Below are 72,089 nucleotides of genomic sequence, written 5' to 3'. Positions count from 1 at the left end.
ATCATGATGCATATTCGCAGGCCCGTGTCCAGGATTTCATAAAGGAAGGGGTTTTGGTTTCAATAATTTTTCATTCATTTCTGCATTTTCAGGAAAACACAACGGTGTGCCAAAAAATTATTCATTTCTGTTTGATGGTCACAATGAGATAAAATAATGCCTACTCTGAACAAATTCAAGGATTTTTGGCATTTTGTATTAACAGAGTTTAACTGTTGGTCTAAAAATGATAACTTTAAACACGTTTCAGTTTTTCAGATTTTTTATTCATGTAAAATTTCAGTTGTTTTGATTTTGCAATGTTTGATTACCAGATAAACACTTAGTTTTGACTAAGCTTTGAAAACATGGCAAGTGTTCCACGTTATGATAATTCACCCAAATATAGTATGTATTAAAACAAAACTATTAATTAAATTCAGCCGACAAAAATGATTTTTTAAAAATATATTAGACGTAAAAAATTACCACATTATGCCTGAACTGAAAATGTCTGTAAAACTGAGAATTAAGATTGACAGACCCATTTCTCATCCAGAATTTTTCTTTAAAGTAAGGGCAAGATTTTTGCTAACACGTAGCTTCTCAATAATGATTTTGGAAACTGAATAGCTGGTCAGTTTTTAAAGTATTGCCAACGTTTTAAATGCCATAAAGTAAGAATTTACGATTTTTAGTCCCATTGCCTACAACTTGGTAATTTCAACAAAATCTCAGCTATCAAAATATATTTTTATGCATTTTTAGTAAAATTATAACACAATTAAGTAACTTTTCTAAACGTGTTAAGTGTTACTCCACTCTCTAATCCAGCATTTTTCATTGAGTCAGGCTTTTATATTGTTGCTGTTGAATAAGGTCAGATTTTGATTGTTTAAATTTTGGCGGTTTTAATTAAAATATGTTTTGTAACAATGGATGTATGTACGAAAATTTTGGAAAAGCAAGTGCATGAAATGTTAATTACTTTCCATACTTTTTCAGATGAAAGGAAATCTTATGTGTCAAACTGATGAGCTAATAAACCTTATAAAAGAGAGGCAACATGAATTGTGCTTTAATATAGATGAGTTATGTCATAAGGACATTTGGTTATGTGATGATATGTTGTATGAATGTTGGCTTTCATCGCCTGGCTTTGAAGATGATTTGAAATCCTTAAAAGATATTATAGCTGAAGAGTAAGTTTTTTTTTCTTTTATGAAATTGATTACATCGATCCTTTCTCAGATAATCTTTTTCTTTAGTAGTTTTCAACAATATAAGGGGCTTATGGTTTAATCAGTACCCTATATACTCGAGAAATCAGTGCAAAAAATAAGATTAAAAGTTACGCGGTCGACTTATATGCGGGGCAAATTTCCATAAAAGTTTCCCGAACAATTATTGGGAAAAGAGCACTCGAAAACGTGAACAGTTTCCCGATTTTAGTCCAACCCTTTTAAGTAAATGCTAGAGAAGTAAATACTTACACATTCTGCTATAATTTTGTTCGGTCTGACTGTGAAATGAAGGCTAAATAATTACAGTAAACGGCCAACTACGCGAAAAGTGCAGAAACCGCCATATTCGCAATTTTTCCCGATAGTCGTGAATTAATGCTCATTTTTTAAAAAGTAATATGACTATAGCACAGAATTTTATTGATATTTATCTATACATATAATAAAATAAGATGTTTGTGTGTGTGTGGCGCGCACCTCGGGAAAACGGTAAGGCCTAGAAAGATGAAATTTGGTATACAGGTGTAGTTTTTGCTGAAGTTGTGCACCTCGGACTTCGATTTTTGAAATTTTTATTAGAAAAAAAGTTATTTAATGTTTTATGTGTTTTTTTGCACTTTTTAGTATGTTTTACCTCACAGACCCCGAACCAATCGCGCTACATATTTTTTTTACTATTGTGTAGGAAATTTAATTTTAAATATGATGAATGAAAAAATTTTGAAGATAGAGCAGTTTTTGTATTTTTTATGAATTTTTGAAAAAACCTTTAATTTGCATTTTTTCCTGGGTTTTATTTTTTTCTAATATCATCCTGCGAGAAGTATCCAAGCCTCATTTCTAAAATTTACGTTGGTAATAGTAAAAGCATTTCACCCTCTTCAGAAGAAAAAAGTATATTTATGATGGAATAAATGGAGATGAATAAGAAAATTTAGAGATAGATCGTAAAGGTAGATAGCCGCCGAAGGCGGCAATCTTTGCGTAAAAATGTGAATAGCACAAAAAAAGATAGAGATGGATTGATTAATACTGCTGCCAAATTTATTTAAACAGCTTCCGAAGGCGGCAAATTTGAAGTAAAAAGGTAAATGACAAGTTAGCCAAACAGCCGCCGTAGGTGGCTGCCTGCATAGAATGGCGTAAGAAGGCGAACCAGCTGGTCGGCTATGTTGAAATAAGATGTTTTTGTGTGTGTGTGTGGCGCGCTTACCGGGAAAACGGTAAGGTCTAGAAATTATTCTATTCAAGTTAATAATAGTATAGATATAGATTGATTGATACCGCCACGAAATTTATTTCAGCAGCCGCCGAAGGCGCAACCTTGGCGTAAAAAGACGGACCAGCTGGTCGCCGCAGGCGGCTAGTTCAAAATAAAAGCAGCAAGTCACAAAAATCGCCATGGCTAAATCAAACCCTTTACGAAAATTGTGATGACAGAAGTGAACTTTTTTTGTGCAAAAGAATAATAATTGGACATTTTTAACATTAAAATGTTCATTACCTTTCATTTCCCTCCTTTTTATCATGATTGTATTCAAAATTTGCGGCAAGAAGTTCCAGATTGTTTCAAAAAGTAGAGGGCTCAACTTAAATGCGAGTTTTTGATTTTTTCCCCTCATTTTCCTCCTAAAACTAGGGGGTCGATTAATATGTGAGATCCACTTATTATGTGAGAAAATAAAATAATCATTTTCACTGTCATTTATTTGACCTGGCCTGATTGATTGCGACTCAGGGTTGCTTACTATAAATTGTATAAGTCTATGTTTTCCAGCCTGGTCAGTACTTTCAGAATTTAGTGATCAAACTCTACTTTTTGCAAAGCTATTAAAGGATTCCTTAAAAATAAAAGTGCTTATCTGTTCCCCCATAAATTTAAAAAGAATGCATGAAAGAGATTAATTGCCAACAGCACAGTTTAATTTTCTCCAACCTGATACTTTCTGCCTACTTCGTACAACCACTTCTCCCAAGTTGTACGGATTTTTGACCCGCCACTGTACTTTTAAACGATAACTCCTCAAATGATACATAAATATTGTTGTAGATAAATCATCTAGATTTCTAATGTCAAGTATTTAATTTTTTTTCACAATGAACTTATATGTTCATGGATTTTTTAATTTTTTATTGTGTGTAATGTAAATTTATTTTCTTGCTTTCTTTTCTTTTATTCCTTTATCTTATGTTATTTCAGGATAGATAATTTATCAAGAGATATGCTACGATACGACGAAAGATTTGAGCAGTTAAACTTAGACATCAAATGTGTTGCAAAAATTTTAAAAAGCTTTGTGATTAAAGAAAGAATGGCCCATGAAAATTCAAAATTCGATTCTGAAGAATCAAGAACAAAGCAGATTTTTAACCCTTCAGGAGAGTGTACTTTGGCTTCCAATTGTTCTGGTGGAAGTAAAACATTATCAGATGATTCTTTCGAAGTGATGGAAACAACTGAATTGTGTGAGGAAAGCACGATTGCATGTGAAAAGGTAATTAAGAATTTATACATTGTTGTTTAATAGTTGGTAATTTATTTTTCTTTCCTGGATAATATTAATTATAGGAATCTAATGTTAGATTAATAGATATTGAACTGAAGGCACATTTGTTGCATTTCTAATTTGCTAAACCAAATATTTAAGTAAGATAAGAAAAGTAGTATGAATCAAAATGATAACTTTTAGGTTACGTTTTCAAACATTAACCATTCTTTCTCTGTTAAATAATTTGAAATGAAAGTGACTAGAATGAGATTGAAAGCATGTGGTCTAAATTTAACTATTAACTTTTTTTCAGCATGAAAACTTGAAATCAATGAGAAGCCCACATATTCCTGATGTTTCGAAACCTTCTTTAAAGGTATCAGATTGGTTGCACCGAAATGATAACATTGGTGCAAAATGTATAGTAGTTACTTTTTCATGTAATGGTGAAAAATACATCGAAAAAGTAACGAAGAATAGCTCACATGTTCCGAATAGTAGGAAATCTTCTTTGGAGGTGTCCGATTGGTTGTATAAAAATGAAAGTATGGACACAAAATACAATACAAATTCTTGTTCATCCAATTTTACAGAACCTGATGATAAAGAAACCAAAATTGTAACTCCACTTATTCCTGATGTTTCAAAACCTTCTTTAAAGGTGTCCGATTGGTTGCATAAAAATAAAAGTATGGACACAAAATACAATACAAATTCTAGTTCATCCAATTTTACAGAACCCGACGACAAAGAAACCAAAATTGTAACTCCACTGCAGATGACTGTAGAAAGTGAACCAGTATTCCATACAGTTCCAAAGAATAAATATTTAGCTAATTTCCTCACTTGTCATGGACAAAAAGTACCGAAAAGTGTTCAATTTGTCGAAGATATTTCCACATTCCTAATAACTAAAAATGATTCATCTGAATCTTCTGCCATTAGAGATGATTTGAAAATATGGTTAAGCGACAACTCTAAAAGTGGAGGAGTTAAATCAATTAGTACCCAACCATTGAATGTCGGTAAAGAGCAGTCAAATACAGTACAGTCGCACCCAGTTAGTAGTGATTTGAAAACTTGGGTAAATAATATTGATTCCAAAGAGTTGGATACATCAGCTAATATTGTACTACGCAATACCAATTCAAGTCCTGCAAAGGTAGTAGAACAGTCATTTTCTTCATATTTTGTTAAAGACGACCATAAAGAGTGGCTATGTTCTGGAAAGTGCGTTTGAGATGGATATTTTTATTTTTATAGAAAATTAAATTATTTAATATAATACAAATTATGTCATTATACTTGTTTAATATTTATGCTTTAGATAAGCTTGTGTTAAAATGATAAGAACACAATAAATAAAATTCAAATGTATATGTATTCAGTGTATAAATCATTACAGCTGTTTTTAATACCTCTAAGAGCCTTTTCTTCTGTATAGTGAATTTAATCAGATGAGACAAATGTGTCACTCACTTACAATTCTCAATTACTAAATTAAATTAGTAAGCATGATTGAAAAGATCTTCAGTTGTCTTGAAACAACTGTATTCCCTTACGTTAATTTGAGTATTATTTTGCCTCCTAGGTCACACAAAAATTAAGTTTTTGATTTTATGTTTATGAACCTACAATGTTTGGTTGAATCAAAATAAAAGGGGTGTATTTAAGAACATTATGAACATTTTGCAGAACAATTTCTTTAGAATTGTGTAAAACCAAAAATTAACTATTCAAAAAATCAAATGGATGTTTGACATTGGGAAATAACAGTAAAAATTAATAGTTCTTAAAAAGAATAAAAATCGTTAAACGTTATGATGATGCAAAATTTAATAGCTTTTCGTTACATCATGATGTTTGCTCACAACGGTGCAGATAGGATTCTTTTGTCTCAGATACTGAAGTGGTCATAAATGTCAACCTATCCATCTGACTGTTGCTTGTGCTGGTGAACATATAAAATGTAGGAAGAATTAAAATTTTTCCACTTTAGAGGTCTTTTGCATTGATAGACTTTCAAAAATGTACACTCATCTCAATTTTACTTTATTACAAACTTTACACCAGCATAAAATTATTTCTTTAAGGCTCACTTAGTTCAAAATGAACATCATTCTGTAATTATCTAGTACACTTTTCAGTTTTATTTCTAACCGGGCTTCTTCCTATTGACTGACCATGGTACTCTCCTACATAAAATGTTGTTTTAAAACTATTTCTTTTTTATCCAGCATTCGAATTAAAATAGCTTTTTACAAAGCATGAAAGAGAGTTAACTTAAAAATTAGCAACATTGCATCAAAAATAGAGAAAAAGATAGCTACCATAAGACTTGACTAACTACAAAAAGTACATCTGAAAATGCAAAATTTCTCTTGTTGTGCATCAAACGTGTACTTTGCTGAACATGTGGATTACTTAAAATGTATTTTTAAAAAATACTTTCCTTCAATTTTCATACACTGAATCAATGTAAAACTTACAAATTACCAAATATTGTAATATACCAAAGAAATTGGAGCTAAAAGCATTACTTTCAAATTATGCGCATGAATAATAAAATAGTATGCATTTTTTAGCTTTATAGTGACCGAGAAATTAAAATAGAAATTTTTCGACTTGTCTTGATTGGGAAATTATGATCAATTGTCTTCAGCTCTTAAAACTCTCCAAAAATAAGTGTAAAACCTTGAATTATTTTCAACATAAATAAATGTTGACAAATACATGAGGCAATGATAAGCAAAGGGATGTAAGTGGACATTTTTAAGTTAAGCACGTTTTAAGTTCGTCCCAGGTAGGCTTTCGTTGAAAAGTTTTTAAAAATCAAACTGTATAGCAGCACCTACCACGGCGTCTAGTACTATCTCTTTCCCCAAAACAGAGGATTGGTTCACCTATTTGTGTACTGGTTACTCCAAATTTTTAATCTTAGCACTTACATCCCTTTGCTTTTCATTGCCTCATATATAAGTATATATTAGATATTAGAGACGTACCAAGTAGCACTTTGGCCGAGTACCGAGTACTCGGCCTTTTATTACTCTGCCGAGTACCGTGTTACTGAGTACTCGGCAGAGTTCCAAGTACCAATTATGTTTTAAGAAGAACCACAGACACACATGTGATGAATTTTGAACTTATTGGAATAGTAGTATAAACCTCCTTGTCCATATAATAGTTTTTAAATCTAAATTACTGCTGAAATTTAATTACGCATTATATATATACAATTTTGTTTGTGTCAAATTTTACAAAAAAATAATTTTTTAAATTAAAAATAAATAAATAAAAGGTATGATTAATCAAGTTGGAATTAAAACAAATTACAGTAAAATCCCTCTAATGCGGACACTAACAGGACAAATTTTTTTCTGCAATATAGAGGTGTCCGCAGGACAGGGGTTTAATAATGTTATTTGCATTGGAACTGGGGAATTAAAAATTGTCCGCATAAGAGGGGTGTCCGTTAGGAGGGGTTTCACTGTATACCAATCAATTATAGTTCTAATCTGCCAAACAAATATTTTTTAAAAGCAGATAAAACAAATGTGCAGGAACATTCCAGACACGTGTTTCTGCCCCCCCCCCCCCCCCCCGTTACAAGGAACGTCTTTTTCAGTGCATAACATGTAAGCTAAAGAATGTAAAGACATTCAACAAAAAAATACGACTTTTGTTGGATGCCTTTAAATCTACGAGCCCCCATTTTGTGCAATGAAAAAGGAATTCCTTGTAATGCCAAAACACGTGTATGCAGAGTTCCTGCACTGTACTCTTAAGGTTGTTTTATTTTTTAAGCAAAGGTATTTTTACATTTTTTATAACTAATTTTTGTTTGTAGCAAAAATCCATTTTTAATATAAAAATTCCATATTTTCTATACTTACATTTTTTGCGTAATTTTTAATAAATAAGTTTTATCAACTTTGGGGACATAAAAATAAAGATTTATTCCATTGAAGCATTACAAACTTAATTATTCTCAAAATTTAAATTTGACTTATAAATTTTAATTGTAAATGATTGCAGAATATAATGCTTGCTCTTTTTTTATAAATTTTAGTATCTGTCTTGGACAATATTCAATTTTTTGCAACTACTCGGTATTGGCCGAGTACCGAGTAGTTACCGAGTACTCGGTACGTCTCTAGTATATATTGAGAAAAAATCTTTAATATCACTTTATTATGCCCTCATATGTCACTGGTGAATTGAATAATGAAAGTTATAAATTATTTTTTATGCTAAAAAATTCTAACTAAATTCCAAATAACTGTTACCGTGCAATAATATACATGTATGAATTCGACTGATCAAAAATGAAGTACAATTATTTTTATGAATGTATGTAAGATAATCAAGTTAAAATTATGACCTTTGATGTATTTGTAGAATTTTTATTTGAATTAGATGACATATTTAGTTTTTGTATCCTGAATAAAAGAAATTTACTAATATATGTTTCATTTAATGAATAAATAGAATATATGTAACAATAAATGAAACTTGTCAGCCATTCACTTTGTTCCTAGCTACCAACTCTGAAAACAAAAATATCGAGAAAGATGAGGAATATTAAACAAAAGATACCAGTTGGATCTCAGTTATCGAAATTTCAGTTTAGTACCACAACTTCCTTAATACATCATTAAACCTCATAAGCAAGGTATAATTTTTTAGGCCTTCTCTTCACAAGCTTTTCCGGATCTCTGAGGTTCCACTGAATTGCAATTTCAAAACATAAAAGTAAATATAATCAAATCTCATTACAGCAAAATGCACAGAACCATAATTATTTTATGTTGATTGGACTAATCTTATCTGAGCAATTACTATGTGATTGTTAACTTATGGGACCAAACAAGCATTTCACTTAAAGCAATATTTCGTTTTAAGTGATTTCTCGTTAACAAAGTTCGACTGTAGTTGAAATCCTTACGCTATGCAAATATGTTTTAAAATAAATAATTTCCTGAAGGATGCTCAGAAAGTCAAACAAAATCTTTATACATCTAGTTTATTTCAAATTCACATAATTACAAAATTACATACAAATTCATAAATACAAGAGCAATATTATGCTACCTAGTTCATCTTTGGCATTTCATAAAAAGCTCTGGTTATCTTGGATATCTGATAAGCATAAACATAAACCCTACAAGGGGTTCAGGAATGATTACAGCTGAGCTAGATACAATTAATATGTTACTACTAAATAAAACAGCATTTAAGGAGCGAATATTGTCGATTCTTATGAAAATATTCAAGTAAAAACTCAATTATGCTGCATGTGAAAAATATTTTCTTGAAATATACTTTATCATTTTTCAATAGAGAAAATACTATGAAAACCTGTAATTATGATAGGTATTAAATAGAAAACATGAAGTATTTATATTATGAGAGTAGGTACATATATAGTTTTCAAAATACATATTTTAATATGATTGTTAATTAAATTTTATTAAAGTAATCTTCTAAAAAAATTATTCCTTTGTGAACCATCTGTTTGGTTCTATATTCCACCCATTTAAAACACATCTTTGCCTACGCAATTTCTTAATTGTGAAACCTTAAAAAATAGTTTATAGTGTGAAGATATTTTAATTCACATCATTGAAAGGTTGTTTTATTCCAGCTTTGCATTATTTTTTAGACTTACTTCAATAGATTTTGATCTTCTGTGTTTAACATTCATAAAATTGAAAAAAAAAATCATTTTTGAAGAGTTTAAGACATGTGTTAAAAAATAAAATTCTGTTGTTAACTTATAATTCTTTTACTAATTAAATGTCAAATGTATTATAATATGCCTATGTTTATACTTACACATTGTTTCAGAAAAAAAAAATGGTGGGGTTTTAAAAGGCTACAAATTTGAGAACAGCTCTCTGATGGAGCTTGAATGAAAACACAAGTTCTGAAGTTTAAATTTGCTGTGTTATCGTTTGTGTCGCCCTTGTGTTTTATTATTCTGTTAGTCAAAACGATCATCAAGACAGAGGTGATTCAGCACTTTGTGATTGGCCCTCCTCAGTCACCAAACCTAACACCACGTGATTTTTCTTGTGGGAATATATAGAGATTCCCATTTAACCTGCTAACAAGGGCGCCCATATACGGGGCAAGGGGGGAGGGGGCTCGAGCCCCCCCCCCCCCTAGAAATTAGAATCTCCTTGCTTTTAGTACTTTTTTCTTTGCAAAAATGTAAATACATTTGTTCTCCAGCCATTAATGAATAAGTAATTAAAAATGTCAAATTTTAATGAATCTAATCTGTCCTGAAATCTGTTTCCATGGGGAAAATATCCTGCTAAAACATGGTTAAAATATCTGAGCCCCCCCCCCCCCTTACAGTTTTGCATATGGGCGCCCATGCCTGCTAAACTTGATTTTTTAAAAAAAATTGGATCACTGCAGCAATTGCTTCTGTAACCTGGGCTAGCTACAACTTGAATAGCAGAAGTTTGAGGTGCAGGCATGATATTGTTCAGGACTAAGGAGGAGAGGCATGTAGAACATCTGTAGGATGATTTAAATATGCAAAAAAAGAAAAAAAATAATCTGGTTTTGTACCGATTTTAGAAGTTTTAAACAACCACCATTCCTTTTGAATCACCCTGCATAACAGTTCTTAAAAATAATATGCTACATTTCTGGGTCAGGTATTTCTATTCCCTTTTGATTTTCATTGCATGATTTTCTTAATTTGTATGTTAATTAGGATAGTAAGGTTCTTATGGAAAAATTTGAGACATTCTTGAAATTTAGTACTTTTTATGCTTAAGTGCAGCACTTTTGTGTGTTATGCCATGTGACTGTTTCTCCTCAAATATAAATACTTCATGCTTTCTAGAAATGAAAAGATTACAGATAGTATGTGGAAAAAAATCTTAGCACCATAAAACTTTGAATAAAAAATATTTACAAACACTGATATGTTTTGAAACATAACATAAACAATAAGAAAATGGGTTTTATTCCCCCATTTAAATCTCCTTAAGTTATAGAAGATCTAAATTTACCAAAATAAAAGATACATTTGTTAAATATTTTATTTGCATTTATAATTTGCATGTATTTTTTCTCGTTTCAGTTAAACTTGAAGTTGAAGTATTTTAATGTAAATTCATCACGTGATCTAATGACGTGGTATGCGTCCTTTAAAATAGGCTGAATGCCGGTTTAGTTTTCTTCTTGACTCTTGAATTAATCGATGCTGTATCTTGATGGCAGTCACCCTTAACGTGACTGAATTACCTCTATTAAAGATGTTAAATACTATATACGTGTACATATGTAAATAAACGTTTTTATGTTTAAAATAATGAGTCATGAATATATTGCTAGCATTTAACTTAACTTGAATACAGAGGAAAATATCTTGACTAATGAGACCAAACTTGGCGTACTTGGAAATTTCAACTTGATACATTATATTTATTATTCTGGTGCCGAAACCCACGGTTTGGACTTGAAATAAAGGTAAGCTGTACCTTTTTCTTTATTGCTAACTCTTGAACTATGCAAAATTAAGAATTAAGTTTTGAAGCAACTTTGGCTATAAATATGACGTGTTAAAGAAAAGTTAAATATGGATGCTATAGAAAAACTAAAAAATAAAAGAGCAAACTGTGCGAACTGCAGTAACTAAATTAATTGCAAAATCTGAGAAGTTACTGAAAGACATCGCTGAAGTTGCGGATTTTGATTCGATAAGCGAATCACTGGATATCTTAATTGAAAAAGAAAAGCTATTAAAAGAATTAGATTCCGCAATAGATGATCTAATTACTGATAAAGCAGAGTATGAAAAAGAAATAACCAATGTTGAAGATTATTCTGACAAAATCTTAAGTCCTAAAATTTAAGCTTAAGAATACACTGAGAAAACGTAACGTAAATGAAGACCTTAAAGTAGAAAATGTCATTAATGAATCAGTGTTAGAAAATAAAAGATTTTCAGCAGTAAAACTGCCTAAGTTACAAATAGAAAAATTTAGTGGAGATTCGAGCCAGTTTCTTGAGTTTTTTAATACATTTTCCAATGCCATTGATTCAAACGAATCTTTAACTGAAATCGAGAAGTTTCAGTATTTAAAATCATTGCTATCAGGACCTGCATATAATGTTGTTGCGGGATTTCAACTAAATGATAAAAATTATAAAGTGTGTTTAAAATTGCTTCAAGAACGGTACGGAAGACGCGAAAACATTATCAGTTGCCATATGAACAAAATTCTTAATCTTGAAGGGGTGAAATCTGCTAATAATGTTAAAGGTTTAAGAAAACTTTATGATAGTGTAGAAGTGAGTGTCAGAAATCTTGAAGCAATGGGTGTTACGTCGGGCTCATACGGACATTTGTTATTGCCTATTTTGCTAAAACTGTTGCCGGAAAATTTAATTCTAGATTTTCATAGAAAACGGGACCCAGATAAAGATACAGAAGTTACAGAGTTAATCACGTTTATTAAAGATGAACTACGATGTCGCGAAGCTACTAGTATAATAAACAACTCGTCAAACGAAAATTCTCAAAACAAGCATACTAATTTCTCTCAAAGTAAGCGTATGCCTTCGGCTGCTGCATTAAATACAACGGTAAAGCAATTCTGCATATTTTGCAAAGCTTCCGAACACACAGGAATAAATTGCACAAAATTCTCTGATGAACAAAAAAGATATAAATTAAAAAAAGAAGGACGTTGCTATAAGTGTTTTTTAAAATCTCATTTGTCATCAAATTGCAAATCAAAGCTTATTCCTTGTTCAAAATGTGAAAGTCGTGATCATAATTATTTATTTTGCTTTAAAGAAATTAAAGAACAAAATCTTGAGAAAGATAAAATTGGTGCAATTGTGTCTATGATGTCGGAGCAAAGAGTTAAACAGAATAAATCTACGCTTTTACAAACTCTTTGTGTTTCTGTCTCTACTGGAAATAGATGCATTCTAGCGAGGGTTCTTTGCGATAGCGGGTCTGAAAGGTGTTTCGTGAAAAGTTCCTTAGTGAAAGAACTTAAATTGAAATCTATTAGGAAAGAAAACTTGTTGATTTACCCTTTTGGGCAAAGACAACCTTATGAATCTTGTTATGATGTGGTTGTTCTTGAACTTAATAGTATTGTACAACCATGCAATTCTATTAAAATAGAAGCTCTTGTAGTACCTGAAATTACCGGGGCAAAAGTAAAACCTGTAGCATTTGAAATTATAGAAACCATGAGAAAAAGCGGATATACGCCATCAGATGTAGGTCTTGAATCTGAAATAAATGTATTATTAGGCTCTGATTTCTTATGGAAAATTCAAAAGGGAATTGTCGAAAATTTCACAAAAGAATTGTATGTAGTGGAAACTATATTTGGTCATACAGTGCAGGGAAGAACTGATTCAAATAAGAGGGACGTGAATTGTTTAAGGGTTTCAGTTGGAAATATAAACACCCAGCTAAAATCATTTTGGGATTTGGAATCTCTTGGTATTATTGAAAAAAATGAAGGTAACACTGCTAATCTTGATGCAGTAAAAGAATTTCAAGCAAATTTGAAATTTGTAAACGGTCGTTATGAAGCACGTTTATTATGGAAGGATTATCGTGAGTTACTTGGAAATAATTTGGAAGTTGCCAAAGTAAGGTTTTCTAATTTAGAAAACAAACTCTTGAAAAACAATTCATTGTTTGAGGATTATAACTCTTATTTTACGGGATCAATTTGATCAAGGTATAATACAACTTTGTCCTGAGGAATTTGTTAATAATGACTGTTATTACATGCCGCATAGACCTGTAATTCGTGAAGATAAAACTACTACAAAAACGCGTATTGTTTTTGATGCGTCATCCAAACAAGCTGGATATTTATCTCTAAATGAATGTCTAAGTCCCGGTTCAAATTTAAACCCAACTGTATTAGACATAATTTTAAAGTTTCGTGAGCATAAAATTGCCTTTTCTGCCGATATTGAAAAGGCTTTTCTTCAAATTTCTATCTCTGAAGAAGATCGCAACTATTTAAGATTTCTATACTATAATAATTTTGATATTCATGAAAATATAGTTCCTTACAATATGGCGAGATGTCCTTTCGGCGTAACTTGCAGTCCTTTTATTCTCTCTTGTACGGTGAAATATCATATAAATAAATACAAAATATCTCATGAGAAAACAGTTGACATGTTAAACTCGTCACTATTTGTAGATGATTTATTTTTTGGGGCAAATACTACTGAAGAAGCTTTTAAGTTGTCGGTAGAAGCTGTTGAAATCATGAACAAAGGGGGAATGAACTTAAGAAAATTTGAAACTAATTCAGAAGAACTTAGAGCTAAGTGGAATGAGCAAGACTGTATTGATAACTTTAATTCTGATAATACTTCACTGAAAGTACTAGGGTTGATCTGGAATAGCGATAATGACACTTTTAGATTAGATTTTCGTAATTTGTTATCAAAAGTAAATGATAACTGTACTAAACGAAATGTCCTTAGAATTGTAGCTATGATTTTTGATCCAGTTGGATTCATAGCACCTTTTGTCATTCGTATAAAATGTTTCTTACAACAATTATGGATAGCGGGACTGGATTGGGATGAAAACTTTTCTGGCGAGCTTCAAACTAACTGGAAAATTTGGCTTTCAGAAATTGAAGACCTAACTCAATTGACAATTTCGAGGCATTACTTTAATTCTTTAGTAATCACGGGAGAAACTGTTATTCAATTGCATGTGTTTAGTGATGCAAATCCAAAGGCGTATGGTGCAGTAGCATATTTGCGGTATCAAACATCGCATGATAGTTTCAAAACCAATTTTGTCCTGGCTAAATCGAGGGTTGCACCTCTAAAGAAAATTTCGCTACCACGACTTGAACTAATGGGGGCACTCATTGGTGCAAGAATTGCAGATTATATTAAAAAATTTTTATTAGTGTCGAATATTTTTTATTGGACTGATTCAGAAATTGTTCTTCATTGGATAAAGGGCTCAAAAGAAAAATGGAAACAATTTGTATCTAACCGTATTGCGGAAATACATGGTCTATCAGATCCTAATTCCAGGGCTCCCAACACATTTTAGCTTCATAAAAGGGTAAAAGAGGACCATTTTCAATCAAAAAGGGGACTAAAGAGGACCAGTTAGGATCAAAAAGAGGACCTTGGGAGGACCACTCATAGTTAAAACCATGAAGCACCAAAAGGCAAATTAGTTGCCAGCTGCTAAATTTGTGAAGATAATTCGTTAATTAACTATAATCACGAGAGATACAATTCTTTTATCACCAGTGAAACTAATTTTTTTTATCCATTGATAAAAGTGCATAACATTGGGGGGGGGGGGGCACTTAGTTTAGTACTTAAGGCAGCCTCTTTAGAACTAAATAGGCATAATGATACATTTTGACGTCTCACTGAAGGATAGGTGAAGTTGCACTTCATCTTTATTTAGTTTAAAATTATTTTTATGTTTTTCTGTCTTTTAAGGCTTTTTAATATAGCGTTATCATACACCAAACAAAAAAAAAAAAAACTTTATTCTCTTGTTGTTTTTCCCCCAGTCTCTAATTTTGTTCCCATCTTCATCAGTTTCACCTAACTATTTGCTGAGAAATTTGCACTTCCTCATGACTCACACTGAAACCTAAAAAATATTGTTTTGATTTTCAACAAAGCTACAACTGAGTTTATACTAAAATTATTTAATATTTGAATTTTAAATTTAATCTCTTTATCACACGGTTCATACCCTTTAGGGAGAAAAAAAATTTAAGCACTTTTCAAGTGTAAAAAAATGTTTTTCAAGGTACTACCCTAAATTCGCACTATAAATATTACATGCAGATTTCATTTAATGCTAACATATAAATAAAAGAGACACTTTAATAAAAGATTTACTGTATTGAAAGTTTTCCTAAAAATGTCTGAAATGCTTAATCACAAAGAGAAGCAGATCAACTTAGATTTAAAAAAAAACTCAGGTTGCAAAACTAGAAATTTGAATTAAAAAAAAAAATATTAATTTTTTAGTTATTTAAATAAAAATTAAAACGAGTTAATCTAATGCAGCATGTCAAAACAACTTCAAATTGCCAAAAATATAAAAATATTTATTAGATGCAAAACGATTGATAAGCAAATTTTTACGAACCAAGTTCAATTTTTGCATACTTTCCATAAAATATTTTTATTTATTTTCTACTAAATTCAACACAAAACATGCTAATCTTAGATAGCATTTGGGAAAATAACATTCGATTGGGCAAAATATTTTAATATTTTTATGATGCAAAAAGATTGAAATTTCAAACACTAAAACCCATTTTCCGCGAAGTCCAAGTAAGTTCAATGTTGACACGATTTCCAAAATAATTACTTCGTTAATTATTGAAATTAAGTGAAAAATAAGTTAATCTAAAGTAGTATATGTCAAAATAACTTCCCATTGTCATAAACATCAAAATATTTACAAGATGCATGCAAAAGGATTGAAATTTCAAACGCGAGAAGCAGTTTTCCACGAAGTCCGAGTAAGTTCAATGTTGTCATGGTTTCCAAACTAATTCCTTCGTTAATTATTGAAATTAAACGAAAAATAAGCTAATCTAAAGTAGTATATGTCAAAATAACTGCCTGCTGTCAAAAACATCAAAATATTTACAAGATGCAAAAGGATTGAAATTTCAAACGCGAGGAGCAGTTTTCTGCGAAGTCAAATTAAGTTTAATGTTGTCATGGTTTCCAAACTAATTTCTTCGTTAATTGTTGAAATAAAACGAAAAATAAACTAATCTAAAGTAGTATATGTCAAAATAACTTCCTACTGTTAAAAAAATCAAAATATTTATAAGATGCAAAAGGATTGAAATTTCAAACGCGAGAAGCAGTTTTCCGCAAAGTTTGAGTAAGTTCAATGTTGTCATGGTTTCCAAACTAATTCCTTCGTTAATTATTGAAATTAAACGAAAAATAAGCTAATCTAAGGTAGCACATGTCAAAATAACTTCCGATTGTAAAAAACATCAAAATATTTACAAGATGCAAAAGGATTGAAACCTCAAACACGAAAGCAATTTTTCGCGATACTGCATATCGAACCTATATTCAGAAAATTGCACTGATGAAATATTTTTAAAAGAATTACAAGCAATCTAAAGTATGCTATAGATTGCTTGTAATGATTTTCGAAAGAATCAAGCAATAAAGAAACTTTTCATACTTTTTCAAGGCTTTCAAGCACTTGGGAAAAAAACTTTATATTTTTCAGGAACTTTACAAGGTTTTCAAGGGCGTAAAATTTACGAACATATGCGCCTGTAAAAAAAATGGCGCATGCGCCACGAGATTACTTCCGAATTTATTTGCAAAAGAGGTGGTTCATAGCAGCGTTACTATTACAGTCAACGCACGACGCAACAGTCTCAAGAGCTTGGGATCCAATGAAAACTTTGAGATGAATATTCGAGTTATCGAGATCCGAGATCGGAAAGTTCATTCGTTATTGCAAACGTGAGGATGCAATTCCGAGAAATATCGGTAGCACCCTGCTCCGCGATTCGACGTCATAACTCTTCCCCCAAACCTCTTTTTTATGGATTTCCATGCTGCAGCGGTTGAAGGAGTAATGACGTCAATCTGAAGCGAAATAATACGGGAAAGTCAGGATAAGGCGCCGCGGCCGCGTGTTTGGGTGTACAGTTATCTTTGAACACAATGGAAACTTTTAAAATCCGATTTTTAAGTAAAAACAATTTAAAAGCGGACTAATCGGACCAAAATGTTAAAAAGCGGTCTAAAGCGGACTTAACCTTAAAAAACGGACTTTGGCGGGAAAAGCGGACCATTTGGGAGCCCTGTAATTCATGGGGACATTGCGAATCCAAAATTAACCCCTCCGATCTAATTACAAGAGGTTGCTCAGCAAAAACCTTAATAAGTTCTAAACTATGGTGGAACGGACCAGAACTCCTATCCCTACCTGAAGAGCAGTGGAAAAGTGCTAAAAAACGCGCAAAACAAATTGACGTTTCTGACGAACTTTCTCGAAAATCAACATACATTTTGTCTTGCGTACTAAAGGAAAATGATGTTCCAATTATCAACATAGCTAAATACAGTTCTTTAACAAAACTTTATCGTGTAACTGCATGGATCTTCAGATTCATTTATAACAGTAGAGTAAAATTTGAGGAAAGAAATCGCGAAGAACTTTCAGCTGATGAAATAAAACGCGCAGAAATTTTCTGGGTGAAAACAGTTCAAAGTGAAAGTTTTCATGATGTTATAAAGTGCTTGAAAGCGAAAAAGAAGATTCCCAAGGAATCTAACATTTTTCAGCTAAATCCTGTATTGTCAGAAGAAGGTGTACTTTTAGTACGGGGAAGATTGCAAAAATCTAATTTAACTTTTCATGGGAGACATCCTATTATAATTCCTGATAAGCATTATTTCACAAACTTGGTCATAAAAGACTCTCACGAACGTGTTTTGCATGCAGGAGTGGCCGACACTTTAGTACAAACTCGGGAAAAGTTTTGGATTCTAAGGGGAAGACAATGTGTAAAATCAGTTCTTAATAATTGTTATATTTGCAAGAAATTTAATGTTCGTCCTGCGCAACAAGTAATTGCACCTCTTCCCGGCGACCGAATCAACGAATCGCCTCCCTTTTCGGTCACAGGACTTGATTTCGCTGGACCCCTTTACGTTAAAGGCAGTGAAAATAGGCATTATATTTTATTATTTACCTGCTCAATTACTAGAGCAATTCATTTGGAGCTTGTCAAGGATATGACAACTGCTGAATTTTTATTGGCTTTTCGCAGGTTTATTTCTCGAAGAGGTTTGTGTGCTATAATATATTCCGATAATGCAAAAAGTTTCAAAAGAGCTGAAATTGAGTTGAAGGAAATGTGGAAGGCAATCCATCATCCAGAAGTTAAAAAATTTTACTCCACTCTTGGAATTACTTGGAAATATATCGCTGAACGTGCAGCATGGTGGGGTGGGTTTTACGAAAGAATGGTTCGCTCGGTTAAAACCAGCCTACGTAAAAGCATTGGAAGATCATCTTTAACTCTGAGTGAGTTAGAAACTCTTCTTGTAGAAGTTGAGGCCATGATCAATTCTCGACCTTTAACCTATGTTTATTCAGAGTTTGAAGAACCATCGCCCCTTACGCCTGCCCACTTTTTGATTGGAAAACGAGCCATGTGTTTACCTGTAATTAAAATTAATGATTTAAATTTGCCTGGAACTAAGGAAATTTTACTCAAACGTTTACGCTTGCGCGAAACAATATTGAACCACTTCTGGAAACGTTGGATAAACGAATACCTTCTGAATTTAAGGTCAGCACATCACACAAACCAAATCAGAAGTCATGATATCAAGGTAAACGATGTGGTGCTAATTCATGATGAGTATCTGCCAAGAACTTTTTGGAAAATGGGAAAAGTTCTTGAAACATTTCTAGGAAGAGATGAGAAAATTCGATCCTGCAAAATACAAACTGGAAATGCCACATTAAGAAGACCTGTTCAACTTCTCTATAATCTTGAGATAAGAGACTTGAAGAATTAGTGAACTTTTTGTGGACTAAAAAAAAAACTCTTGGTTTAATGTTTAAAGTTATACATGACTAATATGTGATATTTTTCTATTTTCAGAGGAAGTTCCTGTTTACTTAGGACAATTTGGAAGTCTTGATTTAAATTATCTTGTTGAAGATATTACAAGAAATTTAATTTAATGTTCTACTTGATTTTGTTAAATATATTTTTTGATGAACAACTGTTCATCTGGGGGGAGTTAAATATTTTATTTGCATTTATAATTTGCATGTATTTTTTCTCGTTTCAGTTAAACTTGAAGTTGAAGTATTTTAATGTAAATTCATCACGTGATCTAATGACGTGGTATGCGTCCTTTAAAATAGGCTGAATGCCGGTTTAGTTTTCTTCTTGACTCTTGAATTAATCGATGCTGTATCTTGATGGCAGTCACCCTTAACGTGACTGAATTACCTCTATAAAGATGTTAAATACTATATACGTGTACATATGTAAATAAACGTTTTTATGTTTAAAATAATGAGTCATGAATATATTGCTAGCATTTAACTTAACTTGAATACAGAGGAAAATATCTTGACTAATGAGACCAAACTTGGCGTACTTGGAAATTTCAACTTGATACATTATATTTATTAACATTAAAATACTGACAAAAAGGAATTCTGTGTCATATATGCAATAATTTAATTAAAAAGTTACCTAAAATAACCAGGGTAGCTTCAACTTTAAGCTTGGTACTACTTCAATATATTATAAAATTAAATAAAGGAATATCAATATAATTTTATTTCTATTAAAATTAAAACAAATGCATTTGGTACCAAAATTTTGGAAAAATAGCTGCACCTGTAGGTTATTGTAAATATTGAACTTTATGTTGAATGAATTATGAAGAACTATTCACAAATTGAAAGAGATAAAAAAATAAACAGCAAGATTCTTCAGTAAAATACTTAAAGGCTAAGAAAATTTTCCTTAAAATAATTTTTAAAAAAAAGGTGTTTTGAGTTTCTTTCACCCAAGAGCAACTAATCCAACACCAATGTTTTCAGAATTTATTAACCATTTGAATCTGAAGTGGTACAGCATTTGTACCAGAAGCGCTTTTAGTGCAAATGCTGTACCACCTCTGTCTCAAACGCTTAAGTGTGTGTGAACAGCCAATATCCACAAAGATCAGTAGAGCTAGGTAAAAGCCAAAAGCACCACTCTTATTAAATGTAAGTGAAATTTGGAAGAGGTCCTTGGCAGCTTTATCGTATAAGAATACTAAAAAGAAAAAGACAGTTTGAGTTATATCTGGTGCAAATACAATTCTTCCTGAAATTTTTTATTTGAAAAGATCAGTCAATCTGTAATTCGGACTAAAGCTAGCTCACAATCGCTCTAGTAGATAAAGGTTTATTTCTTAATGAAATGTGTTACGTTACTTATAAGCAAAAATTCAAAAAACAAAACAAAAAAAAAATTTAATTTTAGTCTCAAATTAAAAGCCAAACTTTTCGAGTTACAGATTGTAGATCAGAGAGAGCATTGCAGTGAATCTAATGTGGGAGAAGGAAATAAAAATCCCATTGATTTTTCTATCCCATAATTTAGTACCAATAAAGAAAAATTATCTTGTACAATAATTTCATTTTGTAATTAAGGGAAAACAGAAACTTTTCACTTAGGGTTTATTTAGTAGAAATATTATAGAAACACTTTATAAATAAGTTTAAAGCAGTTTTGGATCTGAAGGATTACAGCTTAGAACAAGTGTTCATTCAAAAAGCTCAAACCTATTAAATTTCAATAGTAAATAGAAATATGATTTCATAACATCTTTTATGCAGATAAAACTGAACACATACAGAGTTCCTTCATGCATTCAACCAAAGAAAAAAAAACGAGTACTGGCTTTTAATCCTTTTTTAAAAGCAGATCCTAATCCAAACTTAGATTGTGCTCAATAATATTCAACATAAATATACAATAAAGCAATGAAATTGAAATTCAAAGAATTAAACTTAAAAAAAAATTTAATAGATAAGAAATCAGTTTTAATTTCGTAAATCTGAAGTTAATTATTATTTTGAATGAATTAACCTGATACAAAACGGATGGATTGTTTTCATAAAAAGATCTGCAAGGAAATTTTTGAGAAGCAATAAATTTGTTAGATATGTCATCTTAAAATCAGGTTAAACCGAACAAAATGATGACTTCATTTTGAAGAATTTAAAATAAGAATAACAAACTACTAGCATTCTTTAACAATCTAAAATCACCATCCATTTATAAAACTATATGACTAGAATCAAAATTAAGTCTTTTAAAAACTTTTTTTTTAATGACATGATGAAGTTGGTATAAATAGAACCACCAAAAGCAATTATTCAATAATAAATTATTACAGATGAACTTTGATTACCCAACTGACAAAGCATCACAAGCAAATTGAAATTTTGGAAAAATTAAATGTACATCAATTTTTTAGCTAAGCGGCAGTTTCACCAAACATAATTACTACAGTAGCTTTTACTCTGATTTATGGTCTTATTACACTGTGCAACCATCTGCAACTTTTTCCTACAGCTCAATGTATTTCTATGGGGAAAAATTGCTCAGTGTTGCCAACAATTGCATGAAATGGTTGCACCTAGTTGCAAGTTTTATCCAATGAGACTTCACCAGATTGCATGACGCCAATGACCTCAACTATACCTATGTATACTCAGTGACATCAACCAATACTTGTGGTAGATATGTGAGAGGGCGGAGAAAGTTGCACTGTGTAATAAGACTATTATACTGCTCACGAGAATGTTTCTACACAAATGGAAAAAAAATTTAAACTGTAATCAAATCAATTATAAAAATGTTTAGTTTGTGAGACAAGTGGAACTTTGGGAATACAAAAGCAGTGATGGAATTATACCTGGTTTCACAAAGCAGGGTTGCACCTCAATTCTGGGGGGAAGAATCCCTGTGTTTTCCCTGTATGAATATGCAGTACTACAAACAAGCGAACATTGATATTTGGAACAGAACATTAATATCCTGATACTTTCCTGCACTTCCGAATTCCCCGTTTTTTTTTGTTTTCCATTTTTGAATTCCCTGTATTTTTTCTGTCTCTTCAAGTTTCCCTGTGGTGTGGCAACCCTGCTTAGGAAGATTAATAGTTCAATAATAGTTAAAACACAGTAAATTTATTTATTTTTAAGTCGGTAATACAAACCAGTTTTTTTTTTTTTTTTTTTAATTTTTCCCACATGTAGCAGAGAGGGTAAAAAACTACTACGAAAAACAATAACAAATAACATGACGGATAGAGTTTTACAATGTCAGTTAATCAAGGTTCAACTGTATTTTTGAGTGATAAACGGTTGAAGGAACAATTCAGAAAACATATAGAATAAAAGTCTGTACTGTTAGTCGGTGCTGCAATTCGGGAGAAAAAAAAATTGGGGGAACTTACCAAAAGAAGGTTGATTTAAAACTCGTTTGCATTATTTTTTCAATTAAAAATCAGATATTTTGGTGACTGGCATTACCCCCTCCCTCCCCGCACAACTACAGCACTGCTATTACTGCCTTAGCTATATCTTTGGAACGCTACAGTCCTTGGTTTCGGCTTTTTTCAAAATGGTTTTATTGAAGCCCTGGATAGAATTTAGAAGAGCAGCTCTACCGCTTGAATTAGTACCATTACTTGATGCAGGAGGTGGAGGAGGAGGGGGCGGTGGTGACATAAGGGGTGCTTGTGGAAGAGGAGGTGGTGGTGGTGGAACAGGAGCCTGCAGATTCTGTTGGCTCATTTTATTTGATGCATCTGTGGAGTCAGAATTCAACACAATAGAAGGTGATGAGGGATTATCAGTCACTGTATCTGAAACAAATATAATAACTTTCATTTTACAATGAATCAATCGTATTTGTCATCTAAGTTAAAAGGAAAATTGACTTAGAAAGTTTTGCATCAAGTGATATATATCATATTTATTGTGACAGGGGAAAAGGAAAAAAAAAATTGATTTACATGCTTCAATCAATAATTATTACATAATTGCAAGGCTGCTGAGAGCCAAGGCCGGTCCTTAGTCAGATTGGTTGCCGGGCCCCTTTCTCCCCTTAAATCAGGGGCTGATAGTGGACTCGAGTAAAATTTTCTGAAGAGTGAAATTTTCAGAAACTATGAGGAAGCTCAACACCCCCCCCCCCTGTAAAAACTCTTCAAATTTACATACAAAAATCATTGAAAACTAATTTTTTTTTAAATAATTTTTTAGTTAGAATGTGTTGTCAGCCTAAACTTTCGGATCACAAACACCCCTGCCTTAAATCTTACAAAACTTATTGCTCCGATTTTGAAAATCTAAGTTGCAAAGAAAGAAAAAAGTAAAAACAGTAGCAATTACATTATGGATTCAAAAATTTATCCATAATTTTTAGTACATTAAAGCTTTGATGTGAGGCCTTGAATGCACGCAGCTTAGAAAAAAAAATAACTCAATCTATAAAAAGATGTGGAGCAATTCCAAAAAAAGACAGAATTATTTTTTAATAATTAGTGAACTTTTATTGAAGACAATGCTTGGCATCAAATCTTTTAACATAAATTTGAGAGAGAAACCAGACATGGCCCCAAAATCGATAAAATATGTTCTGTCTCTCTCCTTTTTTCTTTTTTTGTATTTATCTCTGCTCCTAGACATGTTTAAGAGAATTTGTATTTTTTGCCATAAGAGTATTCATCAATTGTCTTCAAAGTGTAAATGAATATTCTTTTCTTTTTAATCTAAAGTTTTAAATTTTTCAAGAGTTCAAAATACAAAAAGCATTTAAATTAGCGTTTTTTAAGCCACTCAACTAAAACTAAGATTCAGATCTAATTGCAATTTAAAATGCTTATCTGAATTTATAATATTTGTATGGGTTTAGCTGATTAAAAAATGCATTGTTTCATTCCGAAACCCCAACCCCCTCAAAAAAAAAAAAAAAAAAAAATCCCCCAAACTTTCGCCCAAAAAGATGTTTTTGGCAATGGAATTTTCTCTTGGCATTTCTACATGCTAAATATACCATTTGAAAGGTTATGATTATTTTTTGATGAATTCAGAATAAAATCTGGAGAAGATAATTACAGAATAAAATTTCTTATTTTTCACCAGCTACAGGAAACAATTATTTTTATCCATTGCCAAGCACAATGCAGTGAAGCACCGTTTATACGTTTCTATTTTACACGTTTTTATCAATTATACGTTTTCAATATGGTCCCTACAGAGTTTAAAACATATTAACGCATAGGGTCTGGTGGGGTAAAGTGGTCATAAAATCGTATGTTTTCAACTTAGGTGGAAAATAAATGCAACAAATTCTTTAAAAACTTCAACTTTTTTTGTTGTTATTTTACATTGCATTATTAAAGAACACGGTACATTAAATTTTAGGAAGAAAAATATTGATTTTATTAGTTTTATAGAACTTGCTTTTCCCTATGTTTTTATGACCACTTTACACCATGGGGTGGGGGAAAGTGGTCATAGCATGGGGTAAAGTGGTCATAGTTAAAAATAGATGCAAAACCATTATAAAGAACCCTAATACTTGTATATTTCAGTTGTTTTTATAGTTACAAGTATATTCACGAGTATATGCGTGTATACAAGAATATATACATGTCGTGTTATACAAGAGTAAACACGTTCCTATATGAGTAGATACATGTATAAATCAGATACATTCATGCACGTGCCTACTCCAGTATATACGTGTATATACGGGTATATAAGCATGTATACGTGATTACCTACAGGAGTTTATACGTGTCTAAATGAGTACGTAGGTGTCACATGTATATACGTGCCACATATATGTGAGTGTCACTTGTATATACGAGTATATACGTGTATAACGAACATCATATGCGCGTATGCACTTGTATCTCGAGAAAATACGTGCATACTTGAGTATATATGTGTATAGTAGACGTATATACGCATATGTAAGTGTACATACATACATATGCGGGTATACACGAGTTAATTCGTGGATCCATCCAGTGCGTCTTTGGTATGTGTCTACTCACGTATATACAATATGGAAGCACGAGTATATACGCTTATATACATGTCGGCTTACAGAGTGAATCTAAGCTCTTGGACAAAAATCAAAGGGGTGTGAGAGGGGAGGATAAGAAGCAAAGAATCATAAGGAAATTATAATCACTGACGCGCTACATGCACACAAAGCCAGAAAGTGTTGGATGCAAAGCAGGGCACAAATTTGTTGCTCAAAGGTGATTTTACGTAACATTTTAGTTTTTAAGAAATATTTAGAGCAGTTTTTGAAAGTTTCGATCTGTAGTAGCTCTAATACACGCTACGCAACAAAGGCGCAGCGGCTGATGAAAGTTTTTCAAAAGTCTCGTTATTGCAACAGAGAGGGATCTGTGAATGCGACGCATGTATTACAGCTGAAGGCCGCAAATTTCATCAATCGCTTTAAAACTTTCTTAAGTCCTAAAATGTTGTGTAAAATTGTATTTGTGTAACATATATATATATATAAATTTGTGACTTCTTTTGCGTCCATCAATTTCTCATTTTGCGTGCATGTAGCGCGTCAGCATTGTGTTTGTGACCATATGTTCCTTATTGATTCTTACTTCTTATCCTCTCCTCTAACACCTTTTAATACAGAGTTTAAAACATATTAACGCATACCTATTATACGTTTTTTTTTTTTTCATTTTTACGCTTTTTTCATACAGTTCCTTCAGAAACTTATAAACGGTGCTTCACTGTATCTTGAAAATGAATAAATGCGTTTGTGCAACACAAAGTAACCATAAAACAATAATGTGATCAAAGCACAAATGTTGCATAAAGTTGCAAATATGTGTTTTCAAGTTTCATGGAATCCCCATTTCTACGGTGGACGATTTTGCATCCAAAAGCAAAACTTTTAGCATTGAAAAGCATTGAAAGGGGGTTCCATGAAAACTCGAAACACATGTATGCAACTTCTTGTAATATGTGTTTTGATTACGTTGTTGTTTTATGGTTATGATACCTTTGGTTCTAAAACAGTCAGAATTCTGTTGATAAATGTCAAGCAGATTTAAAACTTTAGTTTCAGACATTTTGTACACATATTCTTTAAATATTCCCAGTTTTCTGTTTTGCATGAATTTCCCTTTTTCCCCCCTTCAAGGCAACCTCATGCCTTTTTTTTTTCCTTTTTAATTTTATTATTTCTAGTTTTGAAACCTGGCAAAAACTGATTTTGAACAACTTTAGTCTGGCTGTAGTTCAGCACTATTATTTAACTGTAAAACATACACATAGTGATAAATTTCTCATTTACTGTCATGCAACCACAGCATGCAATTTCAATGGTAATAGTCTAAGTTCTAAGTGTAATTTTAAAATTGTCACAATAAAAACAGAGAGGAGAAAAAAAACAATTCAAATCAGTCATATTTTTATACAAAATGCCTTTTTATTAAAAAAATATGATATAAAATGGAATGTAAAAAGAATGGAGTCAACATTTGAGCAAAAAGTGAAAACTCAACCTACAGAGTGAACTGGAATGCCATGAAGTATGATTAAATGATGGGAGGACAGATGCAGGTTTGATCTCATATGACAGGACCTGAGCCATTGGGAAAAGCATGACAAAGACAGGACAATGATCATGAAATAGTTTCACATACAATCTAAACATAATCAAGCACTTTGAACACTGATCAATTTTTACTTCCAACAAATAAGTACTACCAAAGAAAATAAATATACATATAAATGGGCCATTCCATGGAAAAGCAGCCATTTTGTCCTGCACATGATAGCTATTATATTTCATTTAAAAACAATAATTTCAAAAGGTAATTAACAAGGTTTTTTTTACAAAAGAAGCATAAATACGTTTGTGATATTAAATGCAACAAATTTTAAACATTACTTTTTAAAGTAATTAGTTTAAATGAAATAAATTAGCTGTAAAGTGTGAGACAAAATGTCAGTTTTCGCATAGAATGGTTTGAAAGATATTACTAATGACAACTTTTTCTTCCTTAACTTATTCTTAGTTACAAACCCATTTAATTGATATTTATGAGACACAAAATTGAGTATGATGAAAATTCATTGATTTGTAATAACTTCTTGAAATAGAACTAAATATCATAACATAATCTTAAAAATGAGTAACTAAATGTCTTTTCAAAAAAAAAAAAAAATCTCAAAAATCAAACTAGACACTAACTAGAAGACTATTAGATTTAAAAATTAAAAAAAAAATGAAGAGAATACAGTATTAGCATGACATTTTTCAATGAATTTAAATATTCAATCATATGTAAAGAGTTCTTAAGATATCTAAATGCAGTTTGATTTTAAAATTAAAAATATTGCTTCAGTAGTATAAACATTTTACACAAATTTTAAATAACAGTAATAATAAACATGGAGTAACAGAATTTAAAAACTTATCCACTAAATTTAAAAACTAGAGGGGGGAGGCTAATGCACCTGTGAACAGCTATTGAAATTGTAAAGGAATATCTGAATAAAAAGTACCATTTCTCAATTGGACACAAAAAATAATGCCATGAATAATTGCCTCTCTGACAAACATGTAATGAGATAGATATTTTGCGGGGGGGGGGGGGGGGGGGGTCCTTCATATTTTAGCAGTAACCTAGTCACTTTGAGAGTGGATCATATACATACACTATGTAGCAAAAAAAAAATATAACCACTCAGGTAAAACCTGCCTATCTAGAATTGTTATGACAATTCCATACTTAACTAGAAAGTTACCCTTCAAGGTATGACAGGTGAAAATTGCTTCTACATTTAACAAAGCCATTGCCTGTTTGGTGATATTTTGATAGTTGAAATTGTAACCCTAACTCTAGTGGATTAACCCTAAACTCCAGTAGGTAGTGTTCATTGTTGACCATTTTTCCGTTTCTTCATTCCCCTGAAATGGTAGTCTTACCAGTAAAACAGTTAAGTTGCCAGATCGAGTTCAGCCTTGTCACAATAAAGCCTTTCCTTGCATGCTAAACATTACCAAAACATATATCAAATTATCATGCCATGAGTTTCGCTGTTGAAGAACGCGGGTTACTCGATCATCGGCTGTTATTTAAAGGAGGATAACAAAAAAGACACTTTGCCCACATATCCCATAAATTTTTCTTTTTCATACACAAAACAAAATGAAATGTGCATGAAATATGAATATGAACTTGGTTCTTAAGGTGATAAAATACAAGTTCCTACATACTACAAAAATCAAATTTATGGCCTTTTTTGAAAATATATATCATTTATAGAAAAATATTTCGCATTTCATAAAAGAAATAAATACATTCACCATTTAAATAAATAAATTTAAAAAAATAATTAAAGGTTATTTTTTAATCAGTTTGCATGATTATTCATGTCACATAATGAAAAAGTAATAATGCATGATATCAGCAAAAAATAAATAGTTTTGACAGACTTTCTAAGTTTCACACACAAATTAACTGAATTATAAATATCACAAATAAAGACTTACATTTAAGTTTTTTTTTTTTTAACTATCATTTTTGGCTTTACAAACCTGACTTGGTCATGCATAATTTTTAAAAAATGGGAGTAAAAACATTCTGTGACATTTTCAGGTGGAGTGAAATTCATTTTTGAGAAGTAAAATACAAACAAAAACAGAGATGACAATAACTGTGATTGGTTCTATAAAAAACTAAATTACTGCAGATGAAATGAAAGAGGTGAGAAGCAAAAAGCTGTGCATCATTTTGATTTTTAACATTTTGATCACGTACACATACACAATGTGTTAAAAAATTAATATTCAAAACTGTAAGGGATGATAGAACTTGCTGAAACAAATAAGTTATAACATATTTCAATATATATTTACTATTAACATGCATAATTGTATATGATACATATATTGTTAGATATCCAATAACAAACAAGGAAAGGGCATTCTTCTTAGGTCCAATGTATTAATCCACTTCCATACCAGCTTCATATTCTCCATTGGCAAACTTGCCAACCCGCAAATTAATTTTCAAAATTAATTTGAATTCTGAAATTTTGAATTCAAATTATGTTTTTGGCAATCACAAGTTGTGACAGGACCCTACTCATTGGTTATTACCCCACTCGCTTGTTTCTAAAAACGGTTCCTGTCCCTCCTCCTGTGCATAGTTGTGTATGTGTAGTCTTGTGTGTGCGTAGACCTGTGTGTATGCACGTTGGCGTGTGTGTATGAGCGTTCGTGTGTGTGTGTGTAGGACATGGACACCACTGACCAGGAGCAGCGGTTGCTGGGAGGAGTTGCGCCCACAGAGGACGGTGGGGTTGAAAAAGGAACCAAACATCAAGGACGGTCAAATGAAATTAATTAGCAATCGTGATTGCTCAAAAACAGGAGATTTTACTAGAGGTATATAGATGATTCACTAGTGACAAATTTCACATTAAAATCACTAATTAAATGCCCTGAAAGAACGGGAGCCATCTATTGAAAAGAAAGTGAAACTTATTGATGAGCGATGAAAAAACTGCAAAAATGGGAGAAAATGGCAAAAACGGGAAATCGGGAGATAGATGTAAAAGACAGGAATCTCCCGTTAAAAACAGTAGAGTTGGCAAGTATGCATTAGGTTTCTCCAAGAATGCAATGCTTGTTTTCCGACTTCATATTGTACGGTGAAATTTGATTCATTTGGAAAGTTTTATCATCCCTAACAATAGTGACCATTATTTTTTGAAGGCCTTTACACACATACATATAGGTTACATGCACACACATATAGGTCACTGTGAAAGTCTGAAATATGGTAAATGTGGACATTAACCAGTGAGTATCGACATTCACAAAGCAAAGACTGTGGTGGACGACCAAATATTTTTGGTCAATTGCCAGCAAGAGTTCGACATTCACCCGATTTCAGTGTTTCAAGGTAACCCCCCCCCCCCCCCTCGCACAAGAAAATGCTTATTTCTTTATCTTTTAAAGTTTCATAAATTAAAATATAACAAACCTGTAGGAGTTGATGTCTGTGATCTTTCGCTGGATGTGGAGGTAGCAATATCTGAATTATTTTTCTGTAAAAAAATATATATATATATATATATATATATATATATATGCTCTAAGCATGTAATAAATACATTTGCATAAGGAAATACTTTTCAAATCAATTTTAGTATTTCATCATGTGTATATATATATAAGCATGTTCAACTTCTGAATGCAGGACAAAATTGCTTTAGTTTTGAAAATACCTCTTACTGATAAAAATCATGCAGTCGGTCATGCATCAAAAACTTTGAACATCTAACCAACACACGCCAAACGAATAGAGAAATATGAGCTCTCAAAATTACTCCAGAGTATAGGGAAAAGAACTCTAAACATAATGTTCTTGAAAAAAATAAAAAATAAATTAAGGTATCGTGATCATTTAATAGAATTTATTGCTGATTTTTTTTTTTTTTTTTCATAATATTATAATACTATAATTTAGTTTCAGAATACATTTGGGGCTACTCTCACAAAAATCTGCCAGCACTATTTTTTCAGTAACATAAATCCATATCTATCCTCTAATAATGCATCACGGAAATTCTCAAATGTCCTTAAAAATGATTAGTACTGATAGCACGTAACTACTACTCTTAGAATGTAGTTTCATGTATTAACAAAATGTGTAAATGTAAGTGATCTACATCAGAAGTCTACAGCTTATCAGAGGCCCGCAGACTGCACCTAGCCAGTGAAAACTTTACAAACTGAAAAAAAAAGGTATATATTTTTATAATATTTTAAAGCATTTTTTAAAGAAAAGTTAATTCCAGCGAATCTCAAAAACCAGGTTTGGTGAATTTTTGCCAGGAGCAGGAAAAAATGCGTATTTTTCCACCTGGCAAAAATAGAATTTGCACTAATAACTAATGAGCAAAGATTATACAATATTTTCACTCAGGAAATAAGTGAAGAACATTGAAAATGCTTTGATAACATTTAAATTTTTGTTTTATTTGTTTGCTATTAAAATTGTTGCTAAAATATGCAATTTGCTTAAACTCTTGCACCTATCAAGGCACACCATGTACACCTGCCGTTACCATTCTTATCCCATTAAGTGTAATCAACTTTTTAACTGATTACATTCATCGAGACATTGTCAAGCATTTGCTCCACATGCGAGTAAACTAGTTGAGAGTCAACTCCGTTCAGTTTTAACAGCGTTGTGGAGCAGCTGTTCGAATAAATTTAGCTTATTAGAAGAGAATCTGATCCAACTAAGTTGCCTTGTGTAAAAACAACAAAAAACAGCAGTCAACTAATTAACAGGCAACTTTTTTGAAAAGTTGATTCCACTAACCACCCCTTGTGCAGAAGGCATAAGAATCATTGTGCCAAAAATATCTTACTTTTCTCCTTTCATGAGATCTTTTCTTCCTTTCATCTTCGGACGACAATTGTGCTTGAACTTTTGACAACCTTTTACTATGTCTAATCTGGAATATATACATAATTTTTTTAAAAAAGATAAGCGAATTTCGCACGTAAGTTTCCTCAAGCAATACAATACATTGAGAATTACATCTAAAAGAAAACCACTTATTCTTTTGTAAAACTTTTATAAATATGCATACAAAGCTTTATTACATGTACAATATGTGTATCACGCATAAAACATGAAAGTAAACATAAAAAGTATTTTAAAAAGATTCTTACAGATTTCTGTTCAGATTTTAATCGTTGCTCTGCTAAATGTCTTGCTTGCTTCAAATTTTCTTTCAACTGTGAAGAAACTTTAAAATGGATTTTTTCAATATCATTTGATGAATTTGCAAAGAATCTAGATTAAAAGAAGAAGAAAAAAAAATAACTAAATTGCACTATTCAATCAAGCAACTAATTTATCGATTTGTTTTTTGAAAGGCATTATAAATTTCTAAAAATAGCCATAGCTTAACTCTACTCCTTTTCTTCTTAAACTAACCAACAGCCAATCTCAAAAAATGATCTTTTTAAATTATAATAATAATAACAACAAAAAATAATAAACTGAAGAGCAGCATCAATTCTTCAATATTTTGTTCTATTGGACATTTTCCAATGCTATTATTATGTAACTCTGCTCAAACTCTCCTTAAGCATACCAGCAATTAATTGCAATTTAAAAAATATTTCTCATTTTTTGTTACATTATATTACTTTTCAAATGAAATTGTGCAACAAAATCATTTCCTTTTTCACAAAAGACACTGCAAGGGATTCATTAATATTAACATTGTTGGACAGACATGGTCTTGCCACTGGGAGAGTTTAAACGATTGAGTGATACAAAATGTGATGTACATTTTCACGTAATAAATCTTTTATAAAACTAAATAGTTTTCAAAAGTTCCAAGTTCTTCCAATTCAAAAAAGAGTTTGAATCATATCTTTATTATCGAGGAGACAACCAATGAAAAACTATGTTCTGACTTTAAAACCAATATAATATTGCTTTTTTTCTCCCCTTGACTATATTGATTATATGAAAAACTGCTGAAGATCAGTTACTTTTGTACAAAAGTCAAATTGTGCATATTGTACAAAAATGAAATCATAACTAAATTTTAAAAGATTAGAATTCTAAAAAACAAGAGACATTTTTCAAATAAAAAATACAGAAGAAAAACAAAAAGCTTACGGATGCTGAAGAACATCTGATATTGAAGGAACACCAATTTTTAGAGCTGCTTTTGATAAAATTAGTTCTAATATAGACCCTATATAAAATAAGGAAAACATGACATTACTATTTACTCAATGTTTAGGATGTGTTAAAAACTTGAAAACTGTTATAGAAAAACACAACCAAAACTTTTAAGGTATTAACTACAAACATATATTTAAAATTTTATGGGAAAGAGGAAAACATCAAGATAAGGAGGGCTTGAAAAACTCATAAAAAAGTAATTAAAACAAAAGTCAAGTAAAAGAATTAATATGCTCCAAATTAAAATTGTTGACGATTTTCCTACCTTTATTAAATTTCACACAACCTTTATTAAATTTCATAATCACATAGTTAACGAAAAATTGATTGACAGCTGAATAAGTCTTTCAATGATTTTTAGTGTTTGATTTACATGAGTTTGATCATTTAAGGTCATGTATTGCTAGAAATCAATTTGGCCAACATTCTCAACATTTCTCCCTCAGTCTTTTGTTATGGATTGCATTTGAGTACTATTCTACCACATCTTCTAACTCAATTCACACATTGCCCACAAATTTCTCAAAAGATAGTTTTATAGATAAACATCTATTTCTAAAAGCTCTTGGAATTGAATGGTTGTGTTAAGATGATTTTTTTGTGACATTTCAACCCTGCAATTTTATTGTTGAGCTACCAGGGTAGTCGAGTTATCCGTGTGTTGAATTACCAAAGTTTCACTGTAGTTAAACAAGTGTTTTACATAAATTATCAAAAATAATGTCACATAAAATCTTTCGCATTTTTACCTATTTTTTCTGTAACTTTTTTTTTGTAAATCTTCTTTATTTTTGGCAGGTATGTATCTACAACTTTTGCTTTTGACCAAGGTTGCTAGGCATCAAATGCAAAAATGACGCAGTCCAAATTCAAGACATAGAGGTTTAGTGTTTGAATGTGTTTTCCAGATAAACATGGAAAATATACATAATTAAGGATACAAAGACAGGTCAATTTTAAAAGATCAAAATGGGGAGGTTTTGAGACTAACAAGTTCAACAGTACAGAAAATTTACTTTGTGAAGAAAATAATATGCATCAAAATAAACTAATAGTAACATTAAGACAGATGACGGGATAAAGCCAAAAACATGAACTGTTAGCATCATAATAATACATACGTAACTCTGGAGGACAACTATTTGGAAGATGATCACAGTAGCTGGAATACAATGGCACCCCAAAAGCCATTTCATATAATAAATGTCCAAAGCAATATATATCGACATTTTCCATAGACTGAAAAATTAATATTTGTCAATCATGAAATAATTGAAATTATTTGAAGAATAACAACATGGAAAGACCTAATACATTAAAATGTTAGAATGAACAAATGGGTGCCACTCTTAAAAAATTGTAAGACTGAACTCCCCCCTCCCCTATCGACATTTTATAGAGTTGTTTATATTTATCAAAAAACAAAAAAAAAACTAATACTACGAAATATATTAGACATCATTAATACTTAAGTAATTTTAAAATTTCCACTTACACATAAAAAAGAAGAAATTGGCAGAAATAAATAATCCAAAAATGAAATGTAATTAAGATGTTCCAAACATGACCAGAAATAAATTATCTTCATACTCCTATGCGAGAAAACAATTTTGTTTTTGTGAACGATTTTCGAAAAGGGTTCATTTTTACAATTACAATTTTTGTTAACGGTTGCTATTGTACCAAAAAAGATTTGTTTTTTAATTTTTTTCAAAATTAACCCTAATTTCTTTTCAATTAAACAAACAGAAGATTTGCAAACACAGAATTCGGTGTTTTTCCACTTCTTATTTAGTTGGGTTTTTTAGTGGAATAAACATTTTTGATTAACCGTGCAAACACAGAATTCGGTGTTTTTCCACTTCTTATTTAGTTGGGTTCTTTAGTGGAATAAACATTTTTGATTAACTGTCAAACAATATAAAATTTCACCTAAGTGTATCAGTAATTGAGTCTTCAGTGTTTAGGTAAAAATAATTGAAGAAAAATTGAGAAAATGTTTCATTCCATTTTCAGGAAAATTTTTGGAAATTTTGAATGAATAAGTCAATTCTTCAATTTTGAACCTTGCTTATTGTGCACTAAACTGCTTATTTTTTCCTATAAAAGTCTAGATTTTTTCTAAAAGGGCCATTAAAGCAATTGTTTGGAAAGTTTTTACTTTCACCATACCATGTTTGATAGCAATCTAAAAATCGGCAATTCCAATAATTGCAAAAAATACGCAGAAGTAAGAAAAAAAATGCTAACCAAACAAACACTCTAATGGGCCTTTTAGAAAGAACATATTGACTTTCATTGGAAAAAGCAGCCAAGGGACACAACATTTTTGAATTAAGTTTGGGTGCAACAACCTTAACCAAGATCGATTTTTCTCATTAAGGGGCATCTAGCTCTCTGCAGTCCTGAAATTTACAACTATCTTATTAGTTGTTTAAAAAAGCTTTAATAGTATCAATTTAAAAAAAAATTATACCTGAACTTTTTTTATTTGTAAATAATATGGTCTTAAAAAACAGTTGACTCCTAGAGTGCCATTAAACACATCCAAAAGTTTGCATTTTCCATCAACAATGGCAACATTTCCTGCATGTATACTACCTAAAGGGAAAAAAGATAAACCATAAATTAAAAAATATGAACGTTTAAACCCTCCAGAACTCTTTGCCAAAATAAGCAACATGAGAACTTTCATGTGACAATTTTTCTTGCACCATCTATTTTCCTTAAGAAATGTTTTAAATGCTTTTTAGTTGAAAACATTTCAATTACTATTTATTTATTTTAAGCACCAAATATTACATAAAAAAATATTTAATGAAATAAAATTTTTTAAAATGTTTTCCTTTCTTGGCTTTTCTTCACAGCTAGAGTTCTAGAGGGATACATAATTAAATATTCTTAAAATTGAAAATCCTTGAGAGGGCGAAACAGCCATGGAAAGGCAGCCATTTTGTCCTGGATGTAACAGCTCTATATTTCATTTCAAAACGTGTGATTAGCAAAAAAAAAAAAAAAAATTGCCTAAAAATAACATATGTATTTGTAATTTTTTAGGAAAGAAATTTTTGTTTATTAAATAATTTATATATTACTTTTTAAATAAAAAGTAGAGCTGCCACAGGCACGAAAAATGTCCAATTTTCTGTGGAATGGCCAACTATTTGTATCTTTTTGAAACTAACACTAAAAAAGAATTAGTAGGAAAGCAAAGTATATATTTTTAAAAATGGGCAACAATAAAGATTTGGAAAAAACTTCACTAGAATTGAGAAAATTAAAACTGAATATAGTACTAAAAGTAATATCTAAATAAATAACCGTCCAAAAAGTTGTCCTGCACATGGCAAGTAAATTTAATTTTAAAAAACAACAATAAAAAAAGATTAGGATTTTTTTTTTTTTTTTTTTTTTTGCTTAACAAATTACAGAAGTGAAGTATTTTCACTGTACACAACTTCCAAGTTTACAATAAACAATTAAGTGCATAATAAATTATTTATGTTATATAGATGTTGAACATTATTTTTCAAAAATGTAATTATTACCATGGTAAAACCCTCGATCATGAAGAAATTTCAGGGCCAATAAAATGTGACTACCAAACGTTTTTATTTTCGAAAGTTCAAGCACACTGTAGTTTTTTGGATTGCAGTATTTCTTCAGAAAATGGGCACCAGGTTTTGTCTAAAAAAAGGAACATCTTTAATTAGTAATATAATAAATCAAGATGAAAATAATTCAGCATATTTTTGATCAAAAGCACAGTAAATTGAAAATCATCCTTTCAATTTAATGATATTCTGCACTTTTTAAAACTTTTCAATTCACAAGAACAGTCTTTCCCGAATAATAATGCAGCTCAAAGTAAGGAGGGAGAACATTTTATTTGTTTTTCCTCCTTTTGCCATTATTATTATTTATTTACTTATTTTGATGAAAAGTGAATGTCTATAATCCCATGCTTTTTTCTGAAATGAAAAAAAAAAAAAAGAGTTACATGCTACTGTGAAAGTTTCCACGCTTCAAGTATTCGAGCATCCCTTTTCCATCATGAGGCTTAAGCTACAACTTTTGCTCACAAATGTGATCATTTTCGTGCTCTAATTTTCATATGTTGCATGTTAGTTTATTTAACAGTAGAAAAATGTGTAGCAAGCAAAAAAAATCTTTCAGTACAAGTTTTTCACGCTTGCTAATTCAACAGCACATCTGTTCTAGTAGGTTTCAATTCCTGAACATATTAACAAAAGTAGTGTAATCCTTTTTTAAAATATTACTATTGTGTCTAAAACATATCAAGACAGTCAAAAAGTGTCTTTTAAATTCAAAGATATCATTTACAATATTTTATCTCTTTTGTAGATAAATAAATGAATTATTAACAAGATATTCATAATATTCCTCTGTAGCAATTATGAATTGGGTTCCCTACGTATTGTTGTTCCAGGGGTTTTCTGTACTTCTAAAACTAACCAACTAATGGTTACTGAGATAAATGATACCTGGGTTGGATCTAATTTACACCTATCTGACATAAAATACTGTCATGACCAGGAAAAGTGCAGTAACTGCAAATTTTTAATTTTTACAGAACAATCTCTTTTATCCAGGCTAACTGGGACTATCAACAATGTGTACAATCCAAGTAGTATGGACAACAAGCAAAACAAATCCTTAAACAAGCAGACTTATACTTCACTACAATAAAAAATCATATTTTGTAACAAAATTACACAGAACTGTCTACAACACATTAAAAATAAATTTTTACATTGCTTAAAAAGAGATTGGTGCATTGTTTTCTGCATAAAGCTGCATTTGACTGAAGCATGGACACCCAAATACTTTATCATAATTAGATCAAAACAAAAAGGACATGTACTTTAGTTACCCTCTTGCTAATTCAAAAAGGGAAGTTCTAAGTGAATAAAATTTTTTGTTTAAAAGGCTACAAGTTTGATCCGGATTATCCGGATCAATAAGGGATAACTGTACAGATAAACAAGGGACTACTGTACATAAATAGTTTGCACTATATTGTGTTACTTGTTTCATTAATTTGAGCTTCAAGCAATGCAACAAATTTTAAAAGGACAAGAAAAATTTAGCAACACAAAAAATTTACCTTGCAAAGTAAATCTCTTAAGGAGCCATTTTCTAAATATTCATAAATGACTAGACAACCATTTGAACTGACAGAGCACATAGTGACTGGATGTATGTATGGATGCTGAAAAGGGATTTAAGTTTGAAACAACATTTAATTTTGATGAAGCAAAAAAGAAATTAATAAGACATGAAAAGAATATTTTTCTGCTATTTCACTAATCATTTATCCTCCCTTCCCCATACACATTAGGGAAGGAGGGAATAGGAGCATAAATAAAAGATACACATGTTTAATTTTGAAACTGAATTAGCTTTAGATTTAAAACATTTTTGCAAATAGAGCAATGAAAAACACTTTTATTTACAAAATGTATTCTATTTGTCACTTAAATTTTTTTAAAACAAAGTGCTGAAAATCAAATAACATTCAATTTTTTGTGCATTAATTTTCAACTTAGTAAAGCTGTATAGCTACATGAAGTATATCTAAGAAATGCAAACAGTTTGTATTTTTTAACCACAGCATTTTGGAGAAAAAAAAAGAAAGAAAAGCATTGGTTTGGATACGAGAAACCAGGCAAAAATACATACTTCGATTATAGTTAGAACAAGTAAAATTGAATTAATGCACAAAACTATTTGGGCTATGTTACATAAATCTAAAATGTTTTATGACTGTGCTCTCAACATGCTAATATTTAAAGGAATAAAAATATACTTCAAACACATATAATGTTACACACAATTTCCAGCAAAAGGATTTTTTCCAAACAATTCTTTGAAAATTAACTTTCATTTGTATTCTAGTCCACTTTTTGTTTTCAATGTTCTTTAATGCTGACCATTTCTGCGAATTTTACATAGTTTACCTTTACACTTTTGTTTCTTCTAGGGCTAGGAAGGAGTTAGAGGAGAAACGCGCCAAGAGAAGTGCTTGGGAGAAAGAAGGCAACCTTACACATGCTTTTTTCAACACATGTGAGTAGAGTTTTTCTCTGTAAAATAACTGACTGACCAAGACTCAAAAACTACGGATTATTCCTCGCAAGGTATTCCAATTGATGTTAGATTTTGTTATGTAAGCTTTTAAAAGAAAATCATTTACTTGAATCAGTTTTATTGAGTGTCAAAAGCCAGTAATCAACCGATACAGAAACCTATTTAATTGGAACCAAAGAACCTCAGTAAGTTGACATTGGGGTGATAAATTATAAAGATTTTACTGTCAAAGGGTCACAATAAAATCATTTACTAGTCAATAAAAAGCTTACTAACACTATTTCGACTAGAAAAAATTACAACTAGTATAAAGTATGGTATTATCTAAATATAAATATATGATACCACATCACATGCCTTCAAAGACATTACATTTTCAAGTTTTGACCCTTTAATCTCAAATTTTACCTTAAAAATTATTTCATTTTGTTTCTAAACTCGGTTAATACAACGTCAGTTTATCTTATGCACTCATGCATACTTTGTTCTCAAATAGCAAATTATGTATTTTGAGCAATGAAAATAAATCCACAAATCAAATTGCTTTATAGATACCGCAGCAAAACTTCAGAAGTCTTTAAACAATGCCCATCAAGCATCAACACACATCTGCAAGCATGTTTTCCATGCTTCATATGCTCCCTGAAAGTCTGCAAATGAGACATACTTCAGAGAATGTGAGCAAGCCACTTTGACAGCACCTAAGGCTCCATTGTTGCATTTGTAAGGGCGGCTTAGTTATGAGAAAGTGGAAAAGTCTGTATGGGCAAAGTGGAGGCTGTAGGGAGGCTCAAGAATCGGTGTGATGCCATTTTTTTGTAGGGCACTTTTAACCATGAAGCAGATGTGACAAGGTGAATCATCGTGCCCATCAGCCGAAACTGCCACCGGCCTGGCCTTTGGTCAGAGGAGTCTGACTGTGATGGGGATGTCCTGGGTTCAAATCCAGGCTCGGGCATGGATGTAGTTTTTCCCTCCTGTCCTTGTCCTTACTTTGTTTGAATGTCTTGTAGTGCTGTGAGTGGTTGCCTAACCTATAAACGGGTTCTTATGGCATGTGTGTACTGTGGAAGTCAAACTTCACACCAAATTACGGTACAGTTGGAAAAGGAAGCAGTGCACCCCAAATTGCCAGGTTAGCTGGCACAAGACAATAACTACAACTTGGTTGACCACATGTTCAATATTTTGCACAAAATGTGATTCCTTAACTCTGTTCAGTGCTTTGTTGCATTTAAGTTTGCACGATTGCTCTGAAGGATGTTCAATTTGCGTACTTTCAGCGGGCGTCTGAAGTGTGAAAAACTCGCCTGCAGAAATGTGTTAATACTCAAGGTTCATACTTTGAGCACTAGTAAACTTTTGTAGCAATATCTGTAAAACATTTTGTTTTGTGGATTTGTTCTTATTACTTAAAATACAGACCCTGTACAAGTAAATTGAACAAAAACATAAGAGCATTCTATCAGAAATTCAAAATACTTGCACATTCCCAAGAAGTTTGACAGCTGATATTAAATCTTTTTCATTCAAATGCATATCAGGTCCTATTGCCATCTAGATAAAAGGGGGAAAATAACATATTAATTAGAAAATGATAAGTGTGAACAAAAATAAATTGATGTGCATTTTTAAAGTTATAAGTGAGAGACATATTAAATCACACACACAATTAATGCATGAAAACAATTGAAATAGTATTTTTTGTGCACTAAACAAAGTTAAAATTTGACAGCTGCATACAATAATTTTCACCATGGGCATAAATTGAATAAGAGTTCGGGGAAGGCAATAGCAGACCCCGAAGTGGTTTTTTGAGGGGAAAAAGTAGGAAATAAGGAATCAAAAATTTAAAAAGTAGGAAAAGTAGGAAAAAAATCACTTAAAAAAGTAGGAAAAAATAGCAAGAGATAAGACTACACACACGTCAAGACGACCGACAAACATCAGTATGAAAAATGAACTGGTGGAAACAAAGAATTTAATTACAAAAATATGAAAATAAAATCCACACAAAGAACCACCTTTCAACAATACAGTAATACAGTAGAAGACCGTTATAACGCCGACCTGTATAACGCAATTCTCTATAAACCGCACTACTTTTCAGAAGTAAACAATAGTTTTTGAAGTTTAAAAAATCCCTCTGTTTTGCTTTGCAAAAATAAAAATTGTTAGGCAAATTAAATTTTGGAAGTTTTTCGTCTTTCCATCTTATTTCAAAGCTTTTAAATTGAAAATTAGTACTCATAGTAAACAGAAAATACCCGATGGGTCTTGAAAATGCAGCTGTTATGCAAGCCATGAAGCTAGCAGAAGTGCAGGATTTTGATTGTGAAACATATTTATTTGTGAATAACTAATTCTAATATTGGTGCTTTAATACTCATTGCAGATATAACTCATTCTGAAGTGCTAATATATAGTTATATTCTGAATATTAGTTTCAAAATTTGTGAAATGATCTATATAACGCAAAAACCTGTATAACGCAAAAGCTCTGGTCCCAAGGTGTGCGTTATAATGGTCTTCTACTGTAAAATTTTTAAGTGTGAAAGAATAAAATGCAATATAGCGATTACAAAAAAAAAAAAAAAAAGAAAGAAAAAGAAAAACAATAATAATAATAATAATAACAATAAAACTACTATTTTGGAGCAATAAAACCATTTTTTTTTTAAGATTTGTTTTGTCAAAAACGAAAACATTCCTTCGAACATCCATTTATTATTTGAAAATACTTGCACTTTCAGCTCTTGTTGTCATAAACTATGATACAGAAGCAAAGCAAATATTAAATTAGTTTTAATTAAAAATAATCAGCAGCTGACATGCATTCTTGCATGTCAGATGTTTGAATTTGAAAAAAAAAAAGGAAAAGGACTGATAATGCAGAACTAAAATAAATTTGTTCTTAAATATGGGACATAAAATTTATAATAAAATAATTAAACTAAATAAATAACGAAATAAGTAAACTAAAGGGTTTGTACTATGTTATGTATTTTTAGCATTCAAAACACATTTTTGTTTCAGGCACGTGTCATTTATGGGAGTCAGTGGGGTCAATTTCTCCCCTCCCTGGCTTTGGAAAATTAATGCTTAACTATACAAGTTTGTGCGGTTTTTGTTGTTTTCAGATACAATTTGCATTCAGTATACATCCTTCGCTAGCCACCTCCGGGGGGGGGGGATCAAAATGACGGGCTAGTTTTCATTTTAATCAAGCAATAAAAATGAATATTGTTTTAATGTCCAGTAAGTTACCGCCCTATAGCCAGGGCTAAGGCAGAAATACATGAAATACACCACCACCTCAGTCAATTCAAGCCGAGGACTGCAATTTCGTGCTTATTAGTGCTCATCAGCCCGACATGGGAGCGACTGAGATGGAGGTGGAAAACCTCTTAAGGAATTGACTCCTCGGCTGGAATTGACTGAACTGGTGGTGTATTTCATGTATTGTTGGTTTAATAATTTTTACCTCCTTCTTGTTCCAAAATTTTTGTCACGAAAAAAAAGGAAACATCCATGCATGGTAAACATAACATTTTTATCAAAGACAAAGAGTAGTTACTAATGTTTCTTTGTGCATAAAAGGGAAGGCATGTAGTTTCTCTCAATCCTCACCATACAACAAAAATATTCATTCGGAAATTGTTCACGAATTTGAGAGTGAGGGGGGAGCACCTGGCATCAAATGCCTGCATATATCTCTTTCTCCCCCTACCTTTGATCAGGCGTACTAAGTACAATAACGTACAGTAGATACGTCGCATCGGTATAATTGCGCACCCCGAAGAGAATAAGAGTCAGTCAAAAAAATTTTAAATGTTCAGAAATGACACATTGCCATAAACACAGCACATAAAAATGATGAGCAGCTCTTCGATATTGATGATTTATCTGAGTAGAAAATTCCCATTAAAAAGAAAAAAAATACATATTTGCTTGTGGTTCTATCCCCCAACTTTTAAAAATGTGAAGAAATAAAAACGGAATCTCGCATTTAATTGATTTCCGATTTTTCTCCAAAAAATTGGGAACGTTTGGCCCATCCAGGTTTTGTCGCTTTCTTTTTTTTTTTTTTTTGCAAATACACTCTTTGCAAGGAAAGAAAATTAAATTTTATAAATTTTATAATCATGTTTACGATTTAGAATGAACAATAATCATATTTATGTACGAAAAAAGTTATTTTCCGCGATTATTTTTGAAGTGGTCCGTTTTTGCGACTTTCTGTTATCTGTCGCTTTTATTTTGTACTAACATCAATAAAATATGTACAGTGTGCAAGTTTTTCATTTTTCGCTTCCTTATCTTCCTTTTAAGGTTTTACATTGCCTTTCTTTTTAAATACATCCCTTTCACTTGTAATCATACAAAAAATTGGGGAATAGGAAATTCGGCTTTTCCCGCACTTCTTGTACAGACGGCCTTTTACTTTAATTTTAAAGCTTCTTATTGACGGGCAAATAATGTATAATTGCATCCATCGGAATGTGCCAGTATCTATTTTTTTTAGTTTCGTTAAAACAGTAGGACTGAAGTCGGGACAATAAAAAGAAAAGTCGATCATGAACGCCGCAACGGCAAAAAAGTCACTTCTGAAAATTTAACTTTTAAACACTCAAACGCCGCGGCGTTCCTTCCGGAAATTAATGTAGTCAGTCAATGAAAAGCTCAGGATATGCTTGCTTCTTTTGCTTTTAAAAGTTGAAACATGCAGAAAATTATCGGTGCGGCATTGTAAAAATAAGAATCAGTGCACAATTAGAAGTGCTATACTAAAGAAAGAAAAAGTAGGAAAAAAAAGGAAAAAGTAGGAAAATAAGGAGAGAGCTCTAAAAAGTAGTAAAAATAGCAACTCTTCGGGGTCTGCAATAGTGCCATGGGAAGGTAAATGGCAGTATCAGCAAATTTTTCTTGCTTTTTTTTGTCATCCATTGTACTTTAGCTCTCTTTACGAGCTTGCTTATTTGGTTTCTGATGAAAATAAAGCACAAAAACAAAACCTCAAATTCTAACATTTCCCTTTTGTTAGTATGGAATCCAAAGTGCGTTTTTTCAAATATCTTAAAAACTTATTTTTGCAGAAACTGCCTTTTACTTTCCCACAGCAAAATATTAGTCGACCTAGGGATACAACACATATCTGGTCAACATAATGCATATGTCATATATGGCCAACATTTTGGATAACTGGAAATAGCCAGGGGTCAATCCATTTGAAATCACCCAGTCGGTGTTGCTCAACATTTTTAATTTTCCCGATTCTTTTATCATGGATTACCTATGGGTAGACATTAACAAAACTGCAATTGAAAAAAATTTACTAGCCATATTTTTTATTTGGCAGCCATTTTTAAAATGGCAATTTGGCAAATTTGACAAAAAACAGAGTTTGCGGAAAATTGTATTGCCAATTCATTTTTAAAGATATCAAAATAATTTAAAAGCCAGTGTGTATGTTAAGCATAAAATGACCTTTAAATAGACCATATTTTTATTTTCCTATCATGCAGGAAAGTCAGTTAAACTCTTTCTCTAAAAAATCGGAAAAAAGTTAACAATCACTAATTTTTGAGACCGTAAATTTTTAGGAAGGAAAATAGACTCAGCAATATTATTTTATTTCTGTGTTTGAGTACTCATAGTACTACCAACAGCATAAGTTTTAGTCTTTAGAATGAACTAGTTTTTTTTCTACGGCTTTTCAAAAATGGCCAAAAACACGTTAATGCCAATTTTTGTAGGTCAATATCTGAAAAGGGACTGAATGAAAAAAAGTGAAAATTTTATAAAATGTTCTTAATACTAATAAGAATGTCTCACAAAAAAATTATGACTAAAATTCAACTACGTTTTGAGTTATAGAGCTGTGAATTTCAATAAAAACGCTACCGTTTTAAATACACTCGTGCAATGCTAAAGTAACAACTATAGGCTTAAAATTATTTAAACTGGCAAAGTTAGTTGATGCTTAAGTCAATAAATTATTATTTAGAGTTTTAAAAATAATTTACTTAGTTTATATTTAAATGCAGCTCAAGTTATAATATATAATACTGCCAAAAACATTTGTTAAAATATAAACAACAACAACTCGCCCATAAAGCATCTTAAGCTAATATTCACCACAGCAGCTGGGAAGAAAAATTTTAATTCTGTGAAGTGTTGTGTGGTTTTCTTCTCTTTCTTTTTTTTTTTTTTTTTTTTAAATCTATCTTTAAATGCAGGTAATGATCTAAACAAGAGCCTTGTAATAGATGATCTGATTTTAGTAGAATCCACCATCAACACTGATTTCTTTCATATTATCTAACGTATCCAATTAAATATTCTTGAGCAATTCTAGCATTTTAAAAAGTTTATATTTCTTTTAAAAATCGTTCTATCATGAAAACATAATAATGACATGGGATAAAATTATTTATATACTCTAGTTTAAATTAAATTTTCTTGCTTTTACTGGTATATCAAAGAACAGATGAAAAAAAAAGAAAGAAATAATGGCTATTTTTGCCATGGAAGAATTCGAAAGATACTGTTGTCAAAAGCATGGATTTTTCACTTTCTTCTCTCCTTTTTGGTTATTTACTTGTTCAGTAAATCTGACTCAAGCATTCATTTGCCAATCTTTGTTTTTCTTGTTTATTTTTTATGGTTTTTGGGGTTTAAATCTATTGGTGTAAGAGAGGCAAAAAAAAAAAAAAGTAGTCTGCAACTGCTTGTACAGTCAAGATCTTTTCTGGTGCTCACAAGTCTAGACTCCAAGGTGACATGCTTTGGTATTGATGAGGTTCAGTTGGTGATAGTTATTTGACTGGTGAACATGTCCTGCTTTAGAGTGTAGTTTTGGAATTGTATTTTTCTGTTTGCATTATTGTGCTTTTTTAAATCCACCTAATATTAGCTTTCAAGAATTTAATTGATTGTTTAAGTATTCGGTATGAGTTGTTTTGTGGGTGAACTAATAAGTGAACAGTGTCATAAACAACACTACAACAAAGAAGTACCTAAAGAGTTGATCAAGGTATGTGACTTGCCATCTGAAGAACAATGTTTGCTAAAATTAAGAATTTCAAATGAAATTACTAATATTTGTCATTACCACAGAGATAAATATTTACACAAGTACAACCACATTTTTGGGAAAAAATGCTGTGACCCATTTGGTAGCCACAAAAGGCCAATCAAAAACGGTTTGCATAAAATACTAATTGAACACCTTTCCAAAAGTAAAAATATGAACATTGAACTAATTCCTGGACAAGCTCTATGTTCAAATTGCGCATCAAAAATTTTTGTAGAAAGACTGCCCGAAGATGAAAAAAATAATGCTGAGGATGATCCTGAATTTCTTCCTGGCCCTTTTGAATTAGTAGAGGAGAATCCGTTGTATCAATTGGAATCCATTTGTGAAACTTTGGAATTGTCTCCTTTATGTAAAATAACAAAGCTTAACACAGAACAACGACTGTCAGCTTTGCAAAGAAAAACTGATAAAATTACAAGCACAGTCAAGCGAAAATTGGATGAATCTTTCCATAATGACTTAGAAACACAGAGTTTAAATGAAACAGATACTTCAATTAGTGAGTACTACGCACTCATTACTAAACTAAAAGAAAAATTCAAAGTGTCTAGTAAAGATGATAAAATTAAGATAATTAGTCTACTGCCAAGCTCATGGTCAAAGAAAAAAATAGTTGAGGACTTTGGTGCATCTGAATACATGGTAAAGTTAACTAGGCAGCTAGTAAAGGATCAAGGTATTTTGCCACATCTTTCAAAAAGACAGGGCAACCGAATAAGTGAAGCTATTATTAACTGTGTTAAAGAGCTTTACGAAGATGACGAAAATAGTCGCTTATGCCCTGGTAAAAAGGAATATGTTTCAACTATGATTGACAGTGTCAAGGTGCAAAAACAGAAAAGGTTAATTCTTCTCTCACTCAACGAACTCTACAGCATATATAAACAGAAATATCCAAATCACAAAATTGGTCGCTCTATGTTTTGCGCTTTCCGACCAAAGTGGTGCGTTCTTCCGGGTTCATCAGGAACTCATAGTGTATGTGCTTGCAAACATCACCAAAACACAAAGCTTATGATAGAAGGAGCAAAGCTTAATTTAAATTATAAAGACCTCATAGCTTTCATGGTATGTGATATTGAAAATGAAAAATGTATGCTTGACACCTGTTCAAAATGTCCTGGACCAGATACCCTGCTTGATCTCTTACAAAATCAAATTGACAATCTGCCTGATGAAGTTGCTTTCAAACAATGGGTGCAAACCGATAGAGCTGAGCTCATAACACAAGTAATGTCCAGTGAAGAGTTTCTGCATTCTCTTATTGATAAGCTTACTCTTTTAAAATCCCATCATTTTATATCAAAAGTTCAAGCTAAACATTTCAGGGAAACTAAAGAAAACTTGGAAGATAACCACTGTTTAGTGATTGGTGATTTTGCAGAAAACTTCACATTCACAGTGCAGGACGAAATACAAAGTTTTCATTGGACTAATACACAAGCAAGTCTTCATCCGTTTGTAATATACTACAAAAAGGAAGGAACGGTGAGTTGCAAATCTATTTGTGTTATTAGCGACCACCTCGATCATAATACAACTGCTGTGTACACATTTCAACAGCACCTCATCAGGGAAATCAAGAAAATTATACCAAATATTGAAATGGTTGTGTATTTCTTTGCCTCATCACATGGGAAGAACTCTTGTGATGGGATTGGCGGAACAACAAAGCGAGAAGTAACACGAGCATCCCTCCAAAGACCTTATACAGATCAAATCCTGACTCCACAAGACATGTTTAAATACTGTCGGAACAACATTACTGGAATCAAATATGTATATGTTTCTTCAGCTGAAATTGAGCGAATGGAAACAACACTGACCGAGAGATTTGAATGTTGTTTAACAGTGAAAGGTACAAGAGGCTATCACAGATATGTTCCCTTAAGTAACAATGAAATAAGGTGCTTTGTTACTTCCACAGGCTCGAGATTTGATGATCATCAGACTTCAATATTATTTACAAATGTGTCGTCTTTCACAAATAATGACTTTGCTGCCTGTATATACGATGAGAAGTGGTGGCTTGGAAAAGTTGAAGACAAAAGTGAAGGTAACAATGATATTTTGGTGCATTTCTTTCATCCTTCTGGACCAAAAACTGCCTTTCAACTGTCAAAAAATGATACTGCTTGGGTACCCGCAAAAAAAATAGTACGTAAAGTTACTTCATTGGAGCTCACAACAATGTCTGGAAGAACACACAACATAACTGATAAACTGTGCAATGAGATATCATATTTGTTTAACTCTTTAATCAAAATTACAGCTGCCAAGTAGTTACAAGTTTTACATAAAGATATATAGAAAAACATTAGTGTGTGTTATAGTTTGTGACAGTGTAGTATATAAAACATATGAGCAAGTTCAAGCATTTTACCGGTAGTACTACTACTACAGTCCTGTATTTTTAAAAAAGAAGAAATGAACAATGTGTTGATACTTTATTGACTTAAGCATCAACTAACTTTGCCAGTTCAAATAATTTTAAGCCTATAGTTGTTACTTTAGCATTGCACGAGTGTATTTAAAAAGGTAGCGTTTTTATTGAAATTCACAACTCTATAACTCAAAACGTAGTTGAATATCAGTCATAATTTTTTTGTGAGATATTCTTATTAGTATTAAGAACATTTTATAAAATTTTCTCTTTTTTTCATTCAGTCCCTTTTCAGATATTGACCTACGAAAATTGGCATCAACGTGTTTTTGGGCATTTTTGAAAAGCCGTAGAAAAAAAACTAGTTCATTCTAAAGACTAAACTTTATGCTGTTGGTAGTACTATGAGTACTCAAACACAGAAATAAAATAATATTGCTGAGTCTCTTTTCCTTCCTAAAAATTTACGCTCTCAAAAATTAGTGATTGTTAACTTTTTTTCGAATTTTTAGAGAAAGAGTTTAACTGACTTTCCTGCATGATAGGAAAATAAAATTATGGTCTATTTAAAGGACATTTTATGCTTAACACACTGGTTTTTAAATTATTTTGATATCTTTAAAAATGAATTGGCAATACAATTTTCCGCAAACTCTGTTTTTTGTCAAATTTGCAAATTGCCATTTTAAAAATGGCTGCCAAATAAAAAAACATAGCTAGTAAATTTTTTTCAATTGCAGTTTTGTTAATGTCTACCTATAGGTAATCCATGATAAAAGAATCAGGAAAATCAAAAATGTTGAGCAACAAATTTTACTCTTTTTGGGTGATTTCAAATGGATTGACCCCCAGATATTACAATTATCTGGCAGTATATCCCCCTTGAAACTATATACTGAGAAATAAGATTAATTTACTAAACAACTTTTGTAACATGATAAATGATATGCAATCTGAAAAGTGTAATGAAATATAAAATCATGCACTTAAGAAATAATCAACACATGGTGTAAACACTAACCAAACTTAAGGGGGGGGGGGGGATAGCAAACTAAGGACAAATGATTTGCTTTAAAAAAATGTTGCCATTCCTTATCAAATTAAGACATTGGGTACTGAAAATTAAAATTAACAAAGTAAGCATTTAAATTTTCACAACTTATTAGGTAGAAAGTATTACCTCAAATTATCCTCCTATGTATAATAGCTAATGATCGAGTAACATTCCTAGCGTCATCAACACTGAAAGTCGCGCCACGGCATAATAATTTTTTAAAGTTTAAAATGCAGGGAAAGGCTTTATTGTGACAAGGTGGAACTGGATAGGGTAACTTTACTGTTTTACTGGTAAGACTGTTCCATTTTAGGGGAATGAAGAAACAAAAAAGTGGTCAACAATGAACGTTATCTGCTGGAGTTCAGGGTTAATCCACAGGAATTAAGAATAAAATTTCAACTATCAAAATATCACCAAACAGGCAAGTGCTTCGTTCAAATGCAGAAGCAATTCTTGGCGGGTGATTTTCTAGTTTTAAAAAATAAATATAGATTCCGATTGCAATATATGTATTAAAAAAAGAAATATATAAATACATATATCAGATCAGTAAATGTTGCCGAAAATATAATATTGCAGGAGTTTTTGGGAGGCTGGGGATAAATTTTTTAACTTCTTTTCAAGCATACATTTTGAATCATATTTGCACTGAATTTTTGTAGCCAATTTATGATCATCAGTTTTAACAATCCAAACAGTATGAAGGGTTATTTTAGACAACTTCTTTTTTAAAGGCTGTAAATAAAATTACTTACCCAAGAGAGGACAAATCTTTTCTTTGGCTGATTCTTTGACTTAATGCTAAAATACTGCTTCCGCAAACGCCATCCTAGAAACAAATGTATAAGAAATACAGGTTACACAATTAAACTTAACCTTCTTACCAAAGAGCAAATGAACAACTGTTTTACTAGAAAAAAAAATTATTTTGCACACCAATATAAAATAAAATGTATGCATACCAATATCAAGCAGAGGTTCAACAACCTCCCACTGTGGCTCAGAACGGAAGACCATAGAAACATGTTGCAGAGAAATTTCTGGAAAGTAATAAAAATTTAGAGATTTTAAGCAAACTTCAGAATTCCGCCCATTAAAAAGGAGCAATAAAAATTACAAGGATTTTTATTAATATATGCACAACGGCATAGATTGAGTACATTGCACTGTCCTACAACCAACAATTGAAATATCTTAGAGTTGCATCTAGAATAAGAGAAGAAATTAGTTTCTTGAAGTCCTCTAACAATTTTACCCAAGACATGTTTTTGTTCGATGCTAACTCAATCATACTTTTAATAGAGAAAGTAAAATATTTTGTTTAATAATAATACAACATCAATAAGCACAAGTTTGGAAGAAACTGCAGAAACGTGTTTTGGGGCTACAAGGGATCCTATTTTCAATGCAAAAAAAGAGACACTTTAGTTGAATGTCTTTTTATCCAAAAGCTCACTTCCCCGAAACTGCACTTTCTTGATTTAATTGTATTATTATCTTTTATTTTGCAGTACAAAGGATTTTTTTTAAATTTATTATTTTTGTTCTGTTTTGATTTTACCCTTTTTTGCCATGGTATTTTTTAAAGGAGAGTGATAGCCCAATAACAATTTTATTACATTTCGGAAATTTTATTACATTTTCAAAATTTCCCCCTTTTTAATGTTTTAATAACTATTGCAGCGACCAACAAATACTGAACTGTATACTGCCATACTTATTGTTACCATTGATGTTTCTAATATTTTCATCCATTTAGTTAAATCTTTTTGCAGCATGAATCAAACATTTTAAAAGAAGAAAGTTATGGTTATATTTTTGACAAAGACTCGCTTTTGAAGATGTTATCTACGATTGCGTTTTTTCCCTGCATGGCAGGGGTCACAAGCATGGAAATCATGCCATTCAGTCATCCACAAAATAATAATAATAATAATAATAATAATAAAATAAACGTAAATCTTTCAATTAAATGATAAGAACTGATCATTAATAAATCATTTAATGTTGGAACAATATCTTACTTTGAAAAAGGAAATTGAACAAAAATTCTCCTCTTGAAACTTCAATTAATATTTTATAAGTTTCAATGAATGCTTGAAATAAATAAATCTACACAACTAGTGTAAAAGTCAAAAGTCATTAATATAATTCAGTTTCTCAGCATTTAAAGATAAATTTACATAGTACATAGGTGAAACAGCTTCCTAAAACAAAATTCAAACCAACTCATTCAACTTTTAATTTTTTTAAAAATAAAAACTAATAAAGTGAATTATACCTACCAACAAAATTAAAAGAATAACTAGTAGGATCCAAGAATTTCTTTACATGTATGGTTGCAGCTAACATAGGATGGGATAGTAAAAAGTTTATGTAACCCTAAAATACAATAAAAGAATTAATAATATTAATCCATCAATACTACCTGTTAGGTAAATACAATTCCATCACTGTTAAATAACAAATAATTATTGCAACTGCAAGAATGCAGGAACTACATTTGATATAATATGAAAAGGGAAAAAATCTGAAAATAATTTAAAATAATAATCAACAAACTTAATTGTTTAATAATCTAGATTCTCAATATTATTAAGACAAAATCACACACACAGGGAGAGGACAGTATGAGACAGACACATAGGGGAAGCTGCTGTACCCACAGACCGTTGTACCTACGGACGTTGGTTGGGAAATTCCGGGAATTGTAGAGAGAGATCTAATTGGGGTTCAATGTGTGTGTCAACAGCCTTCTCCACTACCCCAGGAAGTTTCAACGCCATCAAACGAAGATTTAAGATTCTATCTCATTTTTTCCGTTTTAGTAGGATCTAAGTAAAAAAAACATGAAGATTTTTTTTTTCGTCCCTTGTGGATTGTATTATTTATTTTCGTTTTAGGTATCATGATTCACTGTATTTTGAAGGATTTCTTTCTGATTTTTAATGTTGTAAAATTGTGGTCCTGTCGATGTGACTGGCTTGCAAAACCAAAATGGCGTACCTTTTTACCCAAGGGCACATAACCATATCTACCCACGGACGGCAATTTTTAGTCTCCTTGGGTCACACGTGAATCTTCTTACAATGTGAAGTACCTCAAAACAGTGCCTTGTCATCTACCTCCGAAATTTGCTTTCAACAATGATGATGGATTTGAAGTAGGGCTTGAAGATATAGTGTTGAAGTAACCACCACATGTTGTAGGATCTACAGATCGTCAATCCCACCTGTTTTTATTTGAAGTCGACGTTTATAGATTTTTGTTGGTTTAATCTAAACTGAATTCTTTTGTAATGGGTTAATTTTGGTTAGAGGTTTCAATTTGCATATACAGGGTGGCGACAGGAACTGTGAAAAAAAGTTCCCTGACTTTTCCCTGATTTCCCTGATTTAAGTTCACCAAATTTCCCTGATTTTACGTTACCAATAATAATGGTTTTCTTTCTTTGCTCTACTTGAAATCCATTGTATGTTTGTATAAAATGCAGTATTTTAAATGTATTAAGTTGTGTAAAGTTGTTGTATTTTTAAAAGATGCTACTTTTTTAATAAAATGGTTAAAAAAAAACATATCAAGTCAATTTTTTGGGGGAAAAAAAGCCTACAAAGCAGCATATTAAATTTTTCTACATGGAAAGATAATAGAAAATTTAAAAAAAAAATACTTGACTTCCAGAAACCACTTTACAGGGTTTCCGCTACGGTCGCATTTTTCGCATAATGCGAAAACACTATCTGAATTGCGAAAATAAAGAAATGCATTTTCGCTTTTTTGCTCAAATAAAAAATAAATTAGTTTTTTAAATAAAGAAGAAATGTATGATCCTAGAGAGGAAGCGTATATGGCGATAATCAACTTAATCTTTTTTAAATCTTAGTTAAGATGCTTAAACTACAATTAAGTTCAATAACTATTAGTCTTATCTAGCATTATGTCCCCCCAAAAACTGCTTTATTAGGAGGAGGGAACTGCAACGTTCTAAACACCAATCGTGTTTCTTTTTTTATTTAATGTTTTAAAAAAACTGCTGTTGTACTTATTTCTTCAAGGATGTCACAAATGAAATATGAATTTTATTTTCAACTGGAGATGAAACACATTGAGGCATATATAAATATATGAGAATGTGTAACATTTTAGCATTTTGCTAACATTTTTCCATCAATTTTAGCTTTTATGCTAAAGAACTTTTGAACTCAGCTTAAACCCTGACCACTTAGCATAAGAATTTTAAGAAACTATTAAAATTACTCTTAAAAACATATGTGTATTTATGATAGAATTAAAAAGCAATTGAAATTATTTTGAACTAAGTTTTCAAACAGTATAATAATTGTTGCAAGAATAACAAGTAATAGTGAAATAATAAAAGTAATGTAGTTATTCTGATATAACTAAATGACATATTTATGCAAAACAGATGAAACCATTTGACATCCATTCATAGGGAACTTTTCTCTAATCAAGAACATAGGTTTTAATGAATGAATACAGCATTTTAACAATAAAAAAAAATAAAGATATTTACTTAAGTGCACAAGTTAACTCTATTTCAAATGATTTCAGTATGTAACGAAAAAAAAAAAACCTTAGATTCCTTTTGTAACAAACAATTTTAAAATGCAAGAAAAAAAAGCAATTAGTTAATTTTAAAATATATAAAAGAAGAATACAACTTGGTTATAAAATTTAAGAATCACTTAAGTCTGAAGAAATGAAAACCTTTATAATCTGCGGTGACAACTAATAGTATAACGGCAAAAAACAAAGTTTTTTTTATTGAAAGTTCAATTTTAGAAATTAAATTTAAAACGCGAAGAAGTAATAACTTTTAAGCTTTTATAGTATTAATTCAAAAATCAAATATTTCTTCTTGAAATTGTGATTACAGTACGCTAATTACTTCGAGACAATGGAATAAGGCAAAGGAGCTAAGGCATTAATGAAGGCTTCCTCTTTGCATGTATGGTTGTTTATTTTACGTAGCATTAAAAACGTAAACGGAAATTTCAAGCTAGATAAAATAAACAACCTAACAGACACAGAAGCAATCTTAGGAAGTTCATCCTGTGGTTAATAAGTAAGATTCAATACTTTGACGCTGAGGAAAAAAGATACACAAATATGCGGCAGCGTATAATCGCACTTCATTAATTTTATTTTTTTATATATTTTTTTTTCGAACAGATAATTGGCGGAAAATGCGTAGGGAATTAGAGTACTTAATTTTGTAAAGCAAAAAAAAATTTTTTTTTCTTCATAAAATCAATTTTCCCTGATTTTTTGTTATTTTTTCAAAAATCCCTGATATTTCCCTGACTTTTCCCTGATTAATAAAGTTCCCTGACTTTTCCCTGATCTCCCTGATTTCCCTGATCTGTCGCCACCCTGATATAAATTGATTTTATTATGTAGGTACACAGAGAGCCATAATATCATGAATCTAGTTTTTTTTTTTAAACATATTAATTATTCATAACATCATTAACTCTCTTAAGAGTAATAACTTTTTTAAAGAGTTTACTGATGTTAAAAATTAAGAAAAATTTTAAAAAAGGGAAAAAAACCTTCAATTAATTTTCAAAGTTTCATTTCTGTTGGATATTTTATTTAATGCTATTTTAAATGGATATTTGAAGTATTTCAATAAAAAATGGCTTATGAAAATGTATTGAGTATAATTGAGTTCCTCAGACCTATTGATATATTATTTTTTTTGTATGTCCATGGGTACAAAGGCCGCGGGGTGAACGGAGTGTTGTACCCATGGACAAAAAAGATGGTTTTTAAGAAAAAGTTTTTGAAGTTGAAAGCTTTGAGATTTTCACCTAACAAAAATTGCCAAATTAGATGATAATTTGTAGATTCTTCCAGAAAAATTTTCCAATCGATTATCTATACTCTGAGACCAACAAAAATTATAAAGTAAATTTTGTCTGTGGTACAGCAGCTTCCCCTACCTACTAAATGAAAATTAATCATGATATAACAACCAAGTACATATGGCATTTGTTTTACCAAATAATTGAAAACCAAATGAGCATTTGATGTGGAATATACAACTCAATTCTAATCATTTCAAAGCAGGGTTGGCAAAAACCCGGGGTTTTTTTTAATAAAACTCAAAAAACCAACTAAAACTGGGTTTTTTTAAAGAAATGTGGGTTTTTTTGTCTTTTTTTTAGGGAAAATGTGAGGTACTAGTAGCATATTGTAAGGTAAGTATATGGAAAAAGAAATTTGTCCATATACTTACGCTACAATATGCAAAAATTGTCTTCGGGTAAAAAAAGCTGGAAAACTAGTTAAAATTCAGCGCTTTCTGAAGAAAAGTATAAAAGACGACAAAACCCAAGAATGGCGAAGTTTCAGATTTTTTAGTTTTCATTATTACCAACAGTTAAGGCAAAGTTACTTCTCAAGTGATAAAATCTATCGTTCATTTTTAGTTAATTTTTTTTTTTTTTTGGATTTTATTTTATTGTATTTCATTTTGTTATGCAAAACTACTGTAGAACCTCAAGTACTTTAAATCCCTTTTTACTAAATTCCAGCTTAATCAAGACATTTCTTTGAATTTTATGTTGCCTGTTTTTCTATTTCAGTGTACAGAGTAAGAAATATTAAACTTTTTCGTAAGATAATGAAAATATTGTACATCCTGTTCTGTTTTCTGTTGACCGTTTGAAAAACCTGTTAATTTTTAAAAAATATACCTTGTGTTTATTCGAGATTTGTTGTGTGTTGGTTTGCAGAAAATAATTCACATGAAAGCCTTTTAGCTAGAGTAGTTTCCTCTGTACAATCTACAAATATTGAGAAAATCAGACACGACAGGACTTAGTCAAGATAATTTGAGTTATTTATTGACCAGTTAAAGAAAAAAGTTAAATACATTTATTTAAAATCTTTGAAGTACTTTTTTAATCCAGTTAAGAGTTAAGAAATACTATTAAAGTTCAAAATTCTTTTTTTATGTCCATTGTCTGTGGTGAAGAACAAATAAAAAAGAAGTTTAAATTGAGAAAGTTTTTAAACAAATTAATTTTTTTAAAAACTTCTCAGAAAATTTTAAAAAATCCAAAAGTGGGCTAAATAATGGGTTTTTTTTAAATGGTCCAACCATTGGGTCCAACCCAATCCGGCCAACCCTGTTTCAAAGTATAGTTTTTATTTAACTTGATACCTATATTTTGTTTTTAAACATTGAGTTTGTCAGTAGATCTCACTCAGTTTTTTTAAAAACTAATTCTACAAATAGCAACCGAGATTAAATCATTGAAATACCTCCAATAAAAACACATGTATTAATTATGGCCCATGGTGGCATTCGTCACCACACCAAATGTGATAAATTTCACTAATATTTTCAAAATCTGACTAATTTACTAATAACTTGAAATCACTAGCACAAGCCCTGTTAATGTTATCTTTTTTTATGCTGTCACAAAGTAATTTTAAGGCTATATAGACCCCCTAACTTCAGTTTCAATGGTAGTAATCTAGTTATGCAAATAATACAGTCGGCACCGCTTAATGTGATCATGGTTAATGTTATCAGAATCACTAAATCCAGGAACACTTGTATACTAACACGTGTTTAAAAAGTCGGATTTTGTAATCAGTGTCTTTGTTTATTGTGTTATCACTTTTTCATAAACTTTCAATTTTTTCTCAGTTTTTTTGCTCTTTAATCAAAAAAAATACAATGACAAACTATGACGAGACTAACTTTCTGTGTGGCATTTTGTGGGTTTTAATAGCAATGCAAACTCTTTCTAGAAAAAACCAGGAAGTTCGTTTTCAGTGATAAAACTCCTTTTAAGATGCCTTTTGTTTGCAGATGAAAAAATTTAGTCACTGGTCATGTTGCAGGCATGGATGTAGGCCCTCCATGGTTGCAGGTGGTAAGCTCCTCCCACTTTGAGAGAATTAATGTAGCTTCCGAAAAAAAAAATACTTTCTTTTAGTAAAGCAAAAGATGTTTTCTACCTGTCTACTTACCTTAAAAACTTCACTAAAAATGGTCAAACATTTTATCCATGGAAGAAAAGCGCAATGAACTATCAAGGAAAAAATTAACTTTTTAAAACGCTTGACAATTTACCCATGCTGAGTCAAAGAATAACTGCAGCACAGCTAAAAATTTCTCAGCCATTACTTTGTAAGTTCCTAAAGCAACTTACTAAGAATAACCAAAAGGAAACTTACAAAGAATAACCTAACTTCAAAGGAAAAGACCATAGAATCGAGACGAGATTGAAAACGAGGCGAAGCAAAACGAAAATTTAAACAACAAACGAAACCATGCCAGTAATTGAATTTGCTTTGAAACTGTGGCTTACCAATGTCAGGGAAAAAAGATGCGGTAGTAAAAGATCATATTTTATTTCGCCTGTTACTATGTGTTTCAAAATTGCATATTGTAATTTTCCCTTTTATGATCAAGATATTTCCATTCTGCTAATTTAGCAATTCATAATTTTAAACTGTGAGTCATTGTAATTTTAATTTGTGGCTACAAAAATAAATGCTTCTTAATTTAAAAAAAAAAAAAAAAAACATTTTTTTGTGTCTCCAAGATTCTTTTCGGTTGTTGTTATCAGTCGATTATTGTTATCAAATTTTATTCTTCCCGAAGTGACATCAAGCGGTTCCTACTGTGTATATATCTAAACCAGAAATGGGTCAACGTCAACTTAGTGTACAGGAAATGTTGACTAGTAATGTCTGAATTAATATCCACTAATTATTAAGGCGCTAAATTCATTCAAAAAATTTAAAAAACAGAAAAAGAAGAAATTTTTGTTCTTTGTGTTGTTTGTATGTATACCATGTTTTGTAACAGCTATTCTGTCATGCGCAGGTAAAGGGCAGTATCTGCAGAAACTAGTTTTTGCGATATTTGAAGAAATGTGTGTTGGCTACAACACTAACAATAGGAAAATGTTAAAATTGGACGTTTTTCTCATGCCTTTTTTGTAGTGGAAACCAAATAAGCAAGCTTGAACAATAAAGTTAACATACAACAGATGACAAAAATGCAAAAAAAAAAAAAAAAAAAAATGAAAAATTTGCAGTTACTGCTCTTTACCTGCCCATGGCAGTATTATTCACTTTCATGTTTAAAAATAACAAACTTTGATTAGGTTATATTTTCTTCAAAATGATAACACAATCCATTTTGCTTGAACATTACAGATACATGAGGAGTAACCAATAAAGAACATAATTTAATTTAAAAACAACAATTTGGATTCAGCTTCCTTTGAGGAAAGAGAAGAAAAAGCGAATCTGACATTCAAAAAGGTCAGGATTTCCTCAATGTTTGAAAGTTAGAATAAGCATGAATAGTTTTCCTTCTCCTTTCTTTTAACAGATTTCTGAAACAGAATCAAGTTATTCCTCAAATTACTTTCAATTCAAAAATTGGGATAATGCACACTAATAAACTCAATGATTTGAACATTGGTGAAATTTAAACACTTCAGAGTTTCAAATTCTGCTTGGAAAACCCCTCCTTCAAGTTTTTTAAACGAAATAAAATTAACCAATTGAATTTTCAACATTTTTACTGGTATAGGAAGGTAAAGTGCAGTATCTGTAGAAGTGAGGTTCAGATATTTTTGAAAGAAAAAGTTTTAGATTCTATACTAACAATAAGAAATAAGAAAACATTTGAATTAGTTTCTTTCTTCCTTTTTTTTTTTTTTTTTTTTTTGGTGCCTAACTTTTAGCCAAAACCAAATAAGCAGGCTTGCACAATAAAGCTAAAGGAAAATAGATGACAAAATGCAAAAAAATGAAAGATGAAAAATTTGCAGATACTGTGCTTTGCCTTACCACAGCAATATATAATGATGCATTATAACCATAAATCATCATATTTTGAGCTAACAGAGAAAAAGTTAATTCTTCCAATAGTAAAACAAATTTTTCAAAATTTCCCTTCATTTAGTTACAAAAGTTTGAATTTAAAAAGGGAGAGCTATTAGAGGGTTGTTAACTTATAATGCCTATACAAAATTTTCTTGTACAGTCATAAAATACAAATAATAATATTAATAATACTCAAAAAAAAAATTGTACGAAGTTCAGTAAAATTCAATCTTTTTCATCTTAATAATGGTTGAAATTTTCCCACTAAAAAGAAAATTGTCATGAATATTATTTCTATAAAGAGGCATCTAATTTGCCCCCTTTTTTTTGGTAAAGGCCATTCCTATCCCTAGAATCGGAAGCCTGATGCAACAATTTTGCCCATCATATGTTTTTCATTTATTATGTTTCAACTTTTATGCTACCAGCAGCACAATTTCTTGGGGAATAAATTTTCAGATTTTAATTCTTTTTAGATATTCTTTCCCTTGCTATTGCTTTGAGCTTCAAGCTTGACCACACCTAAATTTTTCCTAAACCTGGTCACCACTGAGAATAATTACAGAAGAAGCTCATTAATACAAACTAATAGAGGATTCAAGCCGTCCAAATTAATAAAAGTACAGATTTAATAAAATAACCTATAAATTTGGTCAAGATAGATAAATAAAAATTGTATTTTAAGAGAATGAAATATCAAACTGCTCAAAAGAAAATTACGAAAATGCAAAATATGGTCTACAAAAATATATTAGAATTGCAATAACTCCTCTTTTATTTACATGTACCTACTTTTAAACGACAGTCCGGATTAATTGAGGTCTGATTTAATAGGGTTCGGATTAAAGAGAATTTACAGTAATCAGGAATGGTAAATCTTTCCTGCACAGTGGTCTACTAATAAATATCTCCAGAGCTTAGACCTGTTGTTAAATCTTTCGTTTGGGTCATCTACAAAGGACATTAATGTTGCTTTTGCTTTAAAGCAAAAGATGAGGAAGGGGGCACAACTGACTGTGAATATAATAGAAAGGATATTTTAGAGTGAGAATAAAGGGTAAATAACTGTTTTAAACATTTCAGGGGGGGGGGCAGTTCTGAGAATTTAGAATCCTCTCCTTTGGCTACAGCCCTGGTTCTTTATACAATAGTACATCTGTAAAACTAAGAGAATAATTAAATAAATAAATAAATAAAAAGTGGTAGTCTCACCTGAAGTCCTTGTTGCCTTTCAGCAACAAACTCTCTTTCTAATTTTCCAAAAACTTTTTTTGGAGGTAGCGGCAAGTCTATTCCGGAACATAATAGCAAGTTATTTAAAGTATCGAAATCACTATATCTTCGAGTAATTTGCCATGAATTTTCTGAGCTATGGCCTCGATGAACTTTCATAACATAAACCTAAAAAGAAAAAAAAAAACAATTAAAAAATAAAATTTATTGATTCATTTAAACATAATCAATAGACATAACATAACCAATGCAGAACCTAAATTAACTGGCTCTGCAGAACAAATTAAAAAAAAAGAAAAGAAAAAAAAAAGTCACATAAACACAGTGAAACTCGTGTGTAAGTTTACTACTTGCGGTCCACTACTTTAGTGGTCAACTTATAGAGGTTGATTTACATGATATAGGTCTAATTATGTACCTAAAGCGGCAAACAACTTAGACAGGTGGTCAACTTTACAGGTTTTACTGTACTATCCGTTTTTCACCAGAAGGCACTTCGCCATGCCTTCTCGAACGCAGAGTTCCATTTTATGCAGTGGTGATCGGTAAACATATCCACGTGCTTCTAAATGAGAGAACCAGACAACCTTAACTTGGGCGTGCATTTAACTTGGGCATAATTTAGTGTCCTTCACATCACTTGCTTCACCGTTCTGTTGCCATTTTAGTTATTCTTACATTTTAAAAACTCCTGCTTTTACAACGAATTGCTGTGATTCGCATATACCTTATGCCGAAAACAGCGAAATATAATCATCAGATACCAGTCAAGTGCCTTCTCATGGAAAAAGGATAATAATGATTTTAAATTTTGGTAGCAAGATTGTAACAATAAGTACACCGATTTTGTTTTTTAATTTGATTAAATGTACAGCTCCTACATAGATTGTATCATTAAAGTAATCTAACATACAGCATGACATACTTCGAACATCAGTCTAAAACCACTCGACCTAAACTATTGATACCATTCCTCCCCCCTATTCATTCAAATGCCACACAGATGTCCAACTGTGAATGCGGAGGCACCGAGTTCGAATCTCGGCTCAGGCATGGACGTAGGACCAGCCTAGCTGGGCCCAGAGCCTGTTGCTGGTCGTCACATTTGTATTTGTATTTGTACTTTCTTTTTCCTGTCCTCATCCTTCCTTTGTGTGAATGTGTTGTTGTGCTGTGAATGGTTGCCTACCCTATAAACGGGTCTTTATGACATGTGTGTATTGCAGAAGTCGAACTTCATGCCAAATTACAGTACAGTCGGAAAAGTGAAGCAGCGCACCCCAAATTGCCAGCCTGGCTTTCACAAGACAACAACAAGAACCACGTGTCTAAAACGGAAGACAGTGACCAGTTCTTCGTAAGGAAACAAAGGGAAAGTTTATTTTTACATATTTTAATGTCTTGTTAGTTACAGTTCGCTCTCTATTTAACGACTTTTAATGGACCACAAAAAAATCGTCCGTAAGTGGAATGCGTCCTTATATAGAATACTTTTAAAATTACAGTAGAGCATCCGAGACCATGAAAAATTGTCTTCAAACAAAGAAAGTCGTTAAATAGAGCGTCCTTAAACAGAGAGCCAACTGTACTTTGCTAATAGGTATTTGTTAAAAAAGCAGAGTTAAAACTTCAATGATATCTTAAATTATTTTAGATATTCCACTTTTGCCCAAAACCTTAAGGAAGGTATAGCGGATATGATCACTTTAGGTGATCGAGATTCTACGGTAAAAATTACATTTGTTTCACAGAATAAGTATTCAAAACTCAGGTTAACTCAGTAAACAATCTTTCTTTTTTAAAGCAGATTCATTTCTGACGTATTCTTAATAAATAAAATTAAACCAATTTTTTGGTTCAGAATTTTTCTTATAACAAATAGTATTACTTTTACAAGCCTTCATTGAAGACTTTTAAATGCAGTGCAACATTAAATTACTTTTCAAGTTAAGATTGGTTTAAAAAAAGAAATTCATTTAATTTTGTTTTAAAAATGGTATATTGTTAGTGTTTGCTTACTTTTGCATTTTGGATATTATGAACACAAATTTGAGAAACATAACAAGAGGTTGTTATAAACTGTGTGTAGAGGTCTGTCAGAACTACAAATAGACAGGTTACAGGAGTGGGCACATAGGGGAGGGTCATGGCACAGACTGCAGCATTGAAATTTTTAGGGGGGGGGGGGTGTTTTGCGGGCTGTTTTTCACTTTTATCGGGAAGGAGGTGCACTTTTGCACTTAGGAGGGCAGGACAGAGGCGTAACTTGGCCACATGAAGTGGGGAGGAGGGGGGAGGGCAATTTTTTTTTTCAAGGGATATTTATTTGATTCATATTCTGCCATCCAACTAAAATAATGCAAAACAGTTGTGCTTATGTTTTGTAGTCCTTAAGTACAGATTTCTTTTTCCAAGTTGCGTTGGTTTTTATTCGCGTATAACTTCATGGACTAATTAAAAAGTTCAGGGAGTTCTAAGTACTTTGGAAATTAAGTTTTTTTTCTTCTGAAGTTGTTTTCAAGGATCCCTGGAATGAGGAATCTGAACAGTATACATACCCTGTTATTTGTGACCTATGCCATGAACCAAAGTGATGTTCTTTTTCAGTGGCACAAAGTTTTTAGGGAGGGAGAGTACATCGAAAACGAGAAGAAAAATGTAGATCTGATTGAAAAGGGGGGGTCCGGAAATTTTTTTAAAATTGAGCTCTAAAAACGCAATTTTAGACTTCCTTCGCTGAGGCTAGTGGGACAAAAGGTACAGGGTTCTCAACGGAATTCCTAGAAATTGAAGCTTTAAAAACGCGATTATAGGCCATATTTATCGACGTTAGGGTAACGGATGAAGCTCAAGGACTGTCTCCGATCAAATTTTTTTTATAGGTCGAAATAAATTCCCCCCCCCCCCCCCCTGCGTTCAACATTGAAGTTTCAAAAACACAATTTTAGACAAATGTTGAAGATCTTACTGGAAGGATGTTCTAAAGCTCTTACCTGATAAAATTTTCAAAATGATGGTGCTAAAAGCTAACGCGATTGTAAGGCCCTATTAAGTAATATTAGGGTCAGGAAATGTTCGAAATTAAAGCTCTAAAACGCAGTTTTGAGCGATTTTTGATGTTATTCGGTAATTTTGGGCTTTCCCCTGGAAAATTCTCAAAATTGAAGACCTGAAAATGAAATTTCAGATGCTCCATAACGCTTCCGGTGTGCGCAGGAGTGTGTGTGGGCGTGGCGGGAGGGGGGGGGGCGGGGGTTTCGGAGGAGCAGCATTTTGAACACGTTCTTATTTTCAGATGAGCTAGGAAAAAAAAGAGAAGAAATGCTGTGGTGCCGCTTAAAAACAGATAAACTATAGGTTGAAATTATTGATTGGTGGTGGTTGAAGACAAGGATACAACTTTTGCATATAATTTATAACAATTGCATTGGTAATATACAAATTGCATTTTGTTATTGTTTGAAAATAAGGTCAATTTGACAAGCAAATGAAAAACAAACCTTTGCTTAAAAACTAGGGGGTCAAACTAATAACTCTGCCCATGGCTGAAAAAAGTATGGGGGCACTTGCCCCCCTAGTTTAAGCCAATAGGGTAGGCCATCCCTGCTGGATATGACATCCACAAACAGCAACATCACCCTCATTGAGGATCAGCAGTCTGGAATATCCATAACCAAGCTGGAGGAAGATGTCTTCTCATTGAAATTGAGAAACTTTTACCTTCACTGGTGCGCTGAATTAATTTCAGCCACTAGTATTAACGTAATGTCAACCTCAAAACAATGGTGTTTATATTACTTTTTCAACTTAAGCTCTGGAGAAAGTTAACTTCTAGATTGTGAATGAAATGAAATTTAAAGCACAAACTAACATTACTTACTCCCTTTAGTCACAACATTATTTTTTCTTTTGACATCAATTTACAACTGTCAACTTATTATAAGACTATCCTCATCCTTTTCAAATATATATTGAACAATGACTCCAAGCATTTAGAAGGAATTAAACATTTGGAGCAGTTACTAAATGAGGAACACAGTTTTAACTATTTTCTTTTTGTTAACGTTAAATGCAAGATCAATGTCATCACTACCATGGGCGGTTTTTATGGGGGGGGCAGAGGGGGGCAATGCCCCCCCCCCAGTTTTGGGAGGACTTCATGTAGTAACAACACATCTTCCAAAAATTAAAAAAAATATATATATATTATTTTTTTCTTTTTTGAATAGTTCAGAAGGACACGGGTGGATTGGGGCATAGGGGGCAATGCCCCCCAGTTTTGGGAGGACTTTATATAGTAACAACGCATCTTCCAAAATCTTTAAAAAAAAAAATGACTTTCTTTTTTGAGTAGTTCAATGAAAATGAAGAGAAAAGCGAATGTCCTTTTCTGATGGGAGAAAAGAAAAAAAAACGAACATTAAATATAAATAGTACAGCTGTCACTGGGGTGCTGAAAATGTGTCTTAATTCACTATTTTGGACTGAAAACCATTTGGGCAAGTATATGAATAAAAATATAGGCTAAACGAGCTATACATTAAGCTGCAATACTTATAATAATTGACTATTATTTTAACAAATTAGAACCTAAAGCAAAGGGTGAACCCCCCCCCCCCCCATTCGCTCTAACAGAACGATTTACTCGTTATGATTTGTGTCCACATTTAAAGTATATTTGTGCATAATATTTATGTTCTTGGTAGATTGATTGGCCTTTTGAGAAATTCTAAAAAACATAGTTTTTTTTCCCCTTCTCTCTTTTTTTTTTTAAAGAAAGATAGAGAGAGAGAGAAAATAAATACTATCGCAAACTGAATAAAATTTCAGTTATCTGAGTGTTTTGATTAAATGAATCTTTTTACTTAGAGGGAGAGTACAATTTTACTTACTTTATAAATACTATTTAAAAAGTAAGGTAAGTCATAATCATCTAAGGTCTAAGTGAGTCCAGTCCTTGTCATTATTGAAATCTAAATAATTGAGTCATCAAAAGTTTTGGGAAAATTTGCTGAAAATTTTATAAAAAATCTATAAAAAACCTGACAAAAATTGGTGAAATCGTAAAAATCCTTTACCTGTAAAAACTGACAAATTTTCGTAAAAATTACAAAAAAAAAAAAAAATCCAGCAAAAAATTTGCAGGTAAGAGTGAATTACAAACGGGGCAGAATTTGCCTATAAGATAAACAAGCTATTGCTTAGGGCCCTAACTCCCAAAAAAAATTCATGATTCGTTCCTTAAAAAATGGAAATTGCTTGAAAAAAACTAATTTCATTTTTAAGTGCTTGAAAACCTTGAATATTTGGAAATGTGTGGCTACAAACCTTAAATTTTAAAATTTCTAACAAATGGTAGAGGGGGAGGAATGCCAAAATATGTCAAATTCAGCTCCTTGCCACATCCTGTATTAAAAATGTAAAAATCATGGTTCCCCACGTTGGTAACATATTATTTGAAAAAAATTTTTGTGACTCACATATTTCATATCTTGCTATTTATTTAAACCCGAATGCAGTATTTTGGATAGTCTTTTTGTATTGATTGCTTTTATCTTACTTCTTCTGCATATCGTCTATCTGTTTTAGCAGGATAAAAAATACCCACTACTTCTATTTCTATTTGTTTTCGGCCCCACTTGCAACTGAAGAAAAGTTGCTGTCATGAGTTTTCTATGGTTTCGTTTTTCTTTTAAATTTAAAATAGCTATTTCCCACAAAGTTAGAACAGGATTGTAAAAATTTAAAATCAAGTACTAAAATATTAGAGACTGGAAAGCACAAAATGAAGTGCTTTAAATAATTTTATTTATTCTAGAGTCCTTGTAAATAATTAGATAAGTCTTTTGAAAATCCTAAGCAAAGTGGGCTCCAATTACTTCTACTGCATATTGTTAATCTGTTTAGCCAGGAAAAAAAATGATACACTACCTCTGTTCCTTTTTGTTTTCTGCACTACTTATAATTAAAAAAAAGGTTGTTGTAATGAGAAATCTATAGTTTATTTTTGCTTTCAAACTTAAAAATGGCTGTTTCTTACAAAGTTTGAACAATACTGTACTACTGTATAATCTAGTTATCAATTTCTATGTCTATCCAAGTCTAATCCTATCCTGTATCTATCCCTATGTCTATCCCAGTTAACCTTTATAAGGCTTCAAAATGCAGAATTTTATATCCATTTTACTAAATTTTCTCCGGAGGAGAAACCCCCGGCCCCCTAAAAATGGGAGATATTCTATTTCCACTTAAAAGGGAGCTCTGCATCACTCTCTTCACACCAGCTCCCTCTCTTAAGGTCAATTCAAAAAGACAGCATGAAAACCACACATTAATGAAAGCGACACACAAAATAAGTAAAGCATGGACTTTTGCATCACAGGAAACAGACAAAAACATGAGAGTGGGGGGCAATAAAAATGTTGCTAAAAAAAAAATCCTGCCCCCCCCCCCCCCCCCCCCCCCCAGGAACTCAGTCCTAAATCTGCCTATGATCACTACCCGCACTTTTAATGGAAATTGTGTAAAAAAGGCAAAGATTTTTGCTGGAATCTTTGTCTTCTTCAACACAAAAACTAAATAAATGTTTTGATTTTAGCTAATAGTACATCAAAGCATGTCAAACACTCCCTTTAGTCACTCTACAAAAACTCTCCCTTTACTTACTCCCTTTAGTCACAACATTTTTTTTTCTTTTGACATCAATTTACAACTGTCAACTTATTATAAGACTAATCCTCATCCTTTTCAAATATATATTGAACAATGACTCCAAGCATTTAGAAGGAATTAAACATTTGGAGCAGTTACTAAATGAGGAACACAGTTTTAAACTATTTTCTTTCTGTTAACTTTCCGCAAAATGCAATATCAATGTCATCACTACCCGCACTTTTAATGGAAATTGTGTAAAAAAAAGGCAAAGATTTTTGCTGGAATCTTTGTCTTCTTTGACACAAAACTAAAATAAATGTTTTGACTTTAGCTAATAGTGCATCAAAGCATGTCAAACAAGAATAAATTTCTCAATCTACAAAATTCATAAGTAAAATAAACAAGTTTTAGTACTTTCTATTCACGTTTTAAAAAATTAAACTAAAATCACTTTTTAGTATCATGTTCTCAGAACAATAAATAATAAAACGCATCTCATACGTTCTAAGAAAAGCAAAATAGATACTAAAGGTAAATGTTTTATGTTTTTTGTCTTCGCTATCAAGTTAAAATACTTTATTAAATAACTAATTAAAAATTCAAATGTTTCTCCCTAATTATACAATACATCACTGTTCCTCGCAATGCATTAACATAAACGCAGGTTTGTTTTCAACATTGAATGTTATCAGGCGCATCTTACTCGCCTACACGAAGTGGAAGGCACTTAACATTATGTGTACATAAACATATACATTGGTTTTATGTCAAAAAATATTCCTATGTCATCGAAACAAAAAATGAATATAGTTCTTACAGTATGTCCTTGCACATTTTCAGCGGCTTCTATGATACAATTTAAGCTCTGAGTATCGTCTATTATAATTTTAGATCTGTCCCCTCCGTCGAAAACTGCCATAACGACTGTCAGTTTTCGTTTTGTCACATGCTGACGTAATTGCTGCCACTTTTTATACACGTCGGTCAATGCAGGAACGATCCTGGAACCATGGTTACCATATTGGCGACTTCATCTATTTCAAGGCGAGTTCTTATCAACATGACGAACATGATGCCAAAAACAGTGCGATACCATAAGCCATACAGTTGCAGTTTATTTTTCCCTTTTGGAAACACTTCCTGAAGGAGTATGTTCTTTCCAATTTTAAGTGTACTTTTTTTCATGTATTTGGTATTTTCAAGAATGGTAAACATCATTAAATACAAATTAGTTTAAGAAAATAAACTGGTTCGTTCTGTAAGCTAAATTATATATTTTGAATTATAATAAAACAAAATGAATGACGTTACAGTTTTTCCGCATTTTTTATGAAATTCCATTTGCACCAAAAAAATCTTTCCTAAATCAGAGATGCTCCTCTTCCCCCTCAAGAACAATGACGTCCCCTCTCCTCAAATGCATCCCCAAAATGAGATCCCCTAAAAACGACAAAGACAACTTTTAGCAAATCCTCCTCTCCCTAAAAATTTCAAAATCATGCTGTCTGCTCTGAAGTCCCACTCGTTGCACTTTTTTTATCTATTTATTTAGAAGCTAGACAGCTTCACATAGATAGAGGACTGCGTGCCAAGCGCCTTGCCTCCGGACACACACACAAGAAAGATTTACAACACTAGAGAAGGAAATAACACTCAAGGCACAGGCGGGAATCGAACCCACGATCTTCGGCTTGGAAGACGAAGCTTCTACACAGAGCTACGGAGGCCCCCGCGTTGTACTAACTACCTTAATTTTGATAACATATTAATTGACCCCCTTGAGTGCCCACTCAAAGAGGATCGTGGCACGAACCGTACCATAGAAATTTTAAGGGGTATCCTGGGTGCTGCTCCCGATTGGGGGGAGGGGACAACTACGAAACACATAGATGCAGAGGGGTACCCACCTTGGGGAGGTCATGGCGCACTGCACCATCGAAATTGTTATGGGGGAGGGGTATTTCGAGTGGTATTTTTCCCTGTTAGGGGGTCTTATTTTGGAGGGGGTGCACCCTTGCTCTTAAGGGGAGGGGGGAACCCCTAGATGCAGTAATTTTGCAAACTTTTTCTGCTAAATGATAGTTGTAACATTTTTCATTAGAAATGGTTCATTAAAAATTTTAATATTTTCTCTCTTTTCTTTTTTTGTAACATAGATACAGCGTACGCAACTTTTAAGAGAAACAATATTAACTTTTGTGTCAAAATGAACTGTATATCGCTTTTCCAACCCCATGCCGTTATGCATAAGCTTTGGAAAAGCAGCAATAAATAGTTGGTTACTGTGGCAATAAATATTGAGAGTTCAGAGATTAGTAATAAAATGATATGTATGACTTATTAAGAACGTGAGTAAATATCAAAAGTAGTACTTCCTTGCAAATGAAGAAATTCACAGGACATCAGTGGACGCCCAAAAACAGAAGCACAACCTTAGATATTGGGCTTTGGGAGTGGGGGAGCACCTTCATTGAGTCTCAAGCTAATCCTTGAGTGCTTATGAAAACACGAAGATTGCTGATGAGCCACAAGTAAGTCCGTCGTCATTTAGGGGGTTCGGGGCATGGGCGCGCATAAGCAAAATTTTAAAGGGGGAGGGGGTCAGATATTTTTTTCATGGTTTAGTAAGATAATTTCCGCATAGAAACCGATTTCAGTACAGATTAGAGTTATTAAAATTTGACATTTTTAATAATTTATTCATTAATAGCTGGAGAAATGTTTTTACTTTCTTGCTAGAAAAAAAGTACTAAAAGCAAGGAAGTTCTAATTTCCAAGGTGGATCTTGAGCCCCCACTTGCCCCCCCCCCCTCCATGTGGACGAAAGGGAGGAAGGTCGAAAGTCCCCCTTGCATTGGAAAAATAATGCTTTTTATTAGTTCTAAGTGAATAGCGGGCGTGTTTTTCGTTGTTTTCCCCAAGTCAATTCCCATTGAGTGCACCACCCCCCTCCCTCCATGTCAAATTTCGAAATGAAGGACCGCAGAAAAATATTTCTGATTGTGCTGCCCCCTAATAGAGAATATGTTAGAATTTTCCCCCCCTTCCACTTCAAAGAAAACGCAAACCTGCCTGGACTTAAGGCTACCCACCGATTTGTTACGTTAAACTATATTTATTAATTTATTGCAGCGAAAAGGCAAGGAGCAAGTTACTACTTCATTAAGTTATTTACTTAGCCCAATTTATATAATATGTGCATATAAGTATACAAAGGGCAAATGTATGTTCCAACTGACTAGCTAAAAAAATTCCTCTCCTCTCCTACTCCATGATTAACAGACATTAAATTAACGTGACTAGGGGTGCACCCCCGCTCCCCGTTTAAAAATTCCCTACTTTTGATTTTCTCCTGCAATAGAAACTGAGTATTTTCCGCATCGTTCCCTTGGTTTTTTTTTTTTTTTTTTGAAATGACGAGCCTGCAGGTGCTTGTACACTCAAAACAGCCTTCATTAAAAAAAAAAAAAAAAAAAAAAAATCAAAACTATGCCTTTTAATAATTAAAAAAAAAAAACGTTTAATACAGAAAAATGTTCATATAGCAAACGGATTAAGGAGAAAAAAAACGATAACACTTGTTTAAAATATAAAAGAATTTTCCAAGTAATGTGTTTCATATGATACATGATAGAATTCTGAATAGATTAAAATTTGACAAACTCTTAATAAAACTCTATGTGAAACATAAAGTTAAATAACAATTCTTAATAAAACTATTTAATATATAAAGCTGAATAATTTTCTTGTAAATATACAGGCGTCTCTCGTATTCGTTCCGTGTAGTATCGAAATCGTGTTATACGAGACTTTTTTAAATTTATTAACATATTTTTTACACTAATTAATCATGTACATAGTAAAAATCATGTCAATATGTATCGTGTTGTATCGAAACCGTGTTATACGAGACTTAGAAATAATGTAAATCAAAGCATGTCTATCGTGTTATATCGAAACCAAGTTTCATGAAAAACAAAGTAAAACCTCATTAGAGTTATCAAACATTAACAGAATGTATTAAACAAAAAAGAAATGTCTTCTTTATTAAATATAACTTTCGTGTTATATCAAAACCATGAAGTATTAAATTGAAGTTTCGTACTGTGTAATATCGAAACCGTGTTGTGCAAGTACCGTGTTATACGAGGGACGAATGTACTACAGTAAATTTGTTAAAATCGAACGTCAATTACATTGATTGTATTATAAAATAAAACCTGCTAAGTGTGAAGCATATGCAAAATATAATGCTGTGGTTTTATTTTAATTTAGAAGCAAAATTACCCACTTATAATTGTAATCTGTGTTGTTTAAATGCTAACACTGAAAAACACAATTACACAGCATATAACCAAATTCAGAATAAAACATTCTTAAAAATTGAATGGTATAATAAATTGAGGAATGTCTCCACATGCTTTTCAGCACTTATTCAACATGGTGCGAATATTTTTAATGCTCTTGCTCAAATGTTCTTGACATTGAAATATGAATATAGCTTAAAATTACTCCTCTGTTAATTTGAAAGGATGATCTTTTTAAAATCCCCACGGAAAATACATGCCTAATG

At 31.7% G+C, this 72,089-nt stretch overlaps 2 protein-coding genes across 2 annotated transcripts in view; one reads left to right on the top strand and one right to left on the bottom strand.

Annotated features, from left to right (window-relative positions):
- Nucleotides 1-8,158, top strand: part of LOC129229472 (uncharacterized) — a 13,768-nt gene extending 5,610 nt beyond the window's left edge. Inside the window, exons 3-5 of the mRNA XM_054863786.1 lie at nt 985-1,181; nt 3,424-3,718; nt 4,026-8,158. Coding sequence (XP_054719761.1) covers nt 985-1,181; nt 3,424-3,718; nt 4,026-4,952 — 1,419 coding nt within the window. The 3' untranslated portion in view covers nt 4,953-8,158. The remainder of the gene's footprint in view (nt 1-984; nt 1,182-3,423; nt 3,719-4,025) is intronic.
- Nucleotides 8,159-20,541: 12,383 nt separating this feature from the next.
- Nucleotides 20,542-68,451, bottom strand: LOC129229618 (PX domain-containing protein kinase-like protein). The gene is made up of 15 exons (XM_054863964.1): nt 68,334-68,451; nt 60,842-61,030; nt 52,030-52,126; nt 50,707-50,784; nt 50,500-50,573; nt 40,688-40,762; nt 38,223-38,327; nt 36,643-36,781; nt 35,571-35,695; nt 34,216-34,333; nt 33,026-33,104; nt 32,062-32,185; nt 31,755-31,841; nt 30,359-30,422; nt 20,542-23,170 (listed from the first exon to the last, which is right to left on the bottom strand). The coding sequence occupies exons 1-15, from the start codon at nt 68,433-68,435 to the stop codon at nt 22,881-22,883; spliced, it is 1,746 nt and encodes a 581-aa protein (XP_054719939.1). The 5' UTR covers nt 68,436-68,451; the 3' UTR covers nt 20,542-22,880.
- Nucleotides 68,452-72,089: the final 3,638 nt, after the last annotated feature.

Source organism: Uloborus diversus, chromosome 9, assembly GCF_026930045.1.
Source record: "Uloborus diversus isolate 005 chromosome 9, Udiv.v.3.1, whole genome shotgun sequence".
NCBI classification, from domain to species: Eukaryota; Metazoa; Arthropoda; class Arachnida; order Araneae; family Uloboridae; genus Uloborus; species Uloborus diversus.
Note: the sequence above shows the minus strand (reverse complement) of the source record. Positions and strands in the feature narration are given on the sequence as shown.

What these genes read in the sequence shown, in the direction of transcription:
- LOC129229618 (XM_054863964.1), bottom strand. Translation starts at nt 68,435, where the DNA reads ATGGCAGTTTTCGACGGAGGGGACAGATCTAAAATTATAATAGACGAT. An exon ending in AAAGATTTGTCCTCTCTTGG is followed by an intron (nt 40,763 to 50,499) that starts GTAAGTAATTTT and finishes CCTTTTATCTAG; the next exon opens with ATGGCAATAGGACCTGATAT. An exon ending in AACTTCTTGGGAATGTGCAA is followed by an intron (nt 38,328 to 40,687) that starts GTATTTTGAATT and finishes ATCCCTTTTCAG; the next exon opens with CATCCATACATACATCCAGT.